Source organism: Choristoneura fumiferana, chromosome 15, assembly GCF_025370935.1.
Source record: "Choristoneura fumiferana chromosome 15, NRCan_CFum_1, whole genome shotgun sequence".
Classification (NCBI taxonomy): Eukaryota; Metazoa; Arthropoda; class Insecta; order Lepidoptera; family Tortricidae; genus Choristoneura; species Choristoneura fumiferana.
The window spans coordinates 14,262,302-14,334,390 of NC_133486.1; the positions used below are offsets into that span (position 1 = coordinate 14,262,302).

Sequence of the window (72,089 nt, forward strand, 5' to 3'; positions counted from 1 at the left end):
TTGAGTATACATTTTATTCAATAGCTATTATTGAGCAAGAAAACTACATGAACATGTACTCTGACATTGTTATTTCAAAGTTTGATATCTCAAAAACGGCTAATACGATTTTAATTAGCTAAAAACTACGACAAGGAAAAAACCGTATCGAAATCTGTCCATTCGTTTGAGTTACGATGCCACAGACAGACATTGCTGTCAAACTTATAACACCCCTCTTTTTGCGTAGGGGGTTAAACATCTAACAAACAAGGGTTAAAATGCCACTTAATAGATATCGCTGGAAGGACGAGGTCCTGAAAGACCTTTTTGACCTTGGGGTCGAAGGCTGACGGCCTGAAGGCCTGACTCAAGATCGCAAAGCGTGGCGTAATCTGGTATTGGAGGAAAAGATCCACTTTGGGTCACTATGCCCTAGTAAGGTAGTAAGTAAGGGTTAATATACAAACTCTCATCACTCTTACAAAGAGTTAAGTGATAAGAAGAGTGGAAATTAACTACCAACGGTTATAAATTGGTGCTCTTTTTTCAGAAAAACTGTCTCGAAATAAATTACACAGGTACACTGAGGGTTCCGCATATATTAGCAGTAAATTCGAACAGAAAGTTTGGTAGTCGGCCAATTTCCCCCAAAATATTATGTGACCTTTTCGCAATAAAAAACAATGTTTTCTCTAGCAATTATAATGGACAATTTATTGTCACAAGGGACTGTCAGAGTGGCGCACAATAAGCTAGTTCTAATTTTTTTTAATAAGTCTGTCAGATCGGATATCAGAAAATGTTAAACACATATATTTTCTTTTGTCATCAACAAAAGAAAAAATACGCAACTCGAGGTATACGGGGGAAGAATGGGTAATTATTAGAGTTTTTATTCCGTTTGATTTACGTGGACACATTATAGAACATAGAAGATCACAAAATGTCTTAACAACTCTGTATCTTACAGCCTACCTATGTTCTACAATAAACATTTTTTCTGATTCTGGTTCTGATTCTGATTATATTGTTGATTGCAGATTCTGCTATTCATAGTGAAAATACTAACAAACAGGACTTATCACGCTAAAACACACGAGTAATTTACCTCGACGTTTCGACCACATTACAGTGGCCGTGGTCGCGAGTTGACTCCTCGTGTGAGTGAGTGAAAATAACGCAAGTTTAAAACGTTAGATTCTGTTACTGTTTTCAGGTTCAAATAGTAGTACGAGACGTCTAAAAAATAATAGAAAATGTCGTCAAATTCTACAGCCTGTTCATAAAAAAATGTGACCGCGAAAATTGCGGCGGTTGAAACGCTTGAATGACCAACCTGTGTCTAACAATGGACTTCCTACGGCCGATATGATACGATCCGTCTGTCCGTCTGTCCGTGGCTGTATCTCATGAACCGTGATAGCTAGACAGTTGAAATTTTCACAGATCATGTATTTCTATTGCCGCTATAACAACAAATACTAAAAATAGAATAAAATAAATACTTAAAGGGGATCTATTGTAGAACTGGATTTAAACACATATTTAAGTAAAATATATAAGCAGAGTTTATTCCATCACAACACAAGAAAACAAGAGTGAATGACAATCAAAATCAATGTCAATACAAATCTGTATAAAAACAGCAAGAACATGGAGTCGGCCAGGATTACAATAAGGTTTAGATTCCATGTATAATGAAACCTACAACACGCCCTCTTAATCTTGGACGACTTCAAGCATATCTTTAACAAACGACTGATGCTTACAATTCGGCAGTGCCTTCGTTAGCACATCAGCAGTCATTTGTTCGGTAGGCATATAAGTCAGTTGAATGACTTTATTATCAACCGCCTCACGTATATAGTGATACCTAATGTCCACGTGTTTAGAACGCTTGTGAAAGACCGGATTAGTGGCAAGTTTTGCCGCAGACTGGTTATCACTATACAGAGTTACAGCATTACTATGCCCTGTAATTTCAGTAAGTAGCGCACGGACGTATACCGCTTCTTTTGCCGCTTCAGACAAAGCAATGTACTCCGCCTCGGTAGACGAAAGTGCGATACAAGATTGTTTGTAACACCCCAGGAAATGACGTTCCTACCTAGCTTAAACATATAGCCCGTGTATGATTTACGATCCGCCCATTAGCCCAATCAGCATCAGTAAAACCATAAACACGAAACTTATCATGCTTACTACTTTTTCTGTACAGTAGACCTAAATTCATTGTCCTTTCAAGTAACGTAATACACGCTTAGCTGCAGCAAAATGTTCAGCTGAGTGGCGTGTATTAAACTGACTAAGAAAACTTACAGCAAATGAAATGTCTGGTCTGCTGGTCACAGATAAATACATCAAGCAGCCTATCAGCTCCTGATATGGTAGTCTACTATCATAGTTAACACTGTCAGAAAACTTCAGACCTACGTCTAAGGGCGTTTTCGCGACTTTGCAGTCACTCATACCGAAACGTTCAAGCAACTTTTCGATATACGTTCTCTGACTCAGCTTTAATTCACTACTAGTGCGATCTACCTTAATTCCTAGCATATGTTTTACCTCACCTAAATCTTTTATAGTGAAGTGAGACTTCAGCGACATTTTCAGCTTGCCAGCAAGCTTGTCGCAGTCGTAGAACACGAAAAATAGTCAACGTAGAGAGCAATGATAATGGTATGCTTACCCACCCGGCGACTGAAGATACAGCTCTCGTGCTTGCTCTGCGTAAAGTTATCTGCCAGTAAAACTTCTTTTACCTTATCGTACCAAGCTCTAGACGCTTGTTTTAACCCGTACACGGCTTTCTTGAGTTTGTAGACTTTATGCTCATTGCCTTGTCTAATAAATCCTTCTGGCTGAGACATGTAGATCTCTTCACTCAAATTTCCATTCAGGAAGGCAGTTTTTACGTCAAGATGATCAATCTTCAGATCTAACTCGACCGCAAGAGACAGCAACATCCTCAACGAACTATGTCGTACAACAGGAGAATACGTATCTAAATAATCAATCCCGAACTTTTGAGTAAACCCTTTTGCAACCAATCGCGCTCTATAACACGCTATTTTTCCATTAGCGTCGCGTTTAATTTTAAATAGCCACCGATTCTTGACAATATTCTTGTCTGCAGGTCTGTCAACTAGCTCCCAGGCCTCATGCTTATTGAACGAATCAATTTCATCTTGCATAGCTTGCCTCCACAACTTACTATCGCTCGATTGCAAAGCCTCCTTGACGGTAGTTGGTTCATTCAACTCTACCTCTAGTGCAGACATTGTCCTCGGTAATCTTGGCCGCAAATTATAGGCTGGTCCATCATTCCGTGGCTCTTGTGGTACACCGCCTGTGTTAGTAGAAGAACACGGGTCCTGCTCGTCCGCCTCGAACCAAACTTCAGGCGCTTCCGGCCTCTCCGCCTCAACCTGTACGTCGACATTCTGTAATGGTCGCATCTCCGCCTCATTCTCTACATTCTCAACTCAGGCTGATTTCCCGCACGACTCTCCTCAGCAACAGCTTCATCGTCACATGTCGGGAAGAAAATCTCCACAGACCGTTTGCCGGTGAACCCTGGAAAAATTGTTTCATTAAAAACAACATCTCGACTTCGAAATACTATATGTTTCGTCAAATCATAGAGCCTATATCCATTTGGTTCGTAACCAAGAAATATACAACGCTTGCTTTTTGGCTCAAGCTTATTCCGCTTCACTTTATCAACATGAGCGTGAGCTTCACAGCCAAACACACGTAAGTGTTTTAAACTCACTTTCTTACCCGTCCAGGCCTCCTCAGGAGTTTTACCAGAGAGCCTCTTCGAAGGTGACACATTTATTAAGTGCGCCGCCGTGCAAGCAGCCTCTGCCCAAAATTTGTGGTCTAGGTTTGCCGTATACAACAGGCATCTTACTTTTTCTAACAGCGTACGATTGAGCCTTTCTGCGCAGGAATTTTGTTGTGCGCTGTACGGTACAGTCACCTGGTGAACAATCCCTTTACCTGTCAAAAAACCTTCAAGTTCCCTGTTCACATACTCAGTACCACAGTCAGACCTCAAATTTTTAACTTTATCACCCGTTTGAGTTTCCACTAAATTAATAAAGTTTTTCGTGTATTCACTCACCTCGCTTTTCCGCTTCAGGAAATACACGAACACCTTCCTCGTATGATCATCCAAGAACGTCAGGATGTACCTCTTGCCTCCAAGCGAATTCACCGGCAACGGACCACACAAATCGGTGTGGACTAATTCCAACCGCTTTGCAGCCACAGACTTATCAGGCTTGCTATGGAAAGGAAAACGGACCTGCTTTCCTTTTAAACAAACTTCGCACGCAACGCCTTTACAAGGGTCGTCCTGAAAACTAATATCATTAGCAAGTCCCTGCCTCAAAAGCTTCATGTTATTGCCACTCAAGTGACCAAGTCTTTGATGCCAGGTCGTAGTACTAACAGTTAGATTCGCCCTTAGACTGCAGGTTTGAAGTTTATAAGCACCGCCTATGTCATTTGCTTTAAGCAAAGTATCGCTAAAGTTAGAAATTGTACAACCATTAGTATCAAAACTAACACTCCTACCGTCCTTAATCATCTGAGAAACAGATATGAGATTAACAGAGAGTTCAGGTATAAATAACACGTTAGTTAATATCGCATTTTCCGACAACATAACGTTACCTATTCCCGTGCACTGCAGTTTATCTCCACTGGCAATGGTAACCGAACCACCACGCGATTTAAAGTCTGTCATCAAACTTCGCTTGCCAGTCATGTGGTTTGTCGCTCCAGAGTCAATGTACCACGAAGTACTCGTATCTTTGCCCGCTCCAGTACTATATGCCGACAAAACGCAGTTTCCTGAAGAATTTCTGTCGCTCTGACAATCTTTCTTCACATGCCCCTTTTGTTTACATTTCCAGCACCACGGTTCTCTCTTACGCCCAGCTAAGTCCTTCGCTTTTGACTCTACCTTGTGTTGCTGCGCTTTTCTCGTTCCGGAGTCATTTGTTGTAGCGCTTTTTCTCGTAGAATATAAGCACTCACTCGAATCTCCACGAGTAGTCCAACGTTGATCCTGTAGTAGTTTTGACTTGACTAGATCGGCCGTAATAACAGCTCCCGAATGCTCTAGTGCCATGATCATGGGCTCATACTCCGTCGGTAAACCTTTGAGCATCAGTGCCCCGAGAAACTCGTCATCAACAACCTTGTTCATATTCGCCAATTGCTGAGCTAATGACAATACCTCATTGACGTAAGCTTCCATGCTACCGAAGTTCTCTAGTTTGACGGCGCACAAGTTCTGGAGTACTCGCACTCTGGAACCGAGTCCTTTGTCATCGTACGCACTTGCCAGCGCATTCCAGGCATCTTTTGCCGTTTTTGCCGATATCAAATGCGAGAAACATGATTTTTCAACGCTCAAGCAAATCTTAGATTTCGCTATGTCGTCACGTCTAGTTCTAACATCAACCGATGTTTGTCATTTTCCGCATAACCACATACACAGGCCCACAAATTGTCCAGAATCAATGCATTTTTCATTACAAACTTCCACACAACGTAATTTTCACGTCCGCGTAGTTTTTCTTGCGGAAAAACACAACTTTTACTTTCTGACATTTTGAAAACGTTTGACTATAAATTGCTATCCCATAACCTATTGTAGAACTGGATTTAAACACATATTTAAGTAAAATATATAAGCAGAGTTTATTCCATCACAACACAAGAAAAACAAGAGTGAATGACAATCAAAATCAATGTCAATACAAATCTGTATAAAAACAGCAAGAACATGGAGTCGGCCAGGATTACAATAAGGTTTAGATTCCATGTATAATGAAACCTACAACAGGATCCCATACAACAGACGTGTTTTTTGCTAATGTCTAATGTTGTATACCATTAGGTACGGTACCCTTCGTGCGCGAGTCCGACTCGTACTTGGCCAGTTTTTATTTTTTTCTTTTACGTTACTCATCCCTTAGCTCTAGCACATATCTTTTGAGCCAAAGTGGCCTTATAAAGTTATGAGTAAACGATATCCCGTATAGCCTCCACTTTGAGCATGCGCGATTAAAAACCTTTTGTCAACTTTTAAGTACTTTTTACAAGCACCTGAGTTCTTCGCCAAGAAACGTCTTATCGAATAAAAGTATGATCGATTGTTCGGAGTTTTTCGCTTTCCATTTTATGCATTCACTTGAGAGTTTATTTTTAACTGGCTAGATGAAAACATAGGTTTTTAGATAATATTTAACTTTTTCATCAGATAATAGGTCTATCTGTCTTGCGATCGCAATCAAAATACAATAGACAATTACTGCCTCTGGGTTAGGGTTGACAGTTTCATTCATTTTGAGACTACTTAACCCTGGATAAGAAAAAGAATTATGTTTATAAATATAAATGTTGCTACGCCCTTGTAGGGTCCATGTTTGTACTGGCTATAATTAAGAATATCTTATAAATACCATGGTTGCAATAAATAAATAAATAAGTAAATAATTCGAAGTAAACAACCACGGTCCACCAAAAACTTAAAAACTGAGTAAATAATTTTTGATCCCTGCAACAGAATTAAAATTCCTTCTAATTGGGATCCCCACAGAACCTCATTGATGGCTGCAAAATAAAAGCTTTTCAAGCCGGAAATCATCAAAAAGATTAGTGTGGTTATTAATGTTGACTTAGAGATCCCTAAAAAAAATGTGCTGCCCATAATTTAGGCAGTAAATCAGTAGGGCGGAGGTTACCGAGGGAAATTCTTAATTACGAGCTTTAAGAGGGCACTTAAAGGCATCGCGAAATTTAATTTTTGCCCTCATGCTTTGAGCTTGGCTTTTATTTTACTCTTTTTTCGTCTTTTGTACTATAGAAAGGACAATGACAAAGTGCCAAAGCAGCAGCTGAAGTGTTTAGTACCTAAACGGTTACCAATTTAAGCAATTAATCACGCATCATGCAATGTTTGCGGAGGTCCATATCTATAAACCAAAAGACATTACGAGTACCTACTTTGCTACTCTGCGATCGCACGAGCAGTATACCTATGTGCCATTCGGCAACATAAATCACTAAGTCCACTCCGGGCACTTACCTACGCGTTTCAAACTCTGTAGATTTTCGAACGACTCATGCAGAATATAAAACGATTTATTGTCCAGTGAGGTGGTCCCAGTTGTGTTTTACTTATTTAAGTTTATCTATGCAGAAGTGGATGTAGGTGGATTTTAGCAGAATACAGGTGTCACAGAGACGGTGGCTACTTGTTCATATGATCACGGTATACTTAGAAAGGTATTCTGTTTTAGTTCTTTTGATCTTTGCTATAGCTTTTGTTACTTGTACATTAATTGACCTAATTTTAGCACATTTGAATCGAATAGGGACATGTGTTTTTGTTTATACAGACGAATAAAAATGCAAAGTTGCACGAAAAGTACTTTTGTCGTCAAACGCATATTTGAAAAACATTATATTGTATACTAGCTATTGCCCGTGACTTCGTCCGCGTAGAAGTAAATAGTTTACGTCCTTTTCTCAGACCTACCGAATATACACAAAAAAAAACATAAAAATCGGTCAAGCAGTTTCGGAGGAGTTTGGTTACAAACACTGTGACACGAGAATTCTACTTTATCATAAATGCGAAAGTTTGTGTGTGTGTGTGTGTGTGTGTGTGTGTGTGTGTGTGTGTGTGTGTGTGTGTTTGTTACTCCTTCACGCTAAAACGGTTGGATGGATTTGGATGAAATTTGGTATGTAGATAGCAGGACATCTAGAATAACATATACTTAGGCGACTTTTTATCCCGATATTCATACGGAATAGTGTTAAAATCTCGAAATAACAACCGTTGGGGTTAGTCATGAATTTTGGCATAGTGGCTTTTAATGTAATGTCAATGAAAACCACGACGTAATTCCCACGGGAATTTTGTAAAATCCCGGAATTTCAATTCAACTGCTATATATAATGATTTACGAGTGCGAAGCCGCGGGTAAACGCTAGTTTTATATATTAGAAAGAAAAGAAGATGTAATCTGTAAATTTAAAATTTCTGTTAAATTACGTACTTAATATAGAACACTTACTATTTCCAGTACAACCGAAGGAGCTAAACCAATCAACGTCGGCCGGTAAAGCAAAAGCACCTTTCTCGGTTCTATCTCAGTGTAATTCTATCAGGCTTCAATCTCCCGCTCATCTAGTTACCGCCAGGTCCAACAACTTGTAAAAAAGCTTTGTTCGTTCGAAAACGTTGCAAAAAAGTACAGAATAGAATTAAAGAAAAAATAACTAATACGTAGTTTATTATAAAATTGCCTTACATTTGGTGTAACTCAATGGACAAATTTGTAGGATATAACGTTAAATTGGGCTTAGCATGATCAGAATAATCAACTTTACCAATTCACCAAATTTTATTGACATCTGAGGAAAAACAAATCGAGTACAAAACTAAAAATTTGCCCATCTACATAATATACACACAAATACATATGTACAGTAGGTACTCGAAGATAAAAAATCTTATTTTTCATACGAATGTGCTCCAATTGAATCGGGACCTAAAGATTCAGTCAGTCAGGTCGTCACCAAATTCACACTCACTAGTTCACCTTTCGGTACCAAAGCTACTTGTAACCAAGTCTGTCATTATAACGCACTGGACGAGGGTCCGTAAGTAAGATTTACATCGGTAATGGTGAGCGGGCTTTAAATATTAACTAGTTGCTGTGACAAGGGTGCAGTGGACTGTCCAGTTGCTGACGTGGATGGAAGCGGAACCATTTCTAAGACAGCAATAATTTTGGTAGTACGTTTGTAGTTTCGCCATGTCTGTCTGTCTGTCTGTCCGTCCGCGGCCTCTTCGCGTCGCGGATCTTTTAAAACCATTAGAGGGTTGCTAAAACGATTATTCGATTCAGTGATTTGTTTGCAAAATATTCAACTTTAAAGTGCAAATTTTCATTAAAATCGAGCGTCAAAAGTATATCAAACTTACAAGGAAAACTATAACGGTTAAGTTTTCTTGAGAATTTTTTGTAGTTTAAGAGTAAACCTGGAATATTCCGTACAAAATACGAAATCCTTAGAAAAATAGATATTGTATTACTTAATTTTTTCGTAATGGCTACGGAACCCTATTTCGGGCGTGTCCGACACGCTCTTGGTCAATTTTTTTTCAAACAGCGAACCTTGATTGCCCCTGTCTCACCTAATGAAAAGGGCAGGTGAGGCCAAAAGTGTACTGTTTCAGTAACAGCCTATTCAGTCTAGCCTAGAAGAGCCTAGGTTGTATCTATTCGGAAATACAGACGACGGGACGGAAGCCATCTCGAAATTTAATTTCGGTTTAAGCAACTAGTTTCTATATTACTTTCAAGTAAGTAATTTTTTTTCTTCTTTATTTTTGGAGTTCGCATTGTAATTTATGGATAAGCTTAAATAGAAATCTAAATCGTTTAACGACTTAACACAACTGAAATCTGGAACTATCAAAGTGATTTAGAACCTCAATGACTATTTAATACGATCCATTATCCCTCGATCAGCGCACAGCTGCAGGCAAACCCCGTTGTTTGCCATTGCGCTTGTCTTAAATGCGTTAATGTATTCTCTGCAGCGAAATTAAGTGTTGTGCCTAGTGATGATAAACTATCGATAATTAAGATCAAAGAGTTTCATAATATTTCTAATCCTACCTATTCTCACTTTTAAACGGCGACACACATACGTATTTACTCGAACGCACTCGCGTAAACACACACACACACGAACACTTTCTGTTTCAGTGTAAAAAGATATTTTTAGTAAACTTTATTTCATAAATTTATTTTAAGTAGGAAAAGAGCCTTCTCGCGTAAAAAACTGGATACACGTGATCGCTAACGCACCAAGCAGATTTAAGTGAATTTTGCTATACACGTATAATATATACTAACTTGTAGACATTTTGTTTATTGATATTGACAGTTTTAGGATTGTATCTGGATAAATTCATGCACTTTATATAAGTTGTACAAACGTTGACCATTGGAGACTATTAAGAATAGTGTCAATTTCATGAACATTCTAAGCTTGATATGGAGACTCACATTATTATCATATGTAGGTACTAGGTAATGATAAATCTTAATGTTTTGTCGATTATCTGAATCAAACAATAGCAATTTTTCAATGATCTCATTGGCAGATTGTATTTTTTTACTATTACGACGCTTTGAATCATAGATTGTCAGCTTCATACGAGTCATTATTTATTTTTAGTTTTTTTGTATTTTTATAAAATAATTTACAAAAAAATATTATTATTTTATTAAAAAAAATATGGTAGTAATTTCATCTATCTCATTAGTCATTAGTCATAAATAGATCGACACATCCACTATCGATACTCACCGAATTGAATGGTAACTGCAACACTAGTGGGTTTCATTAAGGACCATTCAATTAGTTTTGTCTAGGGTTCACTTTAGGTTCCAAAGTAGTATAAACAATGTGTTATTTTAAAAATAAGTTATATTTCATTTAAGGTTAGATTAGATACTTAGAAAAGTGAAAAACCTCTGGCATTATCATTTCAAAGTTCAATTTCGGCTAAACCGATTTTAATGAAACATGTCTAAGAGCCATCGCTAGAAAACCTGATTTCAAATAAAAAACCGCATTCAAATCCCCGTTTAAGAGATACACGTCCCACTGGCACAGGCCTCCTCTTAGAATGAGAGGGCGTGAGCCATTGTTTCCACGCAGGCCCGTGCGGATTGGGAACTTCATACGTACCATTGAATTCCTTCGCAGGTCAGTCTGTTCCTCACGATGTCTTCCTTCACTGTAAGGCTCGTGATAAATTTCAAAAACAATTCCGCACTTGGATTTCGAAAAACTCAAGAGGTGCGAGCCCAAGTTCCATAGGTCAAACCACCAGGCCAACGGGGCCAAGCGGCCAAACGGTCAAACTTATAACACCCTTCTTTTGGCTTCGGGGGTTAAAAATCGGAGCTCATTCCACTCTCACCTCGCCTAACCCGCCTTGTCCGGCAAAGATAAATGTCAGCACATTCTAGCTCGCTGCAGATCTAATTGTGTATGAATATTTAAGAGCTATTCATCCAACTCAGAGACGCGGTTTAATTACAATGTTTACGAACTACCAGAATTACTGAGTAAGAACTCTTTATTGTGATGGAATATTAGTTTGCGGTTTGCAGTTTAGAGGGGTGGAGCATTATGAGTAAACGACTTATTTATTATTACTGTACCTATTAGCAACAAGAAATAATTATAAAATTACTAGTTTTTGCCTGCGGCTTCGCCCGCGTGGTATTTGTTTATCGCGCGCTGTTCCGGAACTGTGCATTTTTCCGGAATAAAAAGTAGCCTATGTCACTCTCTGGCCCATAAACTATCTCTATTCCAAAAATCACGCCGAGCCGTCGCTCCGTTTCAACGTAAAAGACGGACAAACATACAAACAAACACATACACTTTCGCATTTATAATATTAGTATGGATTACTGTACCTATTAGCAACAATAAATAATTATAAAATTACTAGCTTTTGCCAGCTTCGCCCGCGTGGTATTTGGTTATCGCACGCTGTTCCGAACAACTGTGCATTTTTCCGGAATAAAAAGTAGCCTTTGTCACTCTCTGACCCATAAACTATCTCTATGCCAAAAATCACGCCGACCCGTCGCTCCGGTACGACGTAAAAGACGGACAAACATACAAACAAACACATAAACTTTCGCATTTATAATATTAGTATGGATTGAATTAAATTTTATTTCATTAATTTTAACAAATTTAATTTAATGACGCAGAGAAATACTAAACACGAAAACGTTCGTTTGACACGAAGTAAAGACACGTGTCAAACGTCTAAGTTTGAGTTTGAATCTATAGGATAGGTATCTTACTTCAGCTGTCAAGCTATTTACATACGAAATTTCATCCAAATCCATCCAGCTGTATTAAATAAAAATAAATAAATAAATATTACGGGTTAATTCACACCAATTGACCTAGTCCCAAAGTAAGCTTAGCAAAGCTTGTGTTATGGGTACTAAGCAACGGATAAATAATTGTATAGATAGATACAATTATTTAGACATACTTAAATACATAGTAAACACCCAAGACCCGAGAACACACATTCGTATTTTTCATACAAATATCTGCCCCGACACGGGAATCGAACCCGGGACCTCAAGCTTCGTAGTCAGGTTCTCTAACCACTAGGCCATCTGGTCGTCTATTATCGAGAAGGAGTAGGAAACACACACACATACTCACAAACTTTCGCATTCATAATACTAGTGATTAGCCTAAAAAATAGTGATTATTGAAGTAAAAAGTTATACTAGCAGTAAACAAAACTACTAACGGAGAAAACAGAACTGAAAATTTGGTAGACGCCGAGTTGCTATGGCACTAAAAATGAGAATTTAGGGCAATACCTCTTTTTCCCAACTTACATGAGTAAGTTACGAAACTAGGTCAGAAAAGTTTGCATAGATTCAGGTGTTACCTTACCAAGCTCTTTGGGGGAGGCCTATGTCCAGCAGTGGACTGCTATATTGCTTACCTCAGAAAGTCTCTCTGTATATACCTGTTTTCTGTACTGCTTGCTATGTGTTGGTGTGCAATAAAGAGTTATTGTATTGTATGATGATGATGATGATGATGACTAAATAACATTCAAGTTTGAAGAATTATGCGAGTTGATGTGGCAATGGCTCCAAATAGAGAGGAAGAAAGGTTTTCACACCCCTCTCACTAGGCGGACCAACGACATCACGAGAGCGACGACCTCTGAATGACGAATGAAGACCTTTGTTCAATAGTGAACGTCGTCCGGTTAAAATAAAAATTGAAACTGTTTCTTTTTTTATTAAATATAAATATAATGACCCGGATAACTCACGTCTTAAATCGAGTTTAGCTCGAAACTAAACTCTGTTTCGGGCTAAACTCGATTTAAGACGTGAGTTATCCGGGTCATTATATTTAATATGAGTGAGTCTCGCGGTAGTTTAATGTTTCTTTTTTATTCTAACAATTACATTATTAGTTATTATTATTAGTACGATTTTTTTATTTTAAGATTATGTACCTATTACTAATAAGCGGATCTTGACTGTTTCTACTATTACAGTTACTTTTTTACAATGTTCTTAGTTAGTATTGGTTTATCAAATACATTTTATGGTATCGTGAGGGAGGCTGTTTAAGATATATGGCAAGTAATTTGACCACACTCTTTTGCCATATTGATTTCTGCTCTTAGGTGTTTTGAATTAGGGTTGATTGGATAAGCACCGAAGATTGGTTGCCTTTGCTCCTCACAGATAACCAAGTTAGCTAACCAGCAGCCAAGGAGGAAAAAAAATCTTCCCAGATAACTGGTTTTTTAACGGGAAGGATTTTTTCCTGCACGATAAAAAATGATATTCGCTGTAGGTAGGTTTTGTAAGTTCTACCATAACTAGAGATACTATAGTTTATTATCGAGACTGCCAGCGCTAATATAGCAATCTTAGTGTATTGTATGGCATTTTATGTTTTAATTATACTAAGGTTACTGAATATGATTCTTAATTTATTACATACATGAGTGACTTGCGTTTCCCAATTAAAATTAAATTTACAATCACGATTCTCATTACAGAAGAAAATATTAAAGTTGTATTTACAAATTCTACGTCCTCCAGATATATATTTCCCATAAATCATGAATCAAGCTTCTCCTCCGAGTTGTTTGTCAAAAACTGCCATCTTTGATAATGGGAGGAAATTTAATATACGCGACAACAAACGGACGGACGTTTTGTCCAGATACATCACGTGCGTCACAAATGTCGAGTCCAGCCGCGAAAGCCCGGACACACTGCTGGGGAAACTTACTAACAAACACTGTCTTAAGGCCAGTACAGACTTGCGAGAAAAAGTGCAAGTTGTATTACATTAAGAGGTCGCAGAGAGAATAAGTTTGAAGTGAATTGAGAGCAGCAATATAATGCTACTTGCACGATTTTTAGACTGGATAATTTATTGAATCAGGCGTTACTTTGCGGAGGTCCATATCAATGAACTGGAACAATTACTTTGCTCACCCGCGACCTTATGATAAATACGTTCATGCAAGAAATGTATGTCCACGCATTTACTCTACACTGTAAGAACACACGAAGCCATCTATCACCACCAACACACTACACTGACGTGTTTCGAACTCAACCAGAGCTCATTTTCAGAGTAACACAACCGCTCACCATGCTACTAGATGGTTGTCAGTAACTCATGTAGAAATTACCTCATACCGCGTATATTTTGCGCTTAGTAACACTGGATAATCATAACTACACATTTGCACGCAATCCTCGTTGCGCGTTATTTCATTTTGTTGTGGTCCTTAGTCAATTTGCCAATATTTCTATCTTAAACTTCGCCAGAGCTACTATATCCAATTAAAACCACTGATATTATAAATGCGAAAGTTTGTAAATCTGTTTGTTTGTTTGTTACCACATCACGTCTAAACCGCCGAATCGATTTAGATACAATTCGGTAAGTATACAGATAGTTTGGATTACTAATGTATGGGCATCCCAAAATATTTTACTCAAATTATCATTTGGCAAAAAATCATTTGCCAAAAAAACTTATCGCAATTTTACAGTTACATAATATTAACTGAATTTTGCAGTTAACATGTTAAAATTATACAGTTTTTGGTAACTGAAATTTGGCGAAAAATATTTTGCCGAAACGGCAGTACACCACATAGTTTGAGTCCCGAGTAAGAACATAGGACAGTTTTAATCCCGGAAAATTACAGTCATAGTTCCCGCGGGATAGCTATAAACAAATTCAACGAGGGCGTAGTCGTGGTTAACGTTACTTTCAAAATAAGTTCCTCTACACAGCATCGCTCACATACGATTCAAGATATATAGAAAAACATTTAATCACATAATCAGAGATCCAATCTCGCACCCCGTATACCCGTATGTCCGTCTGTCGGACCCTGTTTCTGACGTTGATCGATGTACACACACTAGTGTGAATCGCCAGCCATGGCACCATGAATCTCGATGGCGTTAGGTTACGTTAAGAGTCCGTATGAATTATGGGAGCATAAGTCACTGATATTTTGAGGGACAGTAAAAGCACAGATTGACGAATAAGGTAACACCGGGATAGAAGAAAGAGATTGGGGAAACTGACAAGAGGGTATGACACATACGTCATACAATGAGGGAATGCCCAAAGCAATCTATAATAATTATAAAGTTGACGATGTTGTATAGTTCAGTGATTAGAGAACCTGACTACCTAAGAAGCTTGAGGTCCCGGGTGCTATCGCCGGTTGGGGCAGATACTTGTGTAAATAATCCGAATTTATGTTCTCGGGTCTTGGATATGTATTTATCTATATATACTTTTTATATTTTACTTTTATTTTTATATACTTTTCTATATATCTATATAATACCGCAAACAAAACAACCACTAACACTGATCAAGTAAGAAGACATAACTATTTATAACCGCGGCGCTAGCCAAAAATAGCCCAATGACTCCCTGCGGTGGATAAAATATTTATTACGTAATCCTTTCCGAGCGATTGCCCAGCGCGAGGCCCCGACGTTGAGTTATATGGCCGAGGAATTAAAACAAAACGCGATCGCGAAATTCGTTCCAATCTGATTGCATTATCCGTGGAATTACACACTGATTGATGCGAGGATTGGCGGGTGTTATGAATGAATGAAGCAGTGCTGCAAAGTCCTTACTTACAGCCACCACGATAGACTGTGTTACGATAATAATTTAATGGGTTACTTTCGTATCACAACGGAAAAAAACTTTATTTCATATATCACAATTTTCTGAACTTTTGCGGATGAATTTCGGACCAAAACAAAATCTGCTCCTGGCAACACTGATACAAAGGGGGTCGTGTTCATTGAAATAGTAAGTGTAGTATTTACTATTTCGATGGTCGTGTCATGGAAAAAGGCTAAAATCCAAGCAAGCAAGCAAGGTTTCCATACTGCTGCTCACCTGCACCTGCATTGATATCTGCAACAGCGGATCGTGCAAAAATATCTCAGAGATCCTACCAGCCCTAGAAATAGAGTAGCATCAGATATTTCTGCACACTTTGTTGTGTCAGATATTGGTGTTGGTCATTGTACTGACGGGCTTAAAAGTTGCTGGATGAGTGCTGTTTGCTAATTGATTCTTACCGTAACTAGAGCAAATTGAAAATCAGAGAAGTGTGTGTCGCGCCCCGACGTTCCAGTACAAATTTGTAGGTATCTATGAATATCTTGTGTTAGTAGAGCCCCTCTCCTGAGTGAAATGTTTGCATTGTAGGTCATTTTAGATGGTTGCTAACACAGACAGACATGAAGGTTAAGATTTTTCTGTCTTTTCTTATTGGTAGAAGAGCTACCTTAATTTCAAAATTTCAGGTTTCTAGAACCGGAAGTAGAGCTCCCTATAAGTTTTTCGGTCACGGAAATTTATATTATCATCTTGGCCTTTACCTGGTGTGGCCTGTAACAGAAGCAAATAATTAAAACATAATCATACTCATCAGACTGGATGATATTAGTTCAGACACTTTTAAAAATAATTGAATCTTTGTATTTCCCTTTTTCATACAAATTAAATCAATGCACGCCATCCTAGAGTTCACTGTGCCTATCACCCTACAAACATCAAACATTTAAATAAAAAAAAATACTTATTTTTCTCTGAACTGGTGTCGTTCATTTTGAGGAGTACGATTTATGTTTTAATTATTTTCTCTATTATTATTATTTAGGACACTAAAATGAAGCTGTATACGAGTTTCAATCTTATTATCTTTCAATCCGAAGTGAATCTTAGAAGTGAGGCTGACATGATCACCTGGAGTGTTCAAAGCCTCAACAAAGACAGGAAATAAAAAGAAGTGAATCTTCTACTCGTATATGACTGCATTACTCCTGCTACAGGCCACACCCGGTACCTATACGTGCCACTGCAAGGCCCAAGCTTCCTCTTTTTCAAGCAATTTATATAAAAACACCTTTTTTAATGACAACTTTTTTAAGCATTTTTGATTGCATTGACGTAGGTTCTTTTATCTTTTCAATGTACTCGTGTCTACTCTTAGTGTCTGATATTCTGTCAATCGTTCAAAGGATAACTGGAAGAGATCCCTTTAGGGATAAGTTCGCCTTTGTACATCTTATTATCCTGTGTTCTGTTATTTTCATGTGTTTTAAGTACAATAAAGAGTTTTACAATATAATACTCAGAAGTTTAATTTTTTCACTTTTACTGCTCCAAGGGGTAAGTAGCAAGGGGTAGGGGGGAGGTTAATTAGGTACTAATATCATGAATCTGTCCCCAAATACATTGTTCACTTGATCAATTGTTGCGAACAATCTTTCTTCGGATTAAACAGAGAAGGCGGAGCTTTTGCTGTATGTTTTGATTCTTTTATTTTTATTTTTATGCGCATAGATTCACCTTTGTTTGACGACAAATTCGGTGACAACAAAGCTATGAATACTTGCTGTCGCATTTTATAAAGCCACTTTACCGCGAGAGGATAACGTTCACATATTTTTGGGTCGTAAATAATGCTATGATATTCTTGGAACCGCAAGAACCTGTATGTTGATTCGTCGACGAAACTTTACGACCGCTGGCGTTGTATGGTAATCTGAATTGACAATGCATTTGACGAAAATACAAGTTCATTGTTATTTACTCGTAGTTTTGCTGCAAAATTGTGGATTCATTTTTACAGGCTTAAAAAAAGTTTATAATATTTAGACGGCTTTTAGTAACCTCGCAACGTTGGTTTGCACCTATGTTTTTTGAGATAAATTAAACTAAACTAAAACAATTACTTTACAATTACTTTTTTTATTTATTTTTTATATCATGGGACACTTGACACCAATTGACGTTCCTTATCTTGAAGACATCTTGAAGTCCCAAACTAAGCAAAGCTTGTACTATGTATACTAGGCAACGGATAAACATACTTATATAGATAAATACATACTTAAATACACATTAAACATCCGAGACCTGAGTAACAAACATTCGTGTTATTTACACAAATATCTGCCCCGGGCGGGAATCGAACCCGGGACCTCAAGCTTCGTAGTCAGATTCTCTAACCACTTGGCATCCGGTCGTCTAAATGACTCATGTATGCATGTAGTACTCGTATGATGTATGGTTGTGTTGCTAAGAAGTTGAGCACTGGTTGAGTTCGAAACGTGTCGGTGTAGTGTGGTGGTGGTGATAGATGGGTTTGTGTGATTTGTGTGTGTTCTTATGCTGAGTGGGGACCTGTTTAGCGTCATGTATGTCTTTATTTGTTCTATGTTTGTTCCTATGTTTGTTTTTTATGGCGTTAAATAAATGTATTTTGTTTCTTTCTTTCTTTCTTTTTTCTTTCTTACAGTGTGGAGGTGGAGGAACTGCATGATCACGCATATCTTGCATAAGCGCAGCTATGATAAGGTCGCGGGTGAGCAAAGTTTATTGTTTTAGTTCATTGATATGGACCTCCGCAACGCCTGATTCAATAAATTATTTAAATCTATTAAGTCGTAATTCAACCATTTGACACACAAAATATGCTTTATAAGTAAACGCAAATATCAAAGTGTCAGATAAAAACAAAGAAATGTTAAGTTAAAAAAAAACTATAGCGTGCTGAGTGAGGTAGGTTACTCATATTTAATATAATTAATCTGGATGACTCATAACTCTTAAATCGAGTTTACCTTGACATGTTAACTCGATTTAAGATGTGATTATCCGGATTTCCGGATAAAATATGAGCGAGTCCTAAGGTACTTTCATGTTCAAAGAAGCAGTTACTCGTTTATTTAAAACCTGCTTCACTGGGCTACAGTTCCAGAATCTAACCTTGTAAATCCCTGAACCCAAATTCAACAAATCTCAACATGTAACATCTTAACAAAATTACACATCAAACACTCAAGAAAGCTAATTAGGCGATTTAATTGACGATTCCAAGTTCGGCAACTAAACCTAATCTTAGGACAAGCCGTGAGCCTGTACTACTTTAACTTAGCCTAACTCGTAAACTTCGGACTTTCGACTCTTTAGCTGGGGAATAAACCTCCTTTAAGGGCTTCGTTTCCATTGATGCACGAAACACGACATTAATCCTAAAGGTGCGGCCACATGCAGTCGCTCCTCGTTCGTTTGCAGCGATAAATCTGGTCAAGTGACCCCATTTTGAATGTGATTTTTAATCACTCGCGACTCAAAAAAGTAGCGTCAAGTAGCCGCGTCGAGCAGCAGCGATAAGATGGCTGCTTGCAGGAATGGTCTTGGTCTTGGCAGCTAATTTCTTTAATCTCATTTTGTAGCAGTCGTGGCAGTGGTACAAATAAAAGAAATTGGAGTGAATGAAAAAAATAATTGAAGAGGTTTTTTTTTTTCAGCGATAAAGCTCGACATTTGCAGCTTTATCGCTATATGTCACGTGACCAAATTTGACGCTGGAAACGAACGTCGAGTGACTTGCATGTGGCCGCGCCTTAAGGTGCCGTCAGTATTTTCTATCGCTTACCCGATACCACGATGCGATGCGATGAAATTAAGTCGTATCGTCTAATCGCACGAACAAAGGTTTTTCCGAACCGGTGGTAGACTTTTTGACATTCATAAGTGCTTGTTAAGCCTAAATTAAATAAATATATTTTGACTTTGACTTTGAACATCAATTCGGACTTTAGGTAGATACATAATATGAGTATGTGTACTTAATCACATTGTTCCGCGAACTTTGAGTGAGTGAAAAATTCTTTGCTCTCGCTTTGCTCTACGCGCGAAGAGAGAGAGAGTAAATGTGGTAATATTTGTGATAGATTTCATCCATGGTATTTAATTGATAATATTTGAATTTTGAATTTACTGACAAGCCGCAGTGGTTACGTATTAAAATAAAAAGTAGACAGTTAAGCAGCCGGTGGAATAACTAGCACATACTCTATCAATTGATGCCCTCTACTCAGGCAACGTATTTGCAATCTTCTGGTCTCCTAGTATTAACAGAAAGATTTATTCTATCCTCCTGGGGCCCACGTCAAATTTTGTTTATTAGAATCGGAAACTTTTGACATTTGCTTTGACGGATATTCTAAATTTAGGAAGTTGGGCCTTAGGAGGCTATTGTTAGGAAAATCCTAGTGCGTTTTAAACTTAACTTGAGATAAATTACTTAGCCAATAATTTAGTTTTAGAAGATTATTAAAATGTAGGTATAGATTTTCGGAAGAGAACCAATGTTCATTAATTAGATTTAAGAAATTACCTAAACATTGTATCTAATATTACGAGTACAGCATCTACAGGGTTGTACTACTGTAACATGTACTTACTGTGCAATTTTATTAAATAAATAAATAAATATTTCAATAGTATAATGGACATTGTTTCTACGTAATGTCGCAGACATTGGTGGGGGCCGCATGGTGTCGTACTAAGTGTCCCCTGAATTCGTGTAACAACTCGGTACTTACCTATGTACGATGTTCTACCGGTGTTGGACGACTCTACGATTATTGTGCTAGGTTTCGTAATTAGACCTATCTAGTACAGAGAACTTGTTCAAGTACGAGTAAGTACCTTACCTACCATAGAACTATGAATCTTTAGTCGACCAAGAAAATAATTAAGTAGGTTATTTTTTTTTATTCGTCTGGATGGCAAACGAGCAAGTGGTAAGAGATCACCACCGCCCATGAACAACTGCAAGACCAAGTACCAAGTAGGTAAGTGATAAGATAAACCTCAAACATCCCAACTGACTTTTTTATTTTAAATTATTTTAATACATTATTCTTACAAAAACAAAAACCTTAGCTTGTCAAAGAAACATTCATATGTTTTGTTAAGTCCGTAATACTACTTGATTTCTAACTCTAGGTAAAGAACTTTCGAAAATCGAACTTTCTGCGCTTTGCCGTTTTTAGAAGAAAATTGAAATACATAGACAGGAAAATGGGCCGTATTAAATATTTAGAAATTATCTAAGCCATGCAACATAGTTGAGATGTTAAGATGGCGTATTTTGCATTTGTTTATTATTTTTGACTGGCGCATGGCGCTGTGAAAAAAGGGATTTAAAAAGAAACAACCTACTGTATGTGTTATCGATTCTACTCTCGATTTCTGAATCTACTTTCAGCTTTATAGTTACTATTTAAGACCTTGCATGCCACCCTTAAGTTTAATATCAATCGTATGGTTTAAAACACCAAAGGCTATTTTCACTTACAAATCAAAAACGACAATAAACTCATCGTTTATATTCTGAACTAAAAGAATTTCCTTGCTCACCCGCGACCTTACGATAGCTAAGCTTATGCGTGTTCATGCAGTTCCTCCACCTCCACACTGTAAGAACACACACAAATCACACAAACCCATCTATCACCACCACCACACTACACTAGTGGGTGAGCAAGGAAATTCCTTTAGTTCATTGATATGCACCTCCGCAAAGTAACGCCTGTTTCAATAAATTGTTTATATTCTGATCTAGGAACTGTCCTAAAAATATCAAAGCACTTTCTTGCGCGACTATAAAGCAGCGTTTCGACCAATAATGTGCGAGGATAATGCGAGGGATGTGTTTTTCACCAATAGAAACGCTTCATTTACTCTTACACATCCACGTACAAAACATCTCTGGTGGAAACAGCTAGCTGAGCGGAGCGAGGCGAGGTATATGAAGCGATTCTATTGGTTAATGAAAAACATATTCCTCGCAACATATCCTCACACATCTCTGGTGGAAACGCTTCTTTATCCCGCTTAACAAAGTTACGGGCAAAAGCTAATGTCCTATTATCTTATATGTATTATCAGGTCAGGTTTACAAAAATATAGAATACTTCAGCTCAGTTGTGAGTCAAGCTTCGAACCAATCAGTCCACGTCTCAGTACAACGAACTATTTCAAAGTTTTAAACCAATAATTTTAACAATTATAGTCTCTAAACTCGTGGTGATAGAATTCAGGGCAAAACGTTCCATTTCTCTAAAATTCCTTGACATTGCTGATTAGCTATTTCACTCGCACTTGTGGTGATTACGATTGATAAAGCGAAATAGTGGCCGTCAAAATGGCGTCGTGGTTGGGCAAACCCGGGGTTGATGTGTATGAAGATATACAAGTTAATGTTTTGCCTTTAAATTCGGCTTTTGTTATTTTGAATACTACTTTTGATCGCCTTGGTATATACAGTGTCAGAGATGATTGCTATAAAGTGAGTATTTTTATGTTTTTTTCTTGTGCAATTCATGTAAAACACTTGTGGTATGCCAGATAACCCGACCGAATGAAAATGTCATGTTAGGTGGTTCATAATGTCTCCTGAATTTTGTTTTCCACACAATGCACTAAATGCTTAGAAGATTGTTTTTTTAATGTGTTTTTTTATTAATTGGACGAAGCATGTGGCTGAATATTTTTGTTTTTAATTATTCTTGTTTTTTTATGTTAACTATTATTTTATTCTATTTAATAAAATATTTATTTTTTGTTTAACTATACTAGGTCGTTTTGGAACTTTTCGAAGAGTGGTATGTCTAGCACATAGGTAATAATAGTATATAATTATTATACGAGACTAAGAATACACATATTAAGAAAAAATAATCATAAGTAAAACTAAATACCTTCCTATTATAAACGTAATAAAAGTAATAAAATTGATTAACCTGAAAATACTAAAACACGGCGTGAGACGTTTTGGGGTTGCTAGCTGTATGCCAAATTAAAACGAGCTTTTTATAGGTTTCTTTATCCTTGAAAAAGGTTTGCCGTAAAGTTTCAACATTATTTATCAATGGATTGATTAATTCGTTAGTATTAGTATATTTTACCGAGGGACTAAAATAAGCCAAAACATACCCGAGGTGGTAAGCCACCCGAGCTTTGTCTATTTATCCGAGGGTTCATATTGACTTTTAGTGTCGAGGAGAAAACTCTATTTTTCACTTCGATTGCGAGAAAAAAATAGTCATTTATCGTTTATGATTTCAAAGTTTTCACGGTAAGTATTTTTTTTCAATCAGACACAGATTATAACAAAATCGCATCGGCGAAATGGTCCATATACAAACTGGAATAAATAGAATGGCGCCACCTCCTATGCGGAAAAAGCATAGAACTAAGACCACGTAGACTAAGAACGTAACATTTTCGTCATGAATATGGTCCACACTCTATCTTATTTTATGCCAAAAACTAAGAAAGTACCTACTGGCTGTTTGGGTTTATCTAAGTCACTCTTACTCTCTACCGACTAAAGTACTCACTTTACTCCCGCTTCGTAAGGCTACATTGATCTACCTTTAGAGCATGAGAAGTGAAATAATCAAAATTAACTCGTGAAATGATCAAAACCGTAAAACAATTTTTTATTGTTAATGAAGGTGACAACTATGTTTTATCTGCTAGAATGTTTGTTTGTCTGTTGAGTATCTACCTAATTAATGGACAAATAATTTTATCAACTGAGGTTAAGAGGTTACGAGATAAATACATGTACGTTTATGTACAAAATATATACGTAAAGATGAACAAAGTCAAAAATGAAGTACAATGGACTAAAAATTTCCCAGCAGGGATGATGATGATGATGATACTTTGAATTTAATAACGAGTGGCCAATTATTGCTTCCAATCGAAAGCGGACAAGTACAAATAATACTAACATTATAAAATATCCTTTGACTTTATAAAAGGGTCAATTTTCAATTACGCACGAACAATAATCCGAGTTCAGTAGGCGTTAATCGAATTTTGTGTAAATTTCGTGCATCGTGTTTGGGTAGCCATGATTTTCTTACGCCATTAAATAAATTACTTAAAATTATTTATTAAACCCTTGCTTATATCCATACTTAGTTTTTCTGGATAAGAGTATAAGACAAGACAATAACTGAGTCGCGCATGTTTCAAGTAAAAAGAAAAGTTGGTTGTAGCATAATTATTCCAAAAGCAGAAAGTCAAAAAACTAGCAGAAATCGGACATTGACAATTTTTTTTCAAAAATATGAGGAACTTTACTACACTCACACACACAAACATCACTCCTGTATAGCACACGAAACGTTGTCGCTTCAGAGCCACTTTTAGCAATTTTAGGTTTTAAGTTACTATATACTCACTAACATTATAGGCCGGTTGTGAATAGTTCACATTTATTTTCGGTTTTTTATTATTTTGTTAGTATTTGTATTATACATGTTATTGTTTTTTTTTTAATTGATTTAAACTGATGGCGGTGTTGCTAATGCCTTCAGTGAATAAAGAAAAATGATATTTTGGTTTAGGTATTCGTAGACGGTCAGATGGTGTATTTTGCTAAGTATACGATTTGGCACCGATCTCAGATGCTACTTTTGCGTGAAAAATTTGTAGAGGAACACGGTTTCACGGTATACCCGTAAAAGTAACAAATTTGGAGTTGAAATAAAAAATATAATTTGATTGCTAAGTAGCGACATCTCTTGTCTTGTGAGCGGTTGGTTCCGATAGAGTGTGACGTCGATGAGAGCGGAACATAGATGTCGCTAGTGCTGCTGCATAAGTAGCGTAGTAGAAATAAGCAACCTGAGATATGTATGCATAGGAAAAATTCGTGTCTAGATTCCTGTCCAGCGGTGGTGTAGGGGTTAGCACGCAGCACGGATTGCTGAGGACCTGGGTTCGATTCCCAGCGCTGGTCTCTTTTTCTGGTTTTTCTGTGCATCCATGTCTCAGTTTGTATTTTCGATGTAGAGGAACAGTCAATATCGTCCAATAAACTAAGTTGTCCGGAGTCCCTTCTTCCCATCCCTCACGGTCGCCCTACAAATCACAACAGGAAAAGATTGAATGCTTTATTCTGATCAAGTGACTCGTTTAATCCGATACGGGTTCTCCCTTCGATGCCTCTTTACGAATTGCGCTCCCGTCTTATTCCATCGTATTCGCGTTTAAAACGAAAATTCTGCTTGGTGTGAATTCACTTTTATTTTAAATTTTGTTTGTATCTCGGAATATTTAAGTACCAACGATATGTTCAAATTCAAATTAAAATCGTTTTTTTGGAAGTAGGCCGCAAAGGGCTCTTTTACCCACCTATTTTTTTTAATTACCAGCGCTTTCGAAACATTGCCAAGAAGAATGCGCCGCAAGAAACTTGACAGAAAGTCATTTTTTCACAAGAAATATTTAAAAATAGAATACATATAAATTACAATTAAAATTAAAGAAAAGACACACACCAAATACAGGGATGTATTATTGGGTCTCTTGGTTACAAAACTAAAACTAAACATCTTAACTATTATCTACGTTCAGTGGAAATTTAAAATGCTTCCACCGTCATAAATTAAAAAAAGAAAAAATAAACAAAATATTGGAGATGTATGGACTTTCAAGTCCTTAATTTGTTCATTCTTAGTTCATATTGATGAGTTTCCTTTTTTAATTTTGGCAATATTTACTCTCAACACCTGGGTGTTACACAAAATGTATGACAAGAACTAATAACTATATGGTTTTGGTAAAAATTATGCGACTAAATACCCGCGCCACTTGATCGATGTGATTTTAACAGTATAATTGTTCAGTTCCGAATGTGTAAGAAATCATGATAATAATATTTTAATGAAATCAATATAACATTTTGTACCTATTGCACCAGGATATCCTAACGTTGGGTATCATACAAACATTAAACTATTAAACTACTTTTATAACCAACTATTAAATAGGCATGCGGAGCTTCTCGGGATTAATTAAAAAAAGTTGTGCATTTCTTTGAAAAGTGATGATGATGATTAACATCAAATATTGAACTCGTCAGATCATTATTGGGCAGTAGAAAGCACGTGCTTACAAACATTGCAAGTGGTTAAATTTCAGCACCTTTTTGATTAGTATTTCTTCTTCATTCGAACAAAGTTTAAATCATCATGATGTTGTTCAATCTCATACAAAAGAGGAATGTGGAAAAGATAGCATATTTCAAATTGCATGGAAATTTAACGCTGTCCCTTTCTTTCAGTGTCCGTTTGAACGAGAGCACGCTTTCGACTCTCATCTTGACAATGACTACTTTATGGTGGATACTAAGGAACCCTATACGTGGAGAATCTTGAAGAGCAACATTAAGGAATATCTTGAACCTGACTACAGAGGGTATGATATAAAGAGAACATTTATTTGTGACAACCAAATTAATTATCACCAGGATTATGGATTTTTACAATTTTGTATAGCGATGAATACGATGATGGCCTAGACTAGTTTGAATGGATTCGATTTGTCAACGATAAATTAATGATAAAAATTTTACAGGGACAGCAAAGTCAAAAATTAGGGAAAAACAGGAAAGTTAAAATGGCGTCAACAAATGTATGCATATCACCCGGATAAATTAGTCGCTTACGTTTTGTTTGTGAATTAACAAATTATGTGATGATATCAAACATTTACTTTTGAAAATTTAAGCGAAAAATTAAATTAAAAGGTTTCTACGTAGTTGCTGAATACATTTCCCCTCTGATGAATAATATTAGGTGACATTTTAATTGTAGTAAGTTTAGGTCGTTTGTTGTGACACTTTTCATGGCAGATACTGGTGAAATATGTGTCCCAATATTGTCTTTTTATACCCTATTTCATATATCAGAAATAAAGTTATTTGTAATTGTAGGTAACAAGAAATGGTCCCACTCAACTCAGTATGGTGTTAGTTTTTCAGTTAGTGTTGGTACCAATACTTACACGTGCCATTAATCATAAAACACGATGCTCAATCCGGCAGCTAAAAATTAACACAACAATACTCGTCAATTTCCATCAGTAATCATTTTTATTGTATTTCAGTGGACTGATTTGTGATCTAAAGCCTCCTGTAAGAGGTTACGGCGTGTACAGGCTAGACGTGGGCACGTGTGGAATGGAGACGGTGGTTCAACCGCCAAACCCTTACTGGTGTAACTATTACAATTTATTATGATTTACAATCATCTAGTAACTAGATTCTAGTTAAAGTTTCTACCAGAGATGTGCGAAGAATATGTTTGTGACGAACCAATAGAACGCTTTATTCAAATGAAGCACATCTCAAAAAAAAATCATATATTTTAATTTTTGTATTTTTTTTTTGTTTTATTTGTGTTTGCTGTTGTTGTTTTTTAGTTTTGTTGTATTTGTGTGTCTTTGTGAATGTGAATAAATGTCTTCTCTTCTCTTCTTCTCTTCTATCTCTCGTGAAAACGCAGCCGGATCGCAATGTCATCCTAACTATTAAAATTGTAAATGAGAAAGTTTAAAGTCAAATCAAGTCAAAATATTTAATTCAATTTAGGCTATAAAGCACTGATGAATGTAAAAAAAAATCTATCACCGGTTCGGGAAAACCTCTGTTGAGAGGAATCCGGCAAGAAACTCAACGAGGTTTATTTTAAGCAATAATTTTATGAAGATGTCTGTATGTTTGCATGTTTCTTACTCAAGCTAAACGGAAGAAACTTGGCGTACATACATACATACCCAAGGTTTAAGTTGATACCTAGATTGATACACGGGATACTGGATTCAATTCTCTGCTCCAGCTATCCTTTTCTGGTTTTTCAACTTGCTGTTTAGATACGATTTACGAAATAAAATTAAGCGTGTCGTTTTCTTTCAGCCTTGCTACTCTTCAGTGCGATTTTACTAAGCTCCGTAATTGTGTACGGGCTCATTAGATTATTTCTAAGAAGGAATAATGAAGCAAAATATAACGAGGGCTTAAACTTAACTGCCATCCGAGATAACTTAGATATAATGCCAAGTCTTCACTTCTTAAGGGGGTAAGTGGGCAGTAAAAAAGGTAGAGTTGCGTATTTATTACATTTCCCGTAACAAGAGACCTGTTTAGAAATTTTATTAGCCTTTTAATCCTGTGTCAAGGGCTGTTCAAGGAAAATGCCGGCGTTAAATAATGAGAGCACGGAGTTTGGAAGCCGGCTAATTAAAAGTGAGGAGGCATAAATTAAATTAAATTAAATATTAAGAAAAAATGTGACTTTGAAAATGAAACTACCCACCCTGACACTCATATTTAATGAAATAAATCCGCACTCAAGTCATAAATTAAGTTTAGCTCGAGACGCCATGAACATGGTGTGCGCGTGTTGCAACAGCCGATGAGTCGCGTGGCTCCGAGAGGAAAGGCTAGGAATTAGCCCGAAACTGTCGGGCTAAACTCGATTTAAAACGTGAATTATCCGGATTTATTTCACTAAAAATTCTTACAATAGAATAGACAAATAGTTTTCATTATACAATCTAACATTCATCAAAAGTGCCTAGGGGAATGTTTTATTCAATTAAGAATTTCAATACATATTCTCGGACAGGTGGGACTCTCTACTCCTGCGGAGATGGATACAACTCCATACCCACCTATAGCCAATTTATGTACCATACTAACACTAGCTCTCAGGACATTACTAACCCGATATGGATTTTTATCTGAATTAAATAAATTGAATTGAATTAAATTGAATAAGGCATATTACTGCTGAAGCAAAACAATCCCTAAAACAATCCCTAGATAATGAGTATCCGAAGACTCTTTTGATGTGTGCGCTGCGTAAGAAAGAAATCGATCTTAATTCGGAGGTTGTTTGCTGTTGTCACAAATTTGCGTTAATTTTTATTGTTTTGTAAATAACTTTTCTTGGGTTACAATTCGTTAAATGTTTCAACAGAACTAAAATGTACTGCCTTGAAATGTATATCCATAGGAATATTTAATTTCAAAAATGAATTGGTTTGTTTACCCTACCTTGACTTACCTATTTAATTGTAGTTCCAAGTGTGAAAAAGGACATGGGATACCTTTTGTTCTGGAAAATATCAATACAAATTCCATTGGGTTTCAAATTGAATTTATTACGTTTTATTTGGAACTACATACTTCAAATGAACACCCCTAGTATCGAGGAAACTGAATCACTTACCAGGATGGGACCTATTCACAATAAATTTCGCTATTATTTATTTGGCAGATGTATTTAATGTCAATGTGACATCTATAGACCCTGTTACGCTTCTTTAACTGTACTTACCTTTTCCATTTTTTGAAGTTTGTTATAAAACATTCTTTGGTATCTTTATAACATTTTTTAGTATCTATATTAATCACTCAAAATCAAATCAAATTTCTTTCAGAATATTACTGATTCTTATAATTTTTGCGACATCGGGTGGAGGGGGGTACCCCATTTTCCTAAGAACTTTTGGTGGGCTGACTGTGGCGGAATGTTTCTTCTTTACCTATACATTTTCCATTGGACTCAAGATACCGGTAATGTTTGATGAAGAAACCAAAAAAACCATGACGAAAAGGACTGTTTTCAGCAAAATATTTGTAGTAAGTTTATGAAGACTTTCTCTTTAAAGACCACAAAAAGCATATCTTATGATCATCACTTAAAAGACAGCTAGTCACCTATACTCGAGTCCAGAATTAGGCGAACCAACTTGACAGTTCATTGCACGCAAATGTTGCCACAGTTTCAGTCAGTGGTGTAAGTCGATAATAAAAAAAAAACTTAATTTGAAAAACTTTTATTTGAAAGGTTTGGGAAAAAAACTGTTTAACATCGGTAAGGACGCCGTTCACCATTTTGTTTTGTTGACGTTTCATATATGTCATTCGACTTAACTGCTATATCGGTTTGCTCGGAACTATCTCTCATTGATGTGAGTTTTTTCTTATTTGTTGATTTAATTTGAATTGTGTTATCCTTTTTGTCGTTTTTAGGCCTAAAGCTATGGAAATGCAGACCAAATGTGACAAACATTTTCATTCAGCGTCTACACAAGGCAAGGCAAGGCAAGGCATCGACATATTCCTATGACCATTTTTTTTTTGCTATGTCTGGTAACATTTCAGCTGTCAATCTAGTTCGCCTATTTCTGGATTCGAGTATAGTACGAAATAATACTCTTTGTTTTGTATATCCAAACTCTTTCTTGATACAGAAAACACACAAAAATAACAGTTCACATTGAGAAACCGATGTAGAAAGATGAGCTTATGCCATAGCGGAATCTCTCTTTTCGTTCACAGAAGTCAGTCTTCTTTTGTCTTCTGGGGATGGTGATTAGTGGCACTGCACCAAGATCTATGCATACAAATATATCGCTGTTTGCTCCCTTGCCCCGCATCGCCGTCGCTTACCTCATGGCAGCCACGGTTTACATGTTCGCGAAGATACGTGATCCCAAGGCCAAGGTCAGTAGAATAACTACTGATAAGTAAATTCCTCAGTCCTAAATTCTATGGCTTGCATTGAGTAGGCAGCAGGGGCAGCGCTAGAGCTGGTGGCATGCTCCTGCAGCGCAAAGTTCCAACTGCCTACCCTGGAAATCCTGGAATCGACCCAATGCACGCCAATAAGGCTAGTAGTGTTTCTAGCCTTTGGCTTATCGTCGCTGGTGGAAATAAAAACATCTATTTTTCCTTTATTTACAACTAGAGGGCCAGGCCAGACGTCCTGCCCGAAAAACACTACATTAAAATTATGATAACATACCAACGTGCGGGTCCATTGCGAACTTTGTTTTGCCATATCAATTAAGTATTTTAAGTGAATATTTTTCTAGGCAAATATAAATTAACTAAGTTATTGTAAGTGTGTGGGATGTGGTCTATAGCTGACGGTTACGAAACCCATAAACATTTTGTATGGGAAAATGTTTTTTTATTTATTTTATTTTTTCGACAATTTTCCAATGTTTTTAATACTTATTATCCTATTCCTGATGAAGACAAATCCAAAAACACAAAAATCATAAAAATTTGTCCAGCCATTCTTGAGTTATAAATGGTGTAGATTATTGGCCAGAATACCTGCTTAATGTTTTTTTTTTTATTCCAGACTATAGTTTCCAAAGCTTGGAGCAACGTAAAAACATTGTTTTGGAGCTGGGTGCTAGCAGTATTCCTTGTAGCGTTCATGATCATTTCTATAGCTCTTTTCTATTCTACCAAGTGCTTACTGTAAGTACCTATTACAATAAAAAATAAATCCTAAGTATATCTTATTTAAATAAAAGTGAATCACTATTTTCCATTGGTTACGTCTTAACTTGAGAACAACTTTAGCAATTTCATGCATTTCTTGAAGTTTTCCAATGCATTCGAAGAAACTTCTAACGAAGAATAAAGTTAAAAAAGTTACGCAGAAAATCAGAAAATTTAAGGACGACTATATTATAAACTATTCTAATATAACATTAGCGCGTTAACAACTGCTAGGAAAAGGCTGCGTTCCTACCAGAGATGAGCGAAGATGTGTTGCGAGGACGTGTTTGTCATTCATGAACCAATAGAATCGCTTCATTTATCACCTATCCTCGCACAGCACAGCACAGCTTTAGTGGAAAAAAAAGTCAAAGCGCATAAATACAGAGATGTTACATTATTTCGTGTTGCATTCCTCGCACTTCTCTAGTTGAAACGCAGCTTTAGAGACATGAAATTTGGCGCGGGTTTTATGGAACGTTACTGAAATTCTTATAATTATATCGTAACATATATTAGATGGCGACTGTACTGAAGAGACTAACTACATTATTTTAAGTTATTAGCAGGGCCACAATGACTATCACCATATAAACAAAATGACGTCATTTTTTCAACTGCACCTAAAGTCCTTTTGTAATAGACTAGCCTCACAAGAATTGCGTCACTCACTGCGCTCTGTTGTTTGCGTCTCCTTAACTAAGCAGGTTTAAACTTGGTTAAACTGCAGACAACGGTTAGTTGGACGGTGTTTTTTTCTAGAACAATCGTTAATGGATTAAGTTTGAAAGTTCCTCGTGTTGGTGTATAACACGATGTCCTGCTTGAGATAAAATATTATTACAGAGATAACAAATTGTTTAAAGTAATCTGAGAACTAACATATGGTCAGAACTCGTATGTACACATTGTATGTCTCTTAATTACACGAAAGAATACCTAAATATTTGACAGTAGAAAAAAAATGTTTATAAGTGATAGTTATATAGGACAATGATTAGAAAAAAAACCGGTTCAGTGCGAATCGGACTCGCGCACTGAGAATTCCATCCAAATTGTAGACAAATTATCTATGAAGCTCCAGTATTAGCAAAGCTTTGTTCTTAATGTACCTAGTATGGGATAATTTTGTAATAAGATACTGACATAGACAGAGACGAAAAAGTTTAAGACTTTCAGACTTGTTTTTATTGGTTATGCTCCAAACCAAAATTTCAAGTTTTTAAGACAACCTGGTAGACCCTACAGGTTTTGCTGTGCTAGGTTATTTCATTATGCAGTATTCTTTTTAGGAGCCCTGAATCGGAGTTACAAGGGAACTGGACGTCAGTTAGCGAAAGTCTCCAATGCAAAGATGACATATTTGGTGAAGTGTTCAATAAAAATTTACTCAGCGTAAATCGAGATGAGGTGTTTCATGTTGACTACTACTACGTCTTTACCAAAGGATTGATGGGTAAGTTTAAACACACCACAAGGATCACAAATATCACGCTTGTATTCCCAAATGGGGTAGGCAGAGTACACGAAACCGCTTATCGGAGCCACTTTTAGCAATTTTTGGTTTTAAGTTTGACAAATACGGTACAATAGTGACAGTTTAAGTAGACGAGTTCTTGATATCGGCAAACGTAGCGTAGGACGTTCAGACCGGTGGAGCGGATCTTCGCAGGGCGGCTTTTTGTGCTCAGTGGCGTTAGAGTATTTGACGAACATACTGATGATGATGATGATGAGTGACAGTTTGCTAGCCTGTAAGTTTAAATGTTTTATAGATTCTGTATCTCCAAGCGAAATTAACTTAGAAATTAGTGTAGTGGGTGGGGCGTTCTGCTCCGGGCGGCTAAATTCCATAATAAGTAAAGCTGAAAAATATTTCAAAGTTTTGTCGCACCTACTATTCGGACCGATTAGAATGAGCACGAAATTTTCCATTATGTACCTACTTATATTGTGACGAGTTCAGGGAATCCCCTTTCCATAATTGAATGGTACAATAATGTAGAGTCGTGGATAACGCTCATTTCGAGGCTTAAAGACTCGAACCCTTAAGACTCCAGAGTCTTAAAGACTCGACTGTATTTGAGAATTAAATTGGCTTATTTTATGCGCATGGATGAAAGAAATCGTCTTTGCGTCCTTTGAGTCGTTACGCCTCGAGACTCTTTAAGTTCAAATTCAAAATTCAAATTCAAATCATTTATTCAGTAAATAGGCCGCAATAGGCACTTTTACACGTCATTTTTTAAACTACCAGCGCTTTCGGAAAGACCATCATTGCCAAGAAGAATGCGCCGAAATAAAATTATTTTACAAATAAAATACTTAAAAACTACAGTATACAATTAAAGAAAAAAATACAAAAAATAATAATAATAATACAGGGATGTACGGGGTCCCTTAGTCACAAAACTAAACACTAACTATAACTACGTTCAGCGGAAGTGTAGAATGCTTCCACCGTCATAAATTAATAAAAAAAAATATTAAATTAATAATTATTATTATATTATATTACAATTATTTATAATAATAACCATTTCAGGTCAAGTAACAATTAAGCTTTTCATTCATGTGCGGAATTACATTTGAAATTTACCACGAGCTTTGCGGTGAAGGAAAACATCGTGAGGAAACCTGCACAAATCTGCGAAGCAATTCAATGGTGTGTGTGAAGTTCCCAATCCGCACTGGGCCCGCGTGGGAACTATGGCCCAAGCCCTCTTGTTCAGAGAGGAGGCCTGTGCCCAGCAGTGGGACGTATATAGGCTGGGATGATGGAACAATTAAGCTTTTGGATTCCAAAGGCAAGCTCACGTCTGCCGCCCCCAAAGTTAGCTCACACGCACTCATGTCATGCTCTGAAAGCAGAGCGGAGGGCATGTTAAGCCTCGAAATGAGTGTTTCTCACCACACTACAATAATGACATCTTGTATACTATAGTTTTTTAAAACCTAAACAAGAAGCGGCAAAATTTTCTCCCGCCCCGGGCAGGTCATACCCACGCTACGTGGCTGGTGTTTAGATAACAATGCAAACACAGTTTTAACCTTTTTTTAAAAGGATCATTTCAAAGAACTTATTTGGTATCTATTTATTTTTTACAGGATTCGTTTCTTCAATATTGACAGCATTAGTCGGTCTCAAGGCTGGTGTCATTTATGTCCAAGAAACCCATTCGGATCGAACGAAGCTATGGCACTTATGGGCCTTCTTGCTTTGCTTGGCGGGCATCACTTTAGCTATCATGTCAAGAGTACTTAGTTTCAATCTTTGGTACGTATTGTTTCATTTTTCATCATCATCATCATCATATGAGCCGTAGGACGTCCATTGTTGGACAAAGGCCTCCTCCATTGACCTCCAGTTGCTTCGGATGGAAGTGGCCTGCATTCAACTTGAACCCGCGGCTTTAACCAGGTCATCCGTCCATCTCGTTGGTGGACGTCGTACGCTGCGCTTACCAATTCGCGACGGTTTCATCTTTATCTACCTACCTATTAAAAAAACTAAGGTGCTGTTTCACCATCCATTGATTAGTGTTAACTGACGGTTAAATGTGATGCCGTCTCTATTTGTTTTGTTCGAATAGACGGAGACGGCATCCCATTTAACCGTCAGTTAACACTAATCAATGGATAGTGAAACAGCCCCTTAATGTTGTAAGATAAGATAAGATAAAGTTTATTGCAGAAAATGGGTACATACAAGATGGTACATAATACATGTTATTCACTGTGCGCCAAATTCGGCTTGGGTAAGCATGCAAACAATAAAACCACTTGATTTTGTTCAGCTGTGAAAACTATGAAGCAAAATAAAGCGATCACCTTAATCTAAAAGTTAAAACTAAGTTTACTCGTTTTTGGGCTTCATGTTTAAGAAATCTTTTATAGAATAAACACACGTATATCAAGTATTCAGATGAAAAATCTTTACAGAGGTGTTCAGACAAAGTGCAACCATCTGCTGAAATAATAAGACACCTTGTATGTACACTCCTTCTCCATGGCACTCAAGCCGAGTTTAGACTTGCAAGAAAAATCGTGCCAGTTGCATTACATTGCGGCGCTCGATTGACCACTACAAACTTGTTGGCTCGGCTTACGGCCTCGCAATGTAATGCAACTTGCAAGATTTACTTGCAAGTCTAAACTCGGCTTCAGAATTAGAGGGCTTGGGATGTAATTCTCTCGCGGACTATGTGTGAGCCGGAAACTTCACATACACAGTTGAACTGCTGCGTAGTTGTATACCTACAGGTATTCTAACGCTGTTTTTCTTCATTGAAAAGTTTTATCTGAAAAACTGAGAGCCCATACTCGAAATCAGGACTTTCTGCTTGAGAGGTCATTATGTCAAAACACTAAACTATTATTACGAAAACAAATATAGATTCCCATATGTTTTAAAATTACATTTATTGGCTTCATTCAAAATTTAACACACTATTAATTGTTCTATGCATTATTTATCATGCCTCATCCCGATAATAACAATAACCGAGTTAGTTCTTGACTAAAACGGAAGCAATAATATAGTTAACCAAAATAAACTGATAATTCACTTATTTCGTTTACACAAACCGAGGATAGAGCACTGTTTACAAGCCCAAACAGATCCACAATTTGAGACAAACTAATATTTGGGCCGTCGAACCGTACTTTATGAATCCTAATATGAATTCAAAGTTTGGAGTTTCAACAAAATTAACTGATTAAATTCTGAATAATTGTGATCAGGATATTTGCAAGTTGTGTTTCGATCATTTTGTTTGTCTTTTACCTCAAAAGCATACTTTTTGTAGCGGTTCATCTAATCGCATTTTACCTCAATAGCAAAAAATCTAATATAAGTTTTTCTTCTCACCGGTTTTCTAATTCGCAACGTATTATTTTTCATGTAGCCTTTTTCTAATCGTTTTTCATCGCGGTATATTTTTTTTTCATCCAGAGCAGAAGGCAACAATAAAATGTCTTTTTCAATACAAATTGACTAATGTTGTGTCTGTGACGTTTCTATTATCAGATATATCATAATTGCAACTTGCAATAAAGCTGGTGCAGTATCTGAAGCGGCCGAAAAAGCAAAATCATAAAAGTACAGAGGTCTAGGCTAGGAATGATCCAGCGCTTTACGGCTCTATAGGAAATTACAAAGAGTTTATTTGTAGGCATAAGTGGAAAACGGAACCCTTATAGTTTCGCCATGTCTGTCTGTCTGTCTGTCCGTCCGTCCGCAGCTCTGCTCAGGGACTTTCAATGCTAGAAAGCTGTAATTTTGCACGGGTATATATGTAAACTATGCCGACAAAATGGTAAAATAAAAAATATTTTTGGGGTACCTCCTATATAGACGTAAAGTGAAGGTGATTTTTTTTTCTCATCCAACCCTATAGTTTGTCTAGTTCATTAGGGGTCTGCTAAGACGATTTTTCGATTCATTGATTTTTTTGCGAAACATCAAACTTTAAAGTGCAAATTTTCATTACAATCGAGCATCCTCCCCAAATAAGTACAGTCAGCAAAAAAAGCTTGTATTAAAAATGTTTTTTTTTTACCAAAAACTTATTTTCTTTTCAGGCCAATAGCAGTCGTCTTCGTGCTCTCAGCCCTCTCCATCGACTTTTATACTTTAATCTACTTTATAACAGAAGTCCGCAAATTCTCAAGCAGTATAATATCACACTGCGGCTTTGCCTCCATAGCTACCCTCGCCGGCCACTTACTCTTTTCCCACTCCTTCCCTTTCTTCTGGGGTGAGTCTTTAGACACCCACTTCTTCTATCTTTATCAAAGTTCGTGGATCGTCTTATTGTGGGTGATTATTACGGTCTGTTGGATGAAATGGAGGACCTTTTTGATAAATAGCGTAGTTTCTGATGAAGGAACTAGACGTGCTATTTTGTCATGGTAAGATTTTGGTTAGATTCAATAATGTCTACCGAGATGAAAATGCAGATACTTAATCAATATCTGGTGCTAAGCATTGAACTACAGGAAATACTATAACCCAGGTAAATAAAAACGTGTTTACGTAAAATCTGACATATAAATATTAATCTGACCAGAAATTTGTTCTGAAATAACTAATAATAAAAATGTATTAATAATTAATAGAAACTTTTCAAGTAAATTAACCAATAAAAAGCGTTTCATCGTGGTATAGCAATGCTAATTTTTGATTAAAAAAAAATTCTATTAAAACTGTTGATTGTTATTATCTTTGTGTCTGTATACTTACTAAATAAAATTTACATTCATTTAAGATTTTTATTTTTTTATAATCACAACATCAGGTCTGTAGCCGACTACTCGTAGAAACAGTAGCAGGAAAATGAAATGGACTCACTGCTGGGGTTTCTCCCGGCAGCTACATGACGGCCACCCTAAAACTCTGTCAAATTAACAATACTTACGACAAAGTAAACATAAAACAAAGTGACAAGTTCCTAGGATTCAATAAAGCGAACTCTTGACACGCTCTAATTATAAAAACTCGCTCGTCACACTCACGTTCGATGCTGTAATTAAATGCGCTATTCAAAGCAGGTTAATTAAGAAGAAAATTATCTTCTCAAACACAGGCGGAGGCGTGACTTTGTGGTGCAAAACAAGAAGATGAGCGTGAGAGGCTTAAAAACAAAAGAAGAAAGATAATGGCTCTTCCATCATCTTTGAAGAAACAGATTTGCCTGCCCTTTCATTCATTCTGCCCTGATTTTATGATTTAAATTCGGGTTTTGTTCCGTGTACCTTGATTTTAACGAAGCTTACGACTAAAGTCGTGTGATGTGTGGTGGATGTCTCGTGTCGTATCGTGTCGTGTCACGTGGTCAATTAGTAATGACCGCGATAGTCTAAAATATTGTTCCTGCCCTGATTCACTTCTTATTGCACCTATATGATACTCAAGCTAAATGTTTGCTAAATCTACAGTTTCTAGCTGCAGTGGTTCTGATTATGCGTTGTCTGTCAGTCAGTCAGTACAATCAACGACCACATCTAACGTCTGTGAGTACAACACTGACATGTATCGATAAAAGCCTCACCATCGCCTTTTGCTTACGAGAAGTACCTATGCGCTTTCGTCCCTGGCTTGCACCACATTCTAAATTGAACGACCGCTTGGGCGCTGAAATATGGCTCGAATTCCAACGGAGAAATGCCTACTCGCACTGAATTATGGCTAATGAGACGAATATCAAGGATTTATACCGCTTTTTATTTTTATTTTATTCGACGATCGCGTGGGAATTCCGGTCAGTTTTAATTTGGACGAAGTTTAAGAAAATGCTACTAAATTTTACTCATGTGTTCGTCTAAGAAATTGGTAGACAGAAATGGAAGCTTTGCAAGAAGCTGAAAGATAGCTTCGAATAGTGACTGATTCGATGTATGACTAAAGTTTAGTCCGCACCGGCTAGTTTTTAGGCGTATATTTGTTATTATTTACAAGAAACTGAGCACAACCGCAATGATATATACAGCTGACTGCCGCCTTTTTTTACGATAAGGACTTGCGATCAGCCACCGACAGCAAAGTGGATGCAAATCAATTGTTCGTTGCACAGATAGTTTATTTTATGTGTATTTGGATTTAGTGGCCGATATGTTTTATTAGACTTTAAGCAACTGAACAGTAGGTAGATAAAGATACTCCCACACAAGCTCATTACTCTTTTAGCTATAGACTCGATAGGAAACATTTTTGATGTTCTAATGTATTTCAAATACCGAAGCTTGAATAGGAGAACTGATTATGTCTGCCGTATACACCCACACTGATGGGCCGAAATCGCTACCTACCCGTTGGATTCTGTGGATACAGTCGAGTTCATAAACATGTGAGAAAAAATTTGATCAAAAATTTATGAACACGACTCTACGGCGTTAACAATAGGGTCGTGTTCAGATATTTTTGATCAAATTTTTACTCACAAGTTTATGAACTCCACTGTACATTGAAGCAGAGGCGGACCAAAAAGAAGATGACAGGTCGACTTGTACTTACCTACATCTTATACATTGGCATCATAGTAGGTAGCCTGGAAGAGATCGCTCTGGGACGATAAGGCCGCCTATTGCTTACCTTGTAATTTTTCTATCTGTGACACATGTTTTCTGTATCGCTTCCTATCTGTGGTGCACAATAAAGAGTCATTTGTTTGTATTTGTTTTGTTGTTGTGTATTTGGTTGTATTATTGTTATTGTATTGACAGAAGTATGTTCTTAACAAGGAGGAGTGGCCATGAAAACAATGCTTTTATCATTGGGAAAATTTACTTAATAAGCTAAGAAAAAAATGTATTCAGCTAGATTCTGCGTTGCTGGTATTGTAGTTACCTAGTTCACATAACCGTGTGTATGTAATTAACATCTTTCAACAGCAGTTTTTATAGAAATGCCACTTTTGTTTTCATAAACACGAACGTACATTTTGATGTATTGTCCAGTCTATTTATTCACTAGGGTATAGGTCTCCCCCCAGAATTGTGAATTTCACGATTTCTGCTTTTGTTTTTCACTTTTTAACCGCATATCAGGGAGCGCAGCGAAGGACGTCAACCAACGAGATGGACGTGTGACCTGGTTAAAGCCGCGGGTTCATGGTGGATGCAAAGCCGCATCCAACCGAAACAACTAGAGGTCTATGGGGGAGGCCTAAATTCAATAGTGAATGTCCTACGGCTGATAATGAAGATAATGATAACACTTTTATTTAGTTTCACCTGTCCCGTTGTCTGTCTGTCTGTCTGTAATCAAATCTTGCATGTTGAATTCGACCAAATTCCAGTAGTTGGATTGACTTGAAATTTGGTATACTTATGTAAATTGCGTGACAATACAATAATCTGCTAGTTACATCCTGGTAGTCTGGCCAGGATCGTCTTCGCAGGACGGAACTCGTCAACGGTTAATGGCGTCGACTTAGAATTTGGTAAGTATGCAAATGTAGTTTGGGAGGCAATGCAAGTACAGTCAACAAGAAGTACAGTAGGCAGAAAATTGTATTAAAAATATTTTTTTACCAAAAACTTATTTACAAGACAAGTTCAATAAATTGTTTATTATCAAAATCCCAGCTCTATATCAACTTGAACAATTAACTACAGGTGCAAAATTTCCGATACCTCGTGGCGCTCCGGAGGCAACTGCTATTAATCCCGTTAGGAACTTTGGCTAACACCCGCTCTTGAATTTTGGCACAAATTCTATTTTGCTGAACGCGCGGTTGGAAATTTTCACAGGACTCGCTAAAACTGTTAGTTAAGCCCGTAGATTAGTTATTCAACCGAAGTTCTTAAATAATAAAAAATAAAAACCATTACTGAAGGCCCACTCCCAACTCTGGGTCAAAGTAAACAATCATGGGACAATCGATTGATGTAGTAGGTCGAACGGCGTCTAATCTGAAGTGGGCTGGGCTGGCCATGTTTGCCGCATGCTGGATCTAAAAGAACTAGACAAGATTTGTATGAAATTAGCAATGTGATATTTAAATCCTAAAAATAACTTGGAGGCTAGTTTTTATCGCAATATTCCCACGGGATAGAAATAAAACTGCCAGGATTAGAGACTTGTTTGGTACGGCTGTCTTTCATTCAACGTCAAGACCTAGACGTAATTTTTGAAACCCAACGGCAATTTTGCGAAATTCCGGAATTTTAAGATTGGTTTTTGGAGTCTTTTTGTATTTTTTATTTCAACTCCAAATAAAAAAATTAAATAAAGTAAATTTTGTTTACTTTTTTTGTTAAGTTTCTCCATGAGGGCTACATCATAGATGTCGCTAGTGTCGCTGCTTAAGTGACTAAATAAGAAACAAACAAGCTGAGATATGTGGTGCATAGGAGAAATTCCTGTCTGTACGCCTGTCCAGTGGTGGTATAGCGGTATAGCACGCGGCACGGAATGCTGAGAACCTGGGTTCGATTCCCAGCGTTGGTCTCTTTTTTGGTTTTTCTGTGCATCAATGTTTCAGTTTGTATTTTCGATATTCCGGATTTTTTTTTTGTTTGTTTACCTATACTTTTTTTTTGTAAAAAGGAAATAAAAAAAATCTATGACGACCGGTCGAAAATTGTTAGTCATAATGTATTGTTTTTCATAATGTAATGTTTGACATAACTCTTTTTTTCTCTGAAAACATTTATTTTTCAGAACTGTTTATAAAACAAAACCATTAAAAAATTATGCAAAATGTATGGTTTTAGCGGGATTTTTTTATGACTAACAATAATTGTGACAAACATTACATTATGACTTATAAAATAAATTCTTTTAACTGACATTTATGTAAAATTATAATGTAATGATATATTGAATTAATAAATAAACTAAACTAAAATCATGACAGTCGAAAGAATCCCGATTGCTTTCCATCAGTTGACCCGCCCGCTCGTTTTCCCGCTTTCATATATTAAAAAAAAACTCTGGACAGACTCTTCTTCTCTGTGTATCTAAAATTGTCTACGAAAGGCGTTAAACCCCATTCCGGCGAGTAAACCATTAAAATCTTAGGGGTGTACCACACGCTCGTGTAATGGCCTCTCCACACGGCAGCTTAGCGGTCAGCGTTTCTCAAGGCCAATTAACTTAGTGTTCGATATACTTCGCAAGTTCTAGCGTTACTGCCGCTGTGCGACGCAGAGGTACTTAGTCGGGGTAATTAAGTACTTATAATGGCCGACATAGCTGGAAAAATATGCAAGTTGAAGTGGCAATGGGCGGGCCACATTGCTCGAAGAACAAGTAACCGTTGGGGGAGAAAAGTCCTCGAGTGGCGATCACGAACCGGAAGACGACGCGACATCGTGAGAGTTGCGGGAAACCGGTGGATGCAGTGGCGAGTTGTCGTTTATTGTGGCGTCCTAAGGGGGAGGCCTTTGTTCAGCAGTGGACGTCTTCCGGCTGGTGATGATAATGGCCACTACCAGCCGAATCAACTGGAGGTCTATTAGGGAGGCCTGTGTCTATCAGTGGACGTCCTATAGCTGATACGATGATGATGATGACGATGATTTTTTTATAAGGCCCACTTGGGATTGGGGACTTCACAACTTAATTATTACTTGGTAATCTATGGTACTGGAAACCATCATAAAATTCCCAACTTCAAAATAAGGTAAACGTACGAGTGATCGTCACTGCCCCAAAAGTTGCAATAGAGGTGACAACAGAGTGACATCTATTGGGCGTTAGCGTGTCGAACACTCGGACTCGGACGTTTACTTTACAATACCCATCATAAAATTATGTTTCTAACCCAATAAGTTGAAGTTCTCGAGTGGAGGCCGCGGATCGGCAAGCGCAACGTAGGACGTCCACCAACAAGATGGACGGATGACCTAGTTAAAGCCGCAGGTTCACGGTGGATGCAGGCCGCTGCCAACCGAAGCAACTGGAGGTCTGTGAGGGAGGCCTATGTCCAACAGTGGACGTCCTACGGCTGAGATGATGATGATGAAGTTGAATTCGGATTGTCATAATTTTTTTACCCAATATCGGTAAAATACACGCTTGCAAGAACGTCCTCTAAAAAAAAAGAGTATCTAACCCAATAAGTATACCATTTCCTTTATTTCCCGGCATCCAAACTACAGAATTACCATAACTACTAACAACATAACCAGGAATTTCCGGTATACCCCGTAGCGTTCAGTTTTCATTAAAATTGCATAATAAATGGCGGTAGAGGTACGCTGACACTGTTTTCCTAGCAATGGACAGTGGTTCCTAACCTTTACTTGGAAGTTACTCGTTCCCGCGGCTTTTCGAGTCTCACATGGAAATGGCGTCATCTCTATCAGCCACAAGACCACTATTTTGAAGAAAGGCCTCCTCCTACAGCGCTACAATGAACGTCAACTTGCTACCTGCATACACCCGTTGCCTATAATTCACGCATTGTTGTCTATCCACTTAGTGGAAGGCTACGTCTTGCGATTTATCTATGTTTGCCATTCGTTCGAGAATATTTTAACGATAAAATAGCCTAATTCATATAGCAATAGCTTGCTTTGTGACCTGTTAGACCGCGCGAGTTTTTTTTAAAGTGGCTGAAACATGATTTTTACGTTTTAACTTCAATTTCTATTATAGTCATTTTCATAAATTTCCAAAAACTAGGTAAAACGACAAAAAACTATTATAGCGAACTTGGTTACAATATTCTAGGAGCATCGGTTGAGAAATGCAATCTATAGTGGACAATTTAATAGCCGAGCCAGACCGACACATGGAAGCATTTTTTTTGGCCAGGCTGAAACGGAGACTCTTTTCTCCTGCTTTTCTGTCACTCGGTCAGCAAGAAAAGTATCACTTTTCCAGTCATGTTTATAGTCACTGCCGATTGTCATCTTGCTCTTTAAGATTCTCAATTTTATCCCTCTAAGTTTCGGTACCACTGGACTGTGATATTCTTACCGGTGCACAATATCGTGGGGATCCAGTGTCGTTAGAACACGTAGGGGCATTGCGGGGATTTTAATGAGTGAATGGGGGTGAGATTGTAGAATTTGGTGGTGTGGCGTCAATTTCATGAGATTCCGGCTCTATGCACATTTGCCTCTAGGTTGGCAACACATCTGCAATCCCCCTGGTATTGCAGGTGTCTATGGGCGGTGGTGATCTCTTACCATCAGGAGACCCACTTGCTCGTTTGCCATCCAGTTGAATAAAAAAAATTGCTATGATGATATATTTTTTAAGTTGATTAAAAAATAACGCTTTTCCTACGAGCCCTATGTCCCTAGTGAGGAATAAATCCTGATCCTGATCCTGATCACAGCATCAAAATAACGCAAATGATTGATAGATAATCCATACCCAGTGAAGCTAGAGACTTAAAATTTGCCAGGCATATTTCTCGACATTCGTAGAAGTTTATAAGAAGTTTATTTATCTTGCGAATTTTTAAATAATATGACATCGAAGGCTTCATCATGTTGAGTGTCATTATTTTTATGAACGTCTTCCAAATAAACGGGTCCTCGAAAATCCGTATCAATTATAATCCAGTTTTCCCGTCCCACCACTAGCATAGATTCTTATAAGGTGAAAACTGACGGTGTAGTTACTACTAAGATCTTCAAAAGTCATTACAATGATTTGTAAGTGTGCTGGATTCTTTATAAAGTTGAAGTGACCATGGACACTGGGCAGGCCACATTGCTCCAAGGAAATAAATTTAACGGGGCGAAAGGTTCTCGAGTGACGATCACAAATCAGAAGACGCAGCCTTATTAGGGCTCTCTCTAGTAGTAGCTGCTACAGCAGCTGGTAAGTTGTTCATTGCAGCGTTCTTTGGAGAAGGCCTTTGTTCAACAGTAGTCGACCGGCTGATGATGATGACGGTGAAGCTTAAAAGCGAGATTTTGCACATTAATTCATAAAAACACAGATATTATAACAAAATAAACATGTTGCCAACATACATGCTTCGGCAACAACACAACATTTCAGGTGCATGTGTAATTGCAATATTAATTAACCGGCATTGAAATAAATTGTATGAAAAATATGCAAACGGCGCGGCTACAAAATTAATCCCACCAATTCAGAGCTTTGTGAAGTCACACTATCGCTTTTATGGTAAGTGCCGCAAGCTGGTGCAAGGCATAAGAGTATGCGGGTGTGGTGAAAGATCATAGTAGAAAGATCTTTTTCCAGGGAGATGTTAAACCTGGAAACCATGGGAAGAAAGAGAGCTTATTTATTAACAGGATATCTTTAAATCTTTTGGAATATTTCAGGAAAAAGAAAATACATTTTCACAACTACACAAGACACAACAATATTATTAAAAATACATAGGAAAACACGCACGATAAAGAGAGAGTGTGTCATTGCGGTTGCAAATTGGATACTGGTTTAGCATAAATGTTGGTGATACTTGGATTGATATGCAGATGTACTATATCTAGATACATAAACACTACATGAATAGATAATTAGGTATAGGAGGTAATCGGTTTAGCTTTGACCGAATGTCCCTGTAAAGGTTTTTTCATCGTCATATTGATTCAAAGTATAGCCACGCCTTTAATGCAGTACACTTTGATCATTGATCAATGTATGCAAACAAACAACAATTAAACTAAAGTGTGATGCCGGAACAGATACCGATAGACACACACAGCTGTCAAACTTATAATACTCTCTTTATTTGGGGATTAAAAACAAAGCCGCTTCGCTATCGCAACTTGAACACCAAGCTGCAAGGTTGGCTCGGAGTAGAAATTAATTAGAGGACGACGGCAAACTTGCCGTGGCCTCGCTTATTGGGCTTTAGGCAAAAATATATGAGACAGCCGGCAACGCGAGGTGTCAGGCAAGAGGCAAGAATCCGCGTTTATGCCCCTTAAGGAGGCAAGAACGTGCGAAGAGGCCGTAAGGTATGATAATGTTATGTTGGGCTTGATTTTGTCAAGGTTTAAGGTTCGGTCGAGCTTTAGGTTTGATTAAATTATTGTATCCAGTACGGGAATATAGGTCAAAAGGAGTAAAGGAAAGGAAAAAAGTCTTGTAAGACTGATACGGAGTTTTTTTTGGGACGTCAAGCATAGGTTCATTCTTTTCTTGAGTTTAACTTGACATGTTTCGAACTAATTCGTAGTCCTTTCTCTAGGAGCACACACCACCTTCGCCGACCGCTGCTACCGCGAGACGCCGTGGCGTGTGCTGTGTACAGCCAAGTTCATAAACTTGTGAGCAAAAATTTGATCAAAAATATCTGAACATGACTCTATTGTTAACGGCGTAGAAGCGTGTTCAGATATTTTTGATCAAATTTTTGCTCACAAGTTTATGAACTCGACTGTATTACTTAGACAATTTTGAGTGTCGTCTTCGTTGCTTTCCTAAAACGACAGAACAGCGCACCCTCCGGCCAAAAATCGGAGCGAAGAAACACCTACTGGTAGCAGGTACTTGGAGTCAAAATGAGCCACAATTGTTAGCCGTCAAAGAATAATTAAGTTACTTACTGTTATTTTCTGCCCCAGTTTGAAGATAACCTAATTTCCCAACAACCTCTGAGAATGAACACGTCTATTTACCGAGTGTTTAAAGCTGCGTGCGCAATAGTAAAGTCACAATGAATGGCTGCTTTGCCGATACTTGGCCGAGGCGCGCGTATCTCAGACAGGCAGGCTCCATTAACTGGTTAGGGCCATGACATGGGCATAAGCGGAGCGGGAAGCTTAGAGGTTGATCTCCTGACATTGGCGTGCAGTTGGGGAAATATCGCTAGATGGCGTTAGTATCGTGAGGTCCGTTTGACATTTCTGTCACGATCGTGATTGGATAAATATCTAAATGAGCCAATCGCAAGACAGGCTAAAAACTCAAATATGAACAAATCTACAAATAAATTTCGACTAGGAACACATAACTATCATTAAATTTAGGTACAAGCCATTCATCTCCTCCTAGCCGTATTCGGCTTCAGCGACTATTATTTCCTAAAGCTGAGAGCGTCGCTGATGTGCTCTCAGGTGGCTGACGTACCCGATTTCTTGAGTGAAGCTCGAAGTCCGTTGTTAGGAAACAGTCAGATTGTGCAGGAAATATTAAAGTGCATGAATGTTCGCGCTAATGCACTCTCTCGTCCGTGCCCCTCTGGACCTGATGGAACGGATAACCGCTATGATCAGACAGAGGTTTGGATGCAGACATCTAAGGAGATCTTGTTTCGGATTTTTATTCGAAGTTTCCCTCTTCTAGGTGATTTATTAAGAGCTAAAGCTAAGGAATCCACCAAGTAGTGACAGGAAAGAATGATAGAGAGGAGAAGAAGGTAGGGATACTGTCATTGCGGAAAGGGTTTTTGGGAATAGCAACGACAGTAGCTAGAGTAAGTCGGGGCCGCGCACCCGTATATCCATTTACTCTCTCCGGACAAGAGAAAGCAGCAGTGAATACCTCTGACTGTATACAAATAATTAACTGTTACTCGACATTATATGTCACTGACAATAAAATTGACCCATTGGTGAAATAGAGCTCTCTGGTCGTTGCGGCCACTGGTCGTGGTCGTGGCCGTCCAGAGCGCGAGGAGCCATAAGCGTACTAAAAATTTGCTCCGCTACCCATCCCGCTTTCTTCCCCCCTCTAGTCACCCCGTAACGTCTATCACTGGGCGTAACCACGGACGTAATGAACTAATGACGCTGACGCACTCACCATTACAGAGGCTATTGACTTCGGGAATATTTTAGCCTCATCATGGGCGTTACGTAGACCTATCGGAGACTATTTGAGCCCATTTCACGCTCACGATGCTTTTTTGCTAGAATTTAGGATGAAATTGTCATTCTTAAGTGGTTCGTTGTAAGACCAAATACAAAACTGCGTGTAGTGTGACGTACAAAGTAACCCATTACAAATTTAAGGCAAAATATATTGTCAACCTCAGTAAACTATCATGTAATGCAAAGGGAGTAAGCATAAATTATTTAACAGAGCGGTATTACCTATTTTAAGACTCTTTGTTGGCCGTCGGCTATTAGGTAAAAAATATGCATAAATATTCTACGTACTTTACTCTTTCATTTGGCTTATCAATAAAAAAAAATATGAACTTAATCTTGGTGGTAAGTCATATCACCAGTACAGTGATACTAAGATTTTCAAAATACTTATTGTAAATGACTACCAGGTGGTCTGACGGCATCGTGAAAGTTGCGAGAAACCGGGTGCATGTAAGTGGCAAGTTGTCGTCCATTTTGGCGTTTTAAGGGGGAGACATGTGTTCAGCAGAGGACGTCTTCCAGCTGTTGATAATGATGGTGATTGTAAATTAACTCTTTATATTTAACCCTCTTTCCGCTTTACGGGTCATCATCATCATCATCATCAGCCCGAAGACGTCCACTGCTGGACAAAGGCCTCCCCCTTAGAACGCCACAATGAACGACAACTCGCCACTTGCATCCACCGGTTTCCCGCTACTCTCACGATGTCGTCAGTCCACCTGGTGGGAGGCCTGCCAACGCTTCGTCTTTACGGGTATCTGTAATCAAATGTGGTTCCGTTCAAACACAACGGTGCCCGTTTTATCTACATTTACCTACATCTAAAAAAAGTATCTTGGCTGTTCTGACTGACAGACAACGCATAGCTCAAGAGCTAGAGACTTGAAACTTGGCAAGCAATACCTTAGTGTCGTAGGCCGCTTGTAGACGTCCGTTGTTTTCACCGGACAATGGACCGTTTTTTGCGGTGTTGTATGGCTTCGTCGCCGGACAAGTGTCCGGTGCATGTACACACATTAATTGTAAGCCATACAATACCGCAAGTCCGGCAGGGTTAGCAGTGAGCACGCATTTTCCGTAATCTACACGGGACAGGGCGCTAGTCTATTAAGTTTTTATTCTTCCACTAGCTTTTGCCCGCGGCTTCGCGGAATTGGAATTCGGTTATCGCGCGCTGTTCCCTCGGGAACTGTGCATTTTTCCGGGATAAATAAATGGGACTGGGCGGGACACGTCTGCCGCATGCATCCGGATCGCTGGGCCAAAGTAATCACCGATTGGGTTCCATGCGACGGGCACCGGAGCAGAGGCAGACCTAGGAGGAGATGGCGGGACGACCTGGACCGATTCCAGTCAGATTGGCAAGAGCTGGCCAAGAGTAGAGACGAGTGGAATAAGAAAGGGGAGGCTTTTGCCCTGCAGTGGGACACATTATAAGCTATTTAAAAAAAAAAAAAGTAGCCTGTGACACTCTCGGGCCCATAAACTATCACTATACCAAAAATCACGTCGATCCGACGCTCTGTTTCGACATGAAAGACGGACAAACATACAAACACAAAAACATACGAACACACACTTTTGCATTTATAATATTAGTATTATTAGGCAAAACCGTAAACAATCTTACTTGGTTTTAATCATGATCAGAAAGTTTGTTTTCGAACTACTTTCCGCTGGCATTCGTGTCGTCACAGTGTGTTGTATGTTTTATATGTTAAGCTTTTAAATGGGTCTCACTGAAAAACAGCGGTGCGGCTTGCCGTAAGATATGCTGAGTGGGGCCCACTTTATACTACTTATTGCATTGTTAACTTTATATTCTTTCCCTCTAATGTATTTTTATGTGTATCGAATATGTCTAACTAAATGTTTATCTCTCTCTCTCTCCCTCTCTCTATCTCTCTCATCATCATCATCATAATCAGCCAAATTACACCCACTGCTGAAGAAAGCTGTTGGTTTCAAATAATCGAAATTAAAGATGAATACTACCCAAAAGAAAATAGGGGTCATGTGAGTTTTATTGGTAGTTAAAAAATATATAATTATTTATAACATTCTTTGTCTAACTATGGTTCAACATAACACAATACATTACTTTTCGTTCAACTAACTGCATTATTGTTTAGAGTCATATGTCTTGTCTTTGTTCTATTGTTATGTTAAGTACCTGAACGACCAAGCTTTGCTCAGGCTAAATTTCGATAATAAGCGTTTTCCCAGAGATAAGACCAAGCTAGATCGATTTGTGATCCCCGAAAACCTCAACATAGAAAATTTCATCGAAATCGTTGGAGCCGTTTCCGAGATCCCCGAAATATATCTAATACCTTTAAACGAGCAATATATAATGCAAGAATTGTTCCTTTAAAGATGTTAGATAGATATAGATTGTGATTTTTTCTAAATGTATTCAGTAAAAACAACCATATTTTTGAATGCATTTTACCCATGAAACTCAATTGGCAGTTATTTTCTTTTGACTAGTATGATATTGGATGACACAGGGAAGAAAATAGTGAAGAGTATTTAAAAAATTGAAATCATTTAAAATCAAAAATATTTTTGAAAAAAAAAACTTACCATCTAACCCCACTAAAACAAATGAGTGTAAATTAATTACACATAATCAACGGTGGAAAAAGATAAGAGCAAAACTGTATAAGTATCGCCCCTCCCAGTGAGGATTACGTTTAGGATAGGTATTTGATGTTACGAACAGTAGCATAAACTTAATGCAAACAAATAGACGCCCACCTCCGGGCATTCAAACGACGCCGTGATATAGGTCAACTCGTAAATTACGTGATATAAGCTTAAACTAACCAACCTTTGAAATAAACTCTAAAGTAACGAAGGTCACCAGAGCAAATTCAAATATACCCCAAAATGATTTATAACCGCGGTAAAATACACGAAAATGGACCCGGAGCAAACAGAAAATTAGTGGAACTAGCCAACTAATTCTGCTAATTCCTGAATACATTTCAACGAGACACAACGATGTTAATAATTCGGACCCTTCTCACTAGAGGCTCCGTAATTTGAATATACAAACTGTAGAGGTCGGTGAAGTAACAAACAAATTTGTGTATACTCTGGTAAGGGCGGCAAATATCAAGGTCTGCGGTAGCCATCTTGTTTTGTATAAAAAACTACAAACTATAGTCATTAAGGAATTTGGCTATGATCTGTGGAATATAAAAGAAATTAAGACGAATAGTCCGTTGCTGAAGAAAAAAACAATTTCGTAGTTATTTTCGTCATCATCTCGTATAAAGTTCGTACCTAATAAATTTGAAACGTAATTTGGCAGATGAATTTTGAAAAAAAATTAGAGATGCGAGTCTGAATTAGATCCCGCAATCGTTAGCTTGAGAGACCATAGACCATTAAACCATTAGACTTACTTTTATTTTTACTTTTAGTAGTGTCATTAGCTTGTTTTAGTAGTGTCAATAAAACTGCGTTTCCATCAATAATGTAAATGAAGCCTTTCTATTGGTTAATGAAATACATACTCCTTGCAACCCGTGTGGTGTCGTTTTAGAATTACACCTCTCCACTTCTTCCGTGGGTAGTCGTAAGAGGCGACTAAGCATATAGGTTAAGGTATATCGTAGGCAACACGCTAGCAACCTGTCACTATTGCACCGTTTTTGTCAAACTTAAATCCTAACATTTCTAAAAATGGCTCCGAAGCGGTAACGTTTCGTGTGCTCTGCCTACCTCATTTGGGAATACAGGCGTGATGTTTGTGTGTGTGTGTGTGTGTGTGTGTGTGTGTGTGTGTGTGTGTGTATTCTTCGCTTAGCTTAGCTTAAACCAGGTCTTCTTCCAAAATTTTGATCCTGCAAGCACAACATGCGGCAACATTACTGTGGCAGTTAGAAAAAAATTAGCACCACCCACCTTTTCAGCTGTGTTAGGTATAATATAGTTGTTATGTTAAAGAGTCATGGTACCAATAAACTCAGGCAACCCAATCTCCACATCCTTATTGCCAAAGACAACAAATAACATGACTTACAGCATCATTACCGTCATGCCAAAAATAAATGGAAAAAGTTAGTCGCATTCCCGGACATAGCTATTTGCCTTTTATTAAGACAAATAGGAATTGTTTGTAAACGGGAAACGACTATAAAAATGTACAACTCATAGACGCCTTCTGTTAATCTTCTTAAAGGAGACAAAGAACAATAATTTTAGGAGCATTTGCTGTTAGTTGGGTCCCACTGAAAAACAGCGTTGCGGCTTGCCGTAACTTCATGCTGAGTGGGGCCCACTATATACTATTCGATGTTATTTTTATTCTTTCTATCTAATGTATTTTTGTGTATCGAATATGTGTAAATCTCTCTCTCTCTGTCTCTCTCTCTCTTTCTAGTTAGATCATGATAATCGCGAGTTACGTCAACCAAGCTGCATATCGTATATAGACTTAACGTATCGACTTAGAATCAAATCTGTAATAAAAGTAAAGTTATAAATAAAATTGCTTTTGCCCGCGGCTTCGCCCGCGTGAAATTCGGTTATCGCGCGCTTTTCCCTCGGGAACTGTGCATTTTTCCGGTATAAAAAGTAGCCTATGTCACTCTCTGGCCCATAAACTATATCTATGCCAAAAATCAGGTCAAACCACAAACACACACACTATTATAATATTATAAGTATGGATGGAAGTAGGTATGGATTAAGATGGTGCATTATGACCGGATGGCCTAGTGGTAAGAGAACCTGTCTATGAAGCTTAATGATTGAAGTCTTGGATGTTTAATATGTACTTAGTTAAGTATGTATTTATGTATATATTACAAGCTTTGCTTAGATTGGGACTAGGTCAATTGGTGTCAAGATTCCCATAATATTTATTATTATTCGCTTTCTAACTAGGTTAGCGATACCTACTATCTGTGTAAGAAGGCGCGCCCAACCTTTGTATAATTATGTAACTTAAACATAAACAATAAACGTAATATACATACATACGTGACTTTATAAACATCTGAGCCACCAGTCTAAGGTCAGGTCTAGGTAAGGTAAGGGCAACTACACGGCTCATTACAGTTATGTAAAAAAAAACAAGCAGCTATAGAGACAGCTTTGATATCTGTAATTGCCACTGTACCAGACGGAACCGCAGAGGAAACATGCATGTTTAGACTATGCAATCTATGTAACCTTTCTAAAAACCATTGACTTATACTGAAACTGACCTATTTTCGTACGTTCAAATAAAAATAACAAGGGTTAAATGCATTATGTAGTATTATTTATACCTATAATGTTATGGCTCATAAAGTCTTTTGTCTACTAACGTCATCTTAATAAGTTGTACGTTGTACATACAAATCTCACTTAAGAACTCCGGCAGATGAGAGGGAGAACTTCTTTGCTTCCTCGAATTCTAACTCGGACGCGATCTGACGACTCCGACGTAATAAGATCACATGTCACATCACGGAGAGTCCATATTTATCCTTGTTGAAGAAACAATAAAGTTGAAGTTGAGTTGGTGATAAACTTGGGATAAATGATGATTCCGTATGGATCCAGTAAGTTGATGACTTCGCTAAACTTTGATTCCGAATGTTTTTATAATCTGGATTAAGATCTCGGGAACAAATGGCTTTGGCGAACCAATAGGAAGGACAGTTGGAAATTTAATTTATTGTTTTGTTAATACGGTTCAAAGCAATAGACATAATGAAGATCAAAATTTATTAAATTAGACATCGCTTTGTGAAGGGTAGATTTTGTTAGGAAGTCCATATAACACAGGAGCTGGCTGCAAGTTTACCTACGTCATTGTTTACCGTATGGCGGACAATCACAGGGCCTTCACCTCCCCAAAGTAACGTAAAAACCAAGTCTACCTTAGTTACCTGGTTGACAGGGGCCGGGGTGTAGTCATCCAAGGGTTTTTTGTCACCAGTTATTATAATAAATATTTTGTTATTTTTATTTTATTTTTAATACAATCTTCTTCTTTTGCTGACCGCACTTGCATTGTCATCCGATCTGAAAACACTGAAAAGGAATCAAAATGAACTTGAAACAATATTTTTTGTTGCAAGAAAAATCGTGCAAGTTGTATTAACATTGCAGCGCTCGATTGACCACCACGAACTCGTTGTCTTTACGGACTCGCAATGTAATGCAACTTTCACGATTCTTTGCAGGTCTAAACCGGGCTTAAAGTTAAATAAAAGCTTGCAAAAACCTATTTAGAGTCTTCTTAAACTAACGTATGTACTCGTAAAGTCTCAATACGGTATTTGACTATTTTGTATATATTTTATAAATTAAAACTAAGTATACAATGCCTGTTATCGAATAGAGAAACAATTTTTAAGCTACCTTAACAAATAACAAAGTTATAAAGGTTTGAAATTGAAGATTAGACAGAGAAAGACATACTGGCATGTGACGTCACGCTCCAGTACCGCCATACTTGCTGCGTAGAGAAAAGCGTTTGAGAAAGAGACAGGCATATAGATTTTCAAAAAATCACTTTAAATCCAATTTTCAGCCGATTTAAGTTTTCTCTTCGATGTACACTGTCTGTATATCTATATTTTCATAATAATATTAAGTTATGGCAAATTCAAGAGTTGTCAAATACCGTATTATAACAAAATGTAAAATATATGTACCTAATTGACAACGTATTTTGTATCACATTTTTTGTTCCATTTTTGCGTGTTTCAGTGCCAGGAAGAAACGAGATCGCGATATTGATGAGCAAACAATTGTAGAGGCAGTCAGCCGAAATGGTTTTATCATTGCCACACGCCACCTGAAACCATGAAAACCTCGTTTATCTGACTCTTTTGTAAGTTAGGATTGTCAAAACCAATCTAGGGCCCGATTTTATTCGTGTAGGAAGACCGACAAATTGACCATGGTCAGACTCATCATCAACTCGGCCTACAATATATTGACGGTTGTAAGGAGAAATTGACTAAGCGACATTTTTTTGTGAAAATTTTGAGTCATAGCTCAAACGACAGAAAAAAATCTACTGATTCCGAACATGTACGTAAATAACTCACTATCTTGAAAAAATGTCGCTTAGTCGATTTCTCCTTGCAACCGTCAACGAGTTTACCATTCGAAAGTAACGTTAGCTCAGCAGTACATACTGAATAGATATAATCATAAGTTAATATATAATTGTGATTATGTTCATAATTTGAGTGCAGACAGTTGATACATAATAGATTTACAAAGTATACTTCATCATAATCATTCACTACGTATATATTTATTATAACTCTATTCTTGGTGAATACAGTGTCACTTGTAGTCAAAATACCTCAACCACGCACTCACTTACTTAAGTGTCACTTTATTTAAGTATTCAAAAAATTTTCATTATTTTTTTAGTAATTATGTTAATGATTCGCTGTACCTAACTATAAAAAATACATTTATAAAATCACATTCGGGGTTAAGCATTAAAAAGTGTTCTTATAATAATTACATCATTAGTATTTTATTTCATTTCATTATATAATTTAAAAATTAGGTAAGTAATAAATAATGCAATTTATATTTTTTCCGAAACTTTTGAATTTTTTTGTACTAAAATAAGTATTATCATTTACCTGCACACTGTACCTACCATTGACAATGTCAATTCTTGTAATAATTCAAAAACGACATATTATGTGCTCAATCGTATTCTAGTCTCGATTTGATAATACACACCTCTTCTATATAGAAACAGTCAAGCCAGGAGCAGTTCGACTAATTTCAATCTTTCGGATGATCGTTTTTATCGGTTTCATAGTTACATTTACTACAATACAATACAATACAATACAAAGACTCTTTATTGTACACCAGACATAATAAGCGATACAGAAAACAGATACACAGAGAAAAAAAAATTACAAGTACATAGTAGTATAGTAATTACATGTAGAAAGGTACTGTTACTAATGTAAAACTCGGTAATACCGTTTTCCACAGTCTACACAAGTAAATAATATTATGCAAGTTCATATTTCTTCCCTTGAGCCACATTTAAAATATAACACCAATTTTTTCCGCATACATTCCGCGTCAGGTCATAAATCGCTTTCACCGTAGTAAATGACATTTCAATAGAAAAGTGCCATTAAAAACGCATTAGAGCGAATCAGTGTTATACGTCATTAACCCTTCGTGTATTGTGGGTTTAACCCTATCATAGACAAAGGCTGTAATAAGGTCGTGGGATTTTAATATAATAGATTTCGTAAAGGTTTCGGTCACACGGTTAAGGGGGATGGTGTAGGTAGAGTACGCTTTTATAGAAAACGTGGAGCCGCAGTGCGAATCGATTAAGCGTAGTTGAAGTCCACGTGTCTTGTCTTATTACAGATTTATAATTGTAGTTGTAAAAATACCCGTGCGACAAGTCTATGTGTGCGTAGCTCAAACGTGTCCTCAGTCGCAAACGTACCTTCAGTCACGCACACTGAGACTAAGACAACGTATAAGTGCGAGATTTACTCGTGCACATTGAAGCTGTGGAGGGGCGCGCCTTCGTGTGTGAATATGTACACGGTCTGAAATTAGCAGACCGAATATTTGATGGACGACAACCCGACGCCCATTGACACCCATAAAATGATTGGAAACAGATATGTTGACGTTTGATTGAAGAAAGACTATAGTATAATAAAGAACGTATCTAGGTAAATACAAATTATTAAAAATTACCTGAGTGTTATTCAAAAATCTAACTGCCTTAAAAAATCTGAAATGGAAAAAAAGTCTAGTAGTCTAGACCTAGATAGAGTAGGTATCTTAAACTTCAGCAGGAGTGATCCATTATAAATCGTAACTAGCTAAAAAAATCCCTGAAACGTTTCCCGAATGTTGAAAAACTTTTTTTTATGGCATTCGGATTTATTATTGTTTATTTTTTAAATGATTTTATTATTTCATATTTTGAATGCTCCTGTGGAAACAGTAGTTTAAAATTGTTATAATTGTACATTATATTACAAGATATTTGAAATGGGCTAATTATTAGCTTTCATTTGATAACCATATAAAAAATCCCCTCCATATTTTTTGGCAGACGCCGTTTTGGAATATTATTTACCCTTTATGTCACTCCGACAGTTATGACAAATGTAATGACACTTTAAATGATGAAAACCCTCCAGCAGCTTAGGCTACAGAGATGGCCAAGGAACTACAGATATATACAAACGCTTGAAAAACATAATATTAGCCCCCTTCTGGCTTAAAACGATCAAAAACATCCAAAAGCACTCCTGTCTAGTAACTCGAGTACACTATTTCCTTCTTTAATGCACATGCTATATATTTCATTCCTTCAGGGAATGCTCGGTTTCAGATACTCGTAGATGTAATTCCTAATGCAAGATAACAATTTTGCAAGATATATATTACATGAAATACAAATAGCTTATGACAGCTTCACTCCTAGTCGAGATATGAGAATACGATACTTTTGTGTATGCGCCGTAGCGATTTCAGAAAGGCCTCGAAGAATCTCATGGAACATAACTATTTATGTATAAATATCCTAAACATAAAATACAAAAAAAGTGAAACTAAAAAAATATATACATATAAGTTATATAAATAAATATAATATTGTTGTCTGTATCGCTTACTATTTCTGGTGTACAATAAAGAGTCTTTGTATTGTATTGTGTATATTTAAAGAAGTCCCCTCAGCTAAGATTTCGAAGGTCCTCAATTCATATACGACATAATATCACATCCATATTCACTACGTTACAGATCTATTGAATAATGCTTTGCCATCGTATTTTGTCAGAATAGTTCGTATTTATCTTGTTTTGCCGTGGTGGCCTAGTGGTTTGACCTATCGCCTCTCAAGCAGAGGGTCGTGGGTTCAAACCCCGGCTCGCACCTCTGAGTTTTTCGAAATTCATGTGCGGAATTACATTTGAAATTTACCACGAGCTATGCGGTGAAGGAAAACATCGTGAGGAAACCTGCACAAACCTGCGAAGCAATTCAATGGTGCGTGTGAAGTTCCCAATCCGCACTGGGCCCGCGTGGTAACTATGGCCCAAGTCCTCTTGTTCTGAGAGGAGGCCTGTGCCCAGCAGTGGGACGTATATAGGCTGGGATGATGATGATGATGATGATCTTGTTTTCTCAACAACTGAAGTTTAGTGGAGGTAATTGAGAAAGCAAAACTTTTCCGACATAATAAGATGCCAAAACATTACATTATACATACTTACACACATTACATACATTAAATTACATTATTTAGGTACCACCGTGAATGAAATGCAACCCCGAATTATGAAAATTTAATTTCCAAAAATACTTTCCACATACAGAGCTAACATTTCACTTTTTCTTTTTCCACAAGAACAAACGAAGAGATTTATAACTACTCGGGTAATTCAGTGGGTAAATTCACTGGACGTCTTGTTATGGCGAAGTTTTCCGGGCAGTAATTTATGTTGGCATATAAAGTTACATTTTGCATCCGCCTTGCGATGACCCTTAAGATTATGGGTAAATTATAAGTTCCTATTTAAAAGACATATATTTGTCTTGGCGTATCTAAATGTTTGATGGTGTAACGTCCTTCCGACGTCGTAGGTGGAGTTAACAAATAACAAATAGTATTGTTTCCAATGCCCAGTGCACATGCGTCCGCTCGTTACCGTGGTCGGCTGGCGTCTGCCTCGCCCCTCCCGCTCGCCCCGCGTGTGCCCTTTGCATTGCATTTATTAGCATAACATTACAGATGGTTTTTGAGTTCGCATCTTTGAGATCACCGTGTCAGAAAGTGGACTTGATCAAACCCTCTAAGTAACTTGATCACTTACTAGTACACTTGCCTTGGCCATTGAAAAAACATTTATTCATGACAACAGAAAAAAATGCGCATGTCTCGAAATGGTCCTAAATCAGCAAACTGCCGGTCTTGCGAACAGATCTGATCTTTTTATGGGGCCTTCAAGCCAATATCATCTTCATCATCATTATAATCAGCAAGTAGGACGTCCACTGTTGCGGAAAGCGGCCTGCATCTACCGTGGACCCGCGACTTTAACCAGAGGTCATCCGTCCATCCCGTTTGTCATCAAGTCATCATACATTAAATACATGAAAAATGTATATTACTGTTGGTGAACATTAGCATTTAAATCCATCGCTTAGTTTCAAAGATCTTTTTTTAGGGTTTCGGAGCCAAAATGGCAAAAACGGAACCTTTATAGTTTCGCCATGTATGTCTGTCTGTCTGTCCGTCCGTCCGCGGCTTTGCTCACGGACTATCAATGCTAGAAAGCTGTAATTTTGCACGAATATGTATGTAAACTATGCCGACAAAATGGTACAATAAAAATTTCAACAAAAAAATTTTTAGTGTACCTCCCATAGACGTAAAGTGGGGGTGATTTTTTTTCTCATCCAACCTTGTAGTGTGGGGTATCGTTGGATAGGTCTTTTAAAACCATTACGGAGTTGATAAACCGATTTTTTGATTCAGTGATTTGTTTGCAAAATATTCAACATTAAAGTGCAAATTTTCATTAAAATCGAGCTCCCCCCCCCCCCCTCTAAAATCTAAGCCGGTGGGTGGAAAATTTTGAAAAAAATCAGAATGGTAGTAAGTATATCAAACTTTCAAGGAGAACTATAGCGGCTAAGTTTGCTTGAGAATTATTAGTAGTTTAAGAGTAAATAGCAGCCTAAGGTAAAAAATAAACTTGGAAGTTTCCGTATAAAATACGAAGTCCTTAGAAAAATATTACTTATTTTTTTTGTAATGGCTACGGAACCCTATTTTGGGCGTGTCCAATACGCTCTTGGCTGGTTTTTTGTTTTGTTTTAGTAACAACAACAATCGGCTCATTAAACCATAAGCAATTCTGTTGCGTGTAGTATGGCGTTTGGAATGAGAAGTCCATTGACTCTTCCTTATTAAAAGATCGAAGCGTAAAGACGTAAGCGAATGACTTTATATTAAACTAGCCTGTTACCCGCGACTCCGTCCGCGTAGAGTTAGGTATTCACTATCCCGCTGGAACGATAAAATTTTCCGGGATAAAAACTATCCTATGCCCTTCCCCGGGACTCAAACTATCTGTATACCGAATTTCATCTAAATCGGTTCAGCGGTTTAGACGTGATGAAGTAACAAACAGACTTACAAACTTTCGCATTTATTATATAAGTGGGTTATATTAGACTATGTAAAGAAGTCACCGAAAGTCTGTCAATATTGTACCGTTTTTGTCAAACGTGTTCACCTCATTTTGTTATGGACATCATAAAAATGTTGATTAACAAAGGAACAGTATTTTTTAAACACGCCATCTAGGTTATTAGTTTAGAAACAAGCATTGATACTTTAGTTTTGGATGTTAGATAGTATTTATGTTACGCTTAACGATTTTTTTTTTGGATTAGAGTAAGTTAGGTTTAGTTAAGTATATTTATTTTTATTTTTGTTATATTAAATAAGCCGTGGTGGCCTAATGTTTTGACCTATCGCCTCTCAAACAGAGGGTCGTGGGTTCAAAACCCCGGCTCGCAACTCTGAGTTTTTCGAAATTCATGTGCGGAATTACATTTGAAATTTACCACGAGCTTTGCGGTGAAGGAAAACATCGTGAGGAAACCTGCACAAACCTGCGAAGCAATGAGGGCTATCGCGTATGAATTCGCCACTAGAGGCGCTAGTGTAGCGTGAGGTCTCCGAAATGTCAAATCTCATAGTTTTTGGGTGAGCTACGCGGGTTTATTTATAATTAGAATAACTTTGTGAATATTTTGCAATATCTGAAATTAATTATGGCAAATATGCGTTCCGGGGCAATGAATGTTTGTGTTTTGAGACAGTTTTGTCTTTCGGAAACCTTTGTCCTCCCTTTTTTCCGAACATAACGGGGACTATGCAAAACTGTGGCATGCTCGATATTTTTATGGTACGGTTTTAAGGTGTATTAAATATGATTTTAATCTAAACTTTGTTTTCACGCCCGTAATAACAGCCTTTGAAAGCCATACTTAAAAACCTCACGCAACAGTGCGCCATCTAGTGAGACAAAAAACGATAGCCCTCAATTCAATGGTGCGTGTGAAGTTCCCAATCCGCACTGGGCCCGCGTGGGAACTATGGCCCAAGCCCTCTTGTTCTGAGAGGAGACCTGTGCCCAGCAGTGGGACGTATACCTATAGGCTGGGTTGATGATGAAATAAAATTAAGACTTATTTTTATTTAAAATTTTATTAATATCCAAAATTGATTCGGAAATCCAATATTCGTATATGCGGCCAGCTTTATCAATGCTTTTTTGTCAAACTAAAAACCTAAAATTGCTATATAAAAGTGGCTCTGAAGCGTAACGTTTCGTTGCGTGATGCTTGTTGTTTGTTGTTGTTTATGTAACAAAGATACAAAATTACTCTATTTGCACTCTTGTTTCATACACTACGGATACATTTCCATAGTTAGTGTAGTTTTGAATACTAGAACATCAATGTACTTTACGGTATGAAGAGCGAAACTTCCCGACACTAATAAGGCAAAATGTAAACTACGCGGGGTAAGTTTACCAACACGCGTATCTATCTAAGTAGATATAAAACTTAACACTTTCAAGGCACTATAAGTTTTAACATTGTATACTTATTAACAGCAACAGTTTACCGGTACAACTTGGAGCTACAATAATCCAACCAAAAAAAGTTGGAAAACCCTCGACTTTGTCATTTCAAAGTTCAATATCTCAAAGACGGTTAAACCGATTTTGATGAAACATATCTAAGAAACATCGCTACAAAACCAGCTTTCAAATAAAAAAATCGGTCCACCCGTTTAAGAGCTACGGTGCCACAGACAGTCACACACACAGACATACAGACACACATAGCGTTCAAACTTATAGCACCCCTCTTTTTGCGTCGGGGGTTAAAAAACAAGCCTCTTTTTCCAAAGGACCGAGAAGTACGACAATCATTATCTTTCATCATCATCATCATGATTATTAGCCAAGCTGTTTCCACTATACCTGGCGCAGAATGTCGCTGCACGCGCGGCAGTAAAAAGAGCGATCACAGTGGAGCATATCGCGCGCTCACTCGCACTTATGGGTCTTATGGCAATGCTTAGTGAAGCACAACGCGCGTATCGATATGTTATCGGTAAAAATTTACAAGATTAAAATCGAGCAATAAGTTTTATTTAATTGTGTGTGTATTTCTTTTAAGTAGTTAATATAATTGAATTGACAAATAATAATTATTGATGAATGATGAAGTAACGCTGTTGTGCGAGGATAGGTTAATGAAGCGTTTCTATTGGTTCACGAGAACAATATTGGTGGAAATGCAACTTAAGCCTGGCGGAGGTCAGTTTCAGCCGCTATACTAATATTACGAAGTGAAAAATTCTAACTTCGTATGTTGCCATCGAAGCCGTGGTGGCCTAGTGTTTTGACCTATCGCCTCTCAAGCAGAGGGTCGTGGGTTCAAACCCCGGCTCGCACCTCTGAGTTTTTCGAAATTCATTTGCGGAGTTACATTTGAAATTTACCACGAGCTTTGCGGTGAAGGAAAACATCGTGAGGAAACCTGCACAAACCCGCGTGGGAACTTTGGCCCAAGCCCTCTTGTTCTGAGAGGAGGCCTGTGCCCAGCAGTGGGACGTATATAGGCTGAGATGATGATGATGATGATGTTGCCATCCCGCTGTTACTAATAGGTACTATTTAATACGAGAGTGAGAGGGACGGTATAATACAAAGTTCGATTTTGAAATTTCGTAGTACCGCCCCAGGCAAGTCGCGTGCAATACGTCACGGCTCAGATTGTGCTAATAAAACGTTCGCACAAATCCGCGTAATATCCAGACATCAAGCCGTCGCAAACGATAATCCGTCAAGGATGATTTTGCTGACACATTGGCGACGCAATGAGGGCTATCGCGAATGAATTCGCCACTAGAGGCGCTAGTGTAGCGTGAGGTCTTCGAAATGTCAAATCTCATAGTTTTTGAGTGAGCTACGCGGGTTTATTTATATATAACAAACCAAGAAATAAATAAATTACAACGAACAATAATTAAAAGAAAGAAGAAAAAATGGATTGTTTAAAAACATCAGGCCTATCATCTATCAATGTGGTTGGCATCTCAAACTGCTGGATAGGGAAAGGATTTTTGGACTTAAGGATCTTTTTCCTTTTTGATTTTTATATAAAGCTGTTTTTAAGGTTGACAGACAAGTTTTAGTCCACTACAGACTTACGTTCTCTTTAACCTCTGACATTATCTCTCCAGTTACCATAAGGAAACTCTTAAGCCAAACTTATGTGATCACTTGGCAGGCCTATATCTCAGCTGCACAGTCACCCATTAGCTTTTATAGGCCCTATTAAAGGGATAATTGTCTGAGCAATGAAGTCCCGTATGCGAAGGCTAGGAGTGTTGGCGTGAAAGTAAAAGAGTTATGGACGAGGATACTGTCTGAAACAGAACTTACACGTGCCTACTTTGCAGTGGCGTGAAACTGCAACAACTGTCGAGTTAATCAGCTAAAACACTTTGCTCAGCCGCGACCTTATGATAGTTACATTTATGCAAGAAATGTGTGTTCATGCAGTTCCTCCACCTGCACATGTAAGAACACACACAAATCACACAAACCCGTATATCACCGCCACTACACTACACTGACGTGTTTAGAACTCAAGCAGAGCTCATCTTTAGAGCAACACAACCGTTCACCATGCTCCTAGATGACTAACAAACCAAACAACATCCTTCATCATCATCATTCTTGTATAAACGTAGCTATCACAAAGTCGCGGGTGAGCAAAGTATTTCAAAATCAAAGTCAAAGTCAAAATAATTTTATTCAATTTAGGCTATAACAAGCACTAATGAATATTAAAAAAAAAACTACCACCGGTTCGGAAAAAACCTCTGTTGAGAACAATCCGGCAAGAAACTCAACGAGGTATATATTTTTTTAAACAGATTTGCAATATTATTAAATGATATCTATACTTTCTATTCATGATGATATGATATTTGTAGTTCATTGATATGAACCTACGCAAAGTAATGCCTGATATAATAAACTATCGAGTTAACGAAAATACAAACTGAAACATGGATACACAGAAAAACCCAGAAAAAGAGACCAGCGCTGGGAATCGAACCCAGGTCCTCAGCATTCCTTGCTGCATTATAAGCCCCTACACCACCACTGGACAGGAGTCTAGACACAAATTTCTCCCATGCACCACACATTTAAGCCTGCCTTTTTAAAAAAAAAAAATACAAAGAAAGACTCCAGAAACCAATGTTAACTATCGAGTTGTTTGGGTGGAAATCGTCCCGCCGGCCTGCGTAAACATTTCTTCACCAACCATTAATCATTCTTGTAGCGATGTGGCCCGCTCATTGCCACTTCGATTTGCACATTTTTTGAGCTGCGGTGACTTTACTTCTTCGGCGAATTTCTATAAGGTACTCGGGCAAAGTCACTCAGAGGGCTATGGAGAGGGCTATGCTCGGGGTTTCTCTGCGGGATAGAATTAGAAATGATGATATCCGCAGTAGAACTAAGGTTACCGACATAGCCCGCAGAATTGCGAAACTATAAAAGTGGCAGTGGGCGGGGCACATTGCTCGCAGGACGGATGGCCGATGGGGCCAGAAGGTTCTCGAATGGCGTCCGCGGACCGGGAGACGAGCTGTCGGTAGGCCTCCACCAAGATGGAGCGACGACTTGGTTAAGATCGCGGGATCGCGGTGGATGCGGAAAGCACAAGACCGGTCTGAGTGGAGAGCCTTGGGGGAGGCCTATGTCCAGCAGTGGACGTCTTTCGGCTGACATGATGATGATGACTCGGGATTCTATTATGCAAAGAAACTCCGAGCATAGCTCTCTCCATAGCTCGTTGCGTGACTCTGAGCCTCTCCAAGAGGCCAACAGTCAAGGTCCACGTCTCAGAGCCATGAGCCATCACTGGCAACTGACAACATACACTGATTGAACTTGATTGCAGGCTTAAATAAAATAAATACTCCTCGCATGATATTGTAGTGTCCTTCAGATGTTAGTAATTGTGTATTAAGTTAAAAACATTATTCCTTTACTTGTTCACTTTTAAAGAACTGGAGCATTCACCGTTTCTACTATTTATTTTCATGAGCCATCTTTATGTAAGCGGAGGACAGAGGCGCCATTCCACCGCATTCAATCACAGTAACGCGGCTTACGTCCGAAACACTTACCGCTCGCTCCAGGCGCGGTGGGGACACGCCTTTATCTGTCCAAGCGATGAGGTCCGAGCGGTTATTTGATTCAACTAAATATTTAATGAAAATCAAACATAATGTGAAATGAGGCCTGCAACAATCGAGTATTAGTTTTGGACTAGGGCAATTGGTGTCAGGTGTCCCATGATATTTATTATTATTATTTGATAATTGATCATGAATTTTCTTTGAAAATGTGCATTTAAAAGCATCTCGAAGCTCTATCAATTGTTTTTATGTTTCTTTTCTTTTGTACAATAAAGAGTTTACATACATACATACATTTAGGTTTTATTTTAACAGTTATAGATGAATCACGGTTAGGCTAGATTTGCTCTGCATGATGTAAATCACAGTTACCTTTGATGAGCTTCCACTATTGTTATTATTGTAGGTATGTTATATTACTAAAACAAGTTGGTATACATTAATTATTGAATTCGTGTTAGTCATTTGAAAATTGCCAGTATTTTCCCTTCGTCTGTATTTCCGGATAAATACAATCTGGGGCTCTTCAAGGCTAGAGTGAATAGGCTGTTACTGAACCAGTGAGATACACCTTTGGCTTCATCTGCACTCTCAACAGGTTAGATAGGGATCAATCACGGTCAGTTTCATGTAAATATATATATATATATGGAACCGGATTGCGTAAATACCCTGTAAGTTAAGTTTTAATAAATTACCTATGTCGCATAGATTTTTCCAAATTTCCAATTCACCAATTTCCAATGATATTTATTATCCGCTATCTATGCCTTGATAGTGGTCGGTCACTTATCAGGTCCATTGCCTGCTAAAAGTTGACTTTCTTGTCGCCTGACACAGAGCTCGTTGCTCCGCTCACCGCCGGCCTCTTATCCCTCCCACCACACTCTTAGGTAATAGTTGTCCAATAAATTTTTGCTCAACCCCCAATAACCGTTTGCTAGTGCTAGTTCTAATTAATTTCTGCCCCCCGGAGTTGCTCGAGTTATGGGCTCTAACTGCGCGTGCTACCGTACACTTATTTAGTTAAGCACTCTAGAACTTTACCTGTACAATGTATGCACAATGTATATATTAGTGGGGATGCTGGATTTTGGAAGGTTTTTAAGGTTCCGGAGCCAAAATGGCAAAAACGGAACCCTTATAGTTTCGCTATGTCTGTCTGTCTGTCTTTTTGACCGTCTGCGGCTTTGCTCAGGGACTATCAATGCTAGAAAGCTGTAATTTTTCACTGATATATTATTATATATAAACTATGCCGACAAAATAGTACAATAAAAAATTCAAAAACAATTTTTTTTAGGGTACCTCCCATAGACGTAAAGTGGGGGTGACTTTTTTTTTCTCATCCAACCCTATAGCGTGGAGTATCATTGGATGGGTATTTTAAAACCATTAGGGGTTTGCTAAGACGCTTTTTCGATTCAGTGATGTGTTTGCGAAACATTCAACTTTAAAGTGCAAATTTTCATTAAAATAGGGCGTCCCCCCCTCTAAAACCTAAACCGGAGGGTGGAAAAATTTGAAAAAATTCAGGATGGTAGTAAGTTTATCAAACTTTCAAGGAAAACTATAATGAATATAATATACCTAAACTAGGAAGATTCCGTATAAAATACGAAATCCTTAGAAAAATATTACTTAATTTTGTCATAATGGCTACGGAACCCTATTTTGGGCGTGTCCGACACGCTCTTGGCCGGTTTTTTAAATGTTTAAGTGGGTCCGTATCGGCTCGCATAGGTACTTATTGGAAGTCCGAATGTAATATTTGTCAGAGTCAGAACGATCGTTTGTCATAACTCTTTTTTCTCTGAATCCAATAATTGTTCAGAATTTGTATACAAAAAAAAAATACAAATACAAAATAATTTATTTGACCAAAAGAGATAACAGTATATACAACTTAGTAATCCGTCAGAGGCCAAACTAGGCTAAGCCTGTATCTTGGCCCTCTGCGAGTGCGGTTGACAAAAGTAGGCAGATAAGAAAATCATAATTGATATTATATTTTGTACACAATTTTATCGTTTTTAATATTACTACAAGTAGACCAAAGTTGTACCAGTAGACCAAAAGGATACAAATGTTCATGATGATAAAAAATGTTGTGGTTACGCATTAAATATAAGCCATAGATACAAATTCAAATAAATATGTGTGCTCGCATGTTTAGTGAGTGTGTGTGTGTGTGTGTGTGTGTGTGTGTGTGTGTGTGTGTGTGTGTGTGTGTGTGTGTGTGTGTGTGTGAATGTAGGTGTGCATAGATGAGGTTTATTTTTTCTTAATTGCTTCAATAATGTCCTCCGTTTCACTGTAGTTCCGTGTCATTAACCAATGAAAACAAACCTAACCTAACCTAGAGTTTTCTATAGGATGACCAATTAAAAAATTCAGAAAACTGTAAGGTTTCAATGAGAAAAAAATATGGCAAACGATGACTCGGACAAAAATTACGCTATGACTAGCGAAGAGTATGCGAACTTTTGGCGCTCCCTGTTAAAGTTTTTTTAAACATTACTAGTGAGATGAGGTTTCTTATTGTGGCTCACAAACTGGAAATTAAAAAAATGTCATGTGGAAATTTCATGTAAATATAGGTTAAGTATGTTTTCATGGAGTTTTACAAATAAAATGAAACAGAAAATTATAACAACACAAAGAGCAATGGAAAGGAGTATTTTAAACATTAGAAAAATATATAAAATAAGAAGCGACAAAATAAGGCAGAAGACAAAGACAATGGATGCGCTTAGACACGCCCTTAGTCTAAAGTGGCGGTGGGCCGGACACATATCGAGATACACTGACGAGAGGTGGACAATACAAACCACAAGATGGCCAGGACCAGCAGGCAAGAGGAAGGTTGGAAGACCAGTGATGCGATGGACTGACGACATTGCAAAAATCGCTGGAACCGACTGGACAAGTACTGCCAAAGACAGAGAGCTGTGGAAGAAGATGGAGGAGGCCTTCACTCAAAAAGGGGCCCAAGTCTCAGAAGAAAATAAACAAAATAAATTAAACTAATCATACTATTACTAACACTAGGAGACAGGGAATATTAAAGGCTTTTTATTTTTTTTTTTTATTTTTTTTTATGTTTTCAATACGACTAGATATGCGTATTTTGTTAAATAGATAGATGGATATCTACAACGTTTATTTGGTACTGCAAAAATACACAATCAAGATTACAGACATAAAAATAACACCTGATTTAATAAATTTCAATAACGTAGTATCACCTATTTATCAAGTAAGTAGTTATCATCGATTACAATCGAATTATAATCGGTTTGCCCTACTTTGCAGTCACTTAAATTTCTAAGGCTGCAACTATTAAAAGTTAACAATTAAAATTAAAACTAAAATCCTGGTGTAGGGTTATTCTACAAACCCGCCATTGTTTAGTTCAACAATACACGTCGAAACACAAGTTAAAATTAATTTCCCACCAGGAAATTAAACTTTGGCTTATTTTTCGACGGAATTTATTTTCCAGCTCGCCAGTCTTGAGTTTTGCGTTTAAATGTAAATTAATTTAGATGTAAATTAATTTTGATGTAAATTAAAGCTGCTATTTTAAAGACATAATTATGGATAAAAAAAACAAAGCAGCCTCCATCCATCAATATTCTTCGATTTAGTGGAGAAACTCGCTGTTTTACAGTGCCTTTTTCTTCTCACAGTTGTCTAACGAAAAATTTGCGCCTCGCCACTGATAATTAACTGTTCAAAGTCAAAATATCGATGGTCCAAACGAATAAACGTGCAAAGGCCTTTACACGAAAAAAGTTTATTGCTTTTTTTGCTTTTACATGTTCTAAGGTATGGCATCAAATTGTTTTATACCGATCTGATTAACCGTTTTTGAGAAATAATATTTTTATTGTTTATTCGTTGGTAATTATTACATACAAATTTACACGAATAATATTCCAAGAGAGTGTTGCCTTTTTAAAAGTTGTGTTCCTATACACGAATAAACGGGCAATAGCTGCCTTACGGTTTTTAATCATGAATTTTGGTTAACTCAGTATGGGTAATAATACTTTGCACGTTTATTCGTTGTAATCTTTGTAAGCACGATTCTTATAAGTTGGCATTAAACGTTTATTCGCGTTCAGTATTGTTAGTCAAATTCTAGTAAATAGTTTTAACAGAACAGAGTTTTAATAGAAAATACAGGATAATGGTACAGTGCGCCTTAACAATTACCCTTTTGAACGCGAATAACGTTGCAAGTGTCTAGATATTTTATGATCCGAATAAAAAAATAAAGGGGTTTTATTTATTTACAGGAAAGTGGCTAAAAATAAGGGTCAAAAATTTACACTATTTTGTAGGTAATTTAATTATCTATCTTATAATATATAATACATATATATCGGCAACTATCTATCAGTTATCAGTTATAGTTGTTTTATTTTTTCCTGTAAAGTTGATGTTTTTCGATTACACGTTTATTCGTTTGGGCCATCGATATCTTAATTTAGGTTATGTTAGCAAGCACTTATGAATGTCAAAATAAATTAAATCAGCGGAAAAATCTGTGTTGAAAATAATCCGTAATGGTATGTCTTTACACTAGTACATTAGGTATATTATTCTTCATTATTATAATCTTCCGGGTACATTGCAGTAGCGTGGAGTAAACATTTTTTTGTAAGTCAACCCCAAACAGTGAGAGAAGCGTAAAATATGCTTCAAATGCAACAAGTCGCAGTATATACAACCACTGCCATTCTACACATCAATTCAATCAAATGTTGTTGCTTCGTCACGCCACTTGTGGAAAGGTAGGCCAAGTCCCATCTTGAGCATTTCAAGGGTGGCGGGATTCAAATGGATGGTCAATATACCGAAATACAACATTAGTTCGATCTCCAACAGATACCGCATAATTCCAACGCAATGACCATACTGTCTCGCATAACGGGCAATTGATCTAACACCGTAGATAATAATACCTCCCTTGAATTCACAGAGCAATTACCAATAGAGTGGTAATAAGTATACTTTTTCACATGGGCTATGGAGAGGTCTATGCTCGGGGTTTCTCTGCGGGATAGAATCAGAAATGATGACATCCGGAGTAGAACTAAAGTTACCGACATAGCTCGAAGAATTGGGGAACTGAAGTGGCAGTGGGCAGGGCACATCGCTCGCAGGACTGATGGCCGATGGGGTCTGAAGGTTCTCGAATGGCGTCCGTGGACCGGAAGACGAGCTGTCGGTAGGCCTCTAACAAAATGGAGCGACGACCTGGTTAAGATCGCTGGATCGCGGTGAATGCGGAAAGCACAAGACGTCTGAGTGGAGAGCCTTGGGGAGGCCTATGTCCAGAAGTGAAAGTGGACGTCTTTCTGCTGACATAATGATGATGATGAATTTTTCACAACTCGGCATATATCCTTTATTTGCCGAGTGCCACTGCAGGGCACAGGCCCCCTCTGCTCTACCCACGCGGGCCCAGTTAGGAGTAAGAACTTTACATACACCATTGAAGAATTGGGTACCCCTTATTTCGCATAACAGATTTGGCATAGCATAATTGTGCATAACAGCGAACTTGCATAATTATATAAAGAAGCATAACACTTATTTAGCATAATAATGAATCCGTATAATTGAAATATGCATAACATTATTAACTATAACTTAAACTTTTATAAAATGAATACGCATAATTTTATCAAGTGAGTGAATTAGCTTGTTCAAGGCAAAACCGACTCGCTTAGGTTAGGTTCAGAGGTAGGCTCAGAAGAACACTAGTAATGTAATGTTATGTTAATTAAATTTATGACAACTTACCGTTATGCTAGTCCACATTATGCGCATTTATATTATGTGTATTCAGTTGTGCGAATTAATGTTAAACGAATTAATAATTATGCGAAATAACGTTATGCCAATTTCAATTAGGACAATTAATTTATGCGAATTAATATAGCCCACTTACCCCATTGAATTACTTTGCAGGTTTTTGTAGGTTGCTCACGATGTTTTACTTCAACGTAAAGCTCGTGGTAAATTTCAAACGTAATTTTCGCACATGAATTTCGAGAAACTCTGAAGTACGAGTCCGGATTTGACCACACAATCCTTTGCAGCTTAATTCTATATAAATCATATTGACATCCCCACAGTTTGCTCACAAAAAAAATACTGTGGCGTCTCCTGTCACTGAGAAAAGGTTCCACAGTGGATTAAGATTCAGTTGGGCCTATGGTCAGGGGGGTGTCACTATGCCATTCTGCCGCCGAGCTACAAGTACATACCGGGCCTCCCCAACGTTGAGGCGATTCAGTGGTTGCCGCGTACTGACCCGTGGCGCACGCGCGCGCCTCTTACGCAGTATGAATCACTTTACGTCACAAACGCGTGTCATATTTTAATTGGCAAAATATATCCAAAAAAATACTGCATTGCAGCCGATTGTGGGAACATACATACTTGTGTATAACAACAATAAACATAAGTGTATACGTGTGTGTAAAAAAAGACGGACTGTAAATAAAATGAATAATAGCATGTTAACATTACCTACTTGTCGCGTTATTTTATTACGTATTAACCTGTTGAAGAATAAAGCAATAAGATTCTGCATTTGACCACAGTAACGTACGTTAAAATGTGAAAAGTTGTAGTAGGTATATTTTTTTTTTATCCAAAATGATTTCTCCCAAAAATTGCCTATTGCGTATTTCTTTTCAATCCGTTCCATATGGGTATCAAGTGAGAGGGCTTGAAAAATAGAATTTTGACACAAAAAAAAAACAAATACAATGTGGCTGCCATCACAAAAGTAACGTTAAGCAATATGAACCTAATCGTCTGTACCTTAGTTCATACGCAGTAAATTTCATTTAATTTAAATGTGAATTTTGTGCAACTATGCTCAAAAGACATCTGATTATGATGACATTTCTAACCTTCACTAATGTATTCCGAGAGTAGCAACTAAGTAGCAACCCTAGCACTACACGTGCCGTGTTCGAATGAATACGAATTATGCGATAGACAGAGAAGCATAAAGTAGGCACGATTCTTATGCCTAAACATCACTTTTGTACGGCAGTGAAGCTTCTGTACTTGTACTATTACTTATTCTGTGCTATGGTTTGACATTCGCACTATATTGGTTGACTCCTCTATGCCCGTCTCTAATGAAGCAGTGTTATTGGGCGTCCAAGCTATCGTCCCCCATTCGATGCTGACCCGTATTTGTCAACAAACACATTCAAAACTGTTCTCGGAGGTACTGACGGACCTGATGGTAACTAAAATGGCGCGGCCACTTGGCTACGCTTCCATATACTTAAATCTAGCAAAGAAAAGACATGCAGAATGGGAACCTAACCAACCACTTTAGTTAAAATTTACGTGACA

The 72,089-nt window shown here is 37.6% G+C and overlaps 1 protein-coding gene across 1 annotated transcript; it reads left to right on the top strand.

Annotated features, from left to right (window-relative positions):
* Positions 1 to 21,978: 21,978 nt before the first annotated feature.
* Positions 21,979 to 37,368, top strand: LOC141435552 (heparan-alpha-glucosaminide N-acetyltransferase-like). Its single transcript, XM_074098263.1, has 10 exons — positions 21,979 to 22,330; positions 26,126 to 26,259; positions 26,950 to 27,059; positions 27,758 to 27,920; positions 29,287 to 29,488; positions 30,191 to 30,355; positions 31,002 to 31,123; positions 32,440 to 32,603; positions 34,256 to 34,424; positions 36,731 to 37,368. The coding sequence occupies exons 1-10, from the start codon at positions 22,187 to 22,189 to the stop codon at positions 37,062 to 37,064; spliced, it is 1,707 nt and encodes a 568-aa protein (XP_073954364.1). The 5' UTR covers positions 21,979 to 22,186; the 3' UTR covers positions 37,065 to 37,368.
* The last annotated feature ends 34,721 nt before the right edge of the window (positions 37,369 to 72,089 follow it).

Coding starts and splice junctions, on each gene's coding strand:
- LOC141435552 (XM_074098263.1), top strand. CDS start 22,187: ATGGCGTCGTGGTTGGGCAAACCCGGGGTTGATGTGTATGAAGATATA. Junction 22,331..26,125: donor TCAGAGATGATTGCTATAAA/GTGAGTATTTTT, acceptor CCTTTCTTTCAG/TGTCCGTTTGAACGAGAGCA. Junction 27,921..29,286: donor AGTCTTCACTTCTTAAGGGG/GTAAGTGGGCAG, acceptor AATTTCTTTCAG/AATATTACTGATTCTTATAA.